The sequence below is a fragment of the Hevea brasiliensis genome, chromosome 4 (genome assembly GCF_030052815.1).
Source record: "Hevea brasiliensis isolate MT/VB/25A 57/8 chromosome 4, ASM3005281v1, whole genome shotgun sequence".
Lineage (NCBI taxonomy): Eukaryota > Viridiplantae > Streptophyta > Magnoliopsida > Malpighiales > Euphorbiaceae > Hevea > Hevea brasiliensis.
In genome coordinates, this window is record NC_079496.1 from 102,215,857 (window position 1) to 102,287,945 (window position 72,089).

At 35.2% G+C, this 72,089-nt stretch overlaps 1 protein-coding gene across 2 annotated transcripts; it reads right to left on the reverse strand.

The window, feature by feature from the left end:
* Positions 1–2,504: 2,504 nt before the first annotated feature.
* On the reverse strand, positions 2,505–41,531 carry LOC110639694 (uncharacterized). Of its 2 annotated transcripts, none has more exons than XM_058145765.1 (36): positions 40,440–41,531; positions 37,466–37,610; positions 36,462–36,740; positions 36,178–36,348; positions 35,861–36,076; positions 35,398–35,492; positions 34,214–34,388; positions 33,411–33,832; positions 32,936–33,071; positions 31,755–31,847; positions 31,593–31,664; positions 30,863–31,000; positions 30,083–30,236; positions 29,604–29,971; positions 28,402–28,865; positions 27,954–28,298; positions 27,189–27,413; positions 25,449–25,539; positions 25,207–25,284; positions 23,542–23,832; positions 23,240–23,437; positions 22,539–23,027; positions 21,874–22,035; positions 21,362–21,691; positions 21,193–21,284; positions 20,990–21,094; positions 19,507–19,735; positions 18,829–19,194; positions 17,620–17,721; positions 15,695–15,838; positions 15,417–15,505; positions 14,680–14,762; positions 14,461–14,576; positions 8,397–8,482; positions 6,466–6,565; positions 2,505–3,337 (listed from the first exon to the last, which is right to left on the reverse strand). In XM_058145765.1, exons 1-36 carry the CDS (start codon positions 41,306–41,308, stop codon positions 3,272–3,274), a joined length of 7,584 nt encoding a protein of 2,527 aa, XP_058001748.1. In that variant the 5' UTR covers positions 41,309–41,531; the 3' UTR covers positions 2,505–3,271. The 2 variants fall into 2 exon arrangements, with proteins under 2 accessions (XP_058001748.1, XP_021646436.2); XM_021790744.2 differs by having other exon boundaries at positions 21,202–21,284; positions 40,440–41,530.
* Between the last annotated feature and the right edge of the window lie 30,558 nt (positions 41,532–72,089).

The following is a 72,089-nucleotide window of genomic DNA, read 5'->3' on the forward strand; positions in this document are numbered from 1 at the left end:
CTCCTATCACCATCAAAGCTAAACTCTTCTACTCCAGGAATATATAAATACACCTTTTTTTATTTCTTAATCTTAACTCTGCGATTGGTTTTCACCAACACATCCACCATATAGTATCATACCATAGTACTAATCTACTACTCATTTTATGGAACACAGGCCATTGACCATGGATGATTCTTTTTATATCTCCTTCTTTGTAGAGAATTGCTCTTCATGGTTAGATAGGCATCCTTGAACCTATAATTTCTACCTGAACTGTCATGATAGTGAGAAATAGGTATTGTACCTCAATTCCAGACAACATACTTTATACATTCATTCTTTTTGATATAGCTACATCTATTGCCTATAGCTTTCCAGAATTCAGCTTCAAATTTACTCATATCTCTTGATTCTCCTCTTCAATTTTCATCATCTCTTCACAATTATTGTGCTATATCTACAGGTCCTGAGCTAATAACTCTCTATCTCACTCTACAGTCCCATTTGGGACACTATTCCATAGGTCACCATAATTAGTAGTAATCTTCTATCCCTTCTGTCACAACTGACTGCAAAAGAGATACTACATCTGTCACCTTGCCACAATTATATCAGGCTATCTGCTCTCTTATCATATTGCAAACTCCTTGAAATGTCATTTCACAGGCTATGAACACCATTCATAGCATTCGGTCTCCTTTTTAAGGGAGCAAAGTCGTACTCTACACCTTGCTGCCACACAAAGAAGATACTATTTTAACTAAACTTTAGACAAAACATCCATTGTAATGCCAAAATTGTCCAAGACCCCATATTAGAGACCAGATGGTCTCACTCTATAGGTACTACCTTTACTTGTGACTATACTAAAACCTCTAATCTTATGGCAACTTCTAATGTAACTCTAGCTCACGTTAGGGCAACCGAGTCACTGACTTTAGTTACTATCCAAATGGGACCTTCGATATTCTAGCTCGAGGGTTTTAAACCCCTAATTAGGAGTCTCAAACTCCTTTGCAAAAATAGAACTCTATTCTAGCATAACTGTACCAAAACAAATATTTTAAAATTATATAAATATTATATTAATTAAAATAAGTTCCACTTAAAAAAATGATAAAGAATCCTTCTAGTTATTTTAAAATTTAATATTTTTGTAATAAGAAAAGAAAATATTATTTGTTATTTCTCATGCATTAAATCTTCATTTAAATTTAAAGAAGTATTATAATATTTATATTTAAAAAAAAAAGATTATGATTAATAAAATAATATTATATTAATTAAAAAATAAAATAAATTCCATTCTTTTTTTTTTTAAAAATGATAATAAGAAATCATATTGCATTTATTTTTAGATAAAGCTTGCAAGATAGTAATCATCTTTGAAATTCCTTTGTCATGCATTGCATTTCTTGCCATAATTATGGACAATTTTTTCTTATAAGAAAGAAGAAAAAACTAGGGACACGAGTTGAAGGAATGTTAAATTGACAAATACTCCTTGAAAATAAAGATAATTTAGTTGAAATTATTATTATTATTATTAATCATTGCAACTTTTGAAATAAAAATGTTACCAATACAATTTGGGGAAAGACAAAAGATAATAGACTAAAGTGAAATTCATTTGATTTGTAACCAAATAAATATGAATACAAACCCCACAATTATGGCGTCCATTTTTGAAAAGAGAGGGAGGGGGAGGGGCTGCTTGACTTGACTTTGTGGATTCCATTATGAGGGATTATATGTCATATGCTTTTACCATATCCCTCGTGTGAGATCAGATTCGTATAATATTGGCATTAATTGATAAATATTGGAATCGAAAAATTGCTACAATAGAAATCAAGTGGCTTTCTGTAGAGGAATAGGGATAAAGTTGACTTGTGCGCTTTTATAGCAAAATAATTCAACAAATTAAAGAAGTAATAATTGATCAAACCTTGCAAGAAAGATGAAAATGGTTACATGCAGGGACTGTTCCCACCAAAATTTTCAGAATAAACAACTTGGTAACATATGCTCTGGTTTGGTTCTTAGAATGGCAAAGATTGGTAAAAGAACGATTAAAATTTAAATGTGCAATAATTATCATATAAAAAAAGTAATTGATTTAATTTATAAGTCGGTCATTAGTATTTTACTTATAAGTTAAAAACTTACTTAAAATAAACAAAAAATTATAAATAAAATACTCCTTATTTATAACTTATTTATTTTAAAAATATTATCCTCATTTTAATGATATATTCCTTTTATCATTTTAATTTTATTAAAATATTTTTAAGCATCTTTTAATTAAACACTTAAATTATTTAAAAATTTATTTTAAATAATTTTATCAAATAATTAATTACTTATTTTAAAATTAATTTATAAATTAAATAATTCATTTAAATCAGAACTTAAAAGTAAGAAAAGCAATTCCCTAACCATAAAATAACTATCCCATTATTGTTCTATTCTATTCCATGTGCCAGCAAAGAGATTTTACACAAGATAAAAGAGGGTAATAAAAAAAGAACGAAAATTCTTGAGTGAAAGAATAAACAGTTACAGATGCATGCACAAAGAAAGCCCTAAGGGCAGGGAGAGAGGGTGGATGGGTAGGGAAGAACCTGGAGGACAAGTCTCATACTAAATCAAGGAAAAGATACCAACAATGCACACAAGACAAGAATTTACAGCCTTTCCTTTGACACCCACTTCCCGCAGACATCTAACTGCAAATACAAATCATCAAAATACAATGAAAAAGTCCCCACTCAAGCTCTTTGCTGGACTAGATATCTTACATCCAAAAATTTTCATGATGTCAGCTTCAACCCCCACTAAGAAAAAAGGCGCACGGGGCCAAACCATCAATTCTACTTGCCGTTGCAGCACTATAGATCTCTTGTATCAAAAGGTCTTCAAATGAATATTTTCATATATGATTTGTTAATAGAATCTTGATTGGCTCAAATTAAATTTTGGCAAAGCCCTGTGATGATTTTTTTCTCTGCACATCCTCTGATCTTGCTTACCATTACAATGCAGTACAGCTTAGCCAGTTCAACTGTAGCAACCATAGAAGATATCAGGAACGAGACTAAGAATGATAATAGAAATAATGAATACTTCTTCCACCAACATCTTTGCAGGTATTTGTGATTATCGCAATGTCCTGGGAGAACACTGGAATTGACATTTATCATCCTTCGATTTGCGAATTTCTCCAAATCGATCATAACAACCTAGATTAACTTGCATTGCCTTTCTACTCTTGAGCAACAAAATTTTACATGTATTGTGCCAACCATTGTTTACACATATCAAGCACCGGGAGTGCATTTGCATGTAATGCCTGCAACAAGATAGGCAAAGGACATGAGAACTCTTAACAATGTCACATGCAAGCAATAGTAGCAAAACCAAATAACAATTTAAAGGCTTGATATTCCAAGCCATGGGAACAATGCTACATGGACCAACATTGCATGTATTGATTCATATCATAAACAGTGTTGTCACCAGGTGCCTGGGGCGAAATCCAGGCACCTCCCCTGGGAAGCCTCTAGGCAATGCGACTTCAAACAGGCGCTGCCTGGGAACCAATGCCAACTTCTCCTCTTTCTTTCTTTCTTCTTTTTTCTTGGGTTAAACATGTCCATTATTTTTCTTCATTCTTCTCTTCTATCCCTCCTCAAATTCTGAAATTCTATTTTTGTTGTCACTTTTTTTTTTTCATTGTCTAAAATTCTGTCACATTTTTATTATTCCAGTTGAGTATGTTTATTGTTCCTTTTCTTGTTCTTATTAGTCCTTATTAGAGTGTCGTGGAGTTCTTTAGATTTCATTGTTCTTGTATTCAGTCAGTGGAAATTAAAGAATCTTTTCATTCTTCTCTTTCATTAATCTATGATTTAAATTCCTAAATCTATCAAATACGCTGCCTATCCCAAATTTTTTTACCACTCTTGAATATTATTTTTTAAGGAAATATTCAATACATGCAATGAATATTATTTTTCTAAAATACTATTACATTACACACCACAATCTATTTGAGTATTCTATTACAATAATTTAATCTATTCTAGTATTTACAAGTTACCATTCTAATATATTCTAGTGTTCTTAATTCTTATTATGGAATTATTTTTATTATTTTTTATTTGGTTAGGATCAAAACAAATAGCTGAAAAATCTATAACATCATCACACACAAACAATCCAGCATGAAAACATAAAGGAATGCCTTTGATCTTTAAAATTAAAACATATAATATATTATAAAATATGAATATGAAATTTAACAATTTACTGATTGTGTAATATACTAGAGTTTTTTACATTGTATATTTAATTATTTATTATTTTAGAATAAATTAGAGCCTCATTTCACTCGAGCAAGCGCCTAGTGCATCAGGTGATGGAAGACCTTCTCGCCTTAAGGGCGCATAGCACTTTTGACCAAACTAATCATAAAATCTAGTAAGTCAGGGTGCCATCTCTTAAAAAGTGGATGCTCCTATATTAGGGCATCTAGAAGTGAAAATAGCATACCATGACGCCCTAAATGCTTGGTAGTTGGTTTGGGTCAAAAGCAAGGTTTGACTGACTCATGAAATCCTACCTAGAGTTCACAAAATTGAAGCAGTGATCTTTGCTTGCAGTAAGGTTCAAGGGATCATTTATACACATGCTCCAAAGCACCACCATATGAGGGTAAGCAAACATAACACCATTCTTTCCAAACAAAAATTGATGCTAGATGATCACATTGTTAAGGTAGTATAACTGAGTTTTATAAATAAACTGTTCTTCACCAAACAAAACATCTACTAATGAAATCAGACCTTATTTGCTCTAAGCCCCCATCAATAAAGGCTTCAGCGCCCCCCCAAGGCCACACTTTTTGAAATTTTTCTGCAAGGTCCTTTGAGCCTATCTACGAATATATCCCTTTTGTGCAGCTTACTACTACCCTCTTGCTTGAAGCCCACTCCAAAGCATTTGCTAGCTCTGGGTCCTCTTGGACTTGTCATGTTCATTATCCTCCCTCGAGCTACATCATCATGCCAGAACTAATCCACATTGACCTACTCCTTTTAAGAAACTAGTTCCCATTGTAAATGGAAAACCCTAACTATTTTCATGATTAATCTCTATATTATTGTAGTATAAAATGTTGCAACTTTAAAAAATGATATTTTATAATCTATAACTACCCAAATTAACCCAAGCATCCAACCTGCACCTTGCAAGCAAACCACATTTGTTTGGTCTCCCAAGTCCTAACAGAGATAACATTGATTAACAGTAAAAGAATGTCATTGTAAGTTTGTAACAAAAATTAACTTAATCAAAACAATCGAGAAGTACCTGTTTTTTTTGTTGGTTTAGCCAAGCCCCACAACAAAAAGAAAAAAAAAAATGAAAAAGAAGAGAGGGAGAGAGCATGAAATTTCAACTATTTAACATGTCAAGCTCAAGCCAGCCTTAATCCTGGATCAGTCAGCAAGGTGATATATAGCACCTCTTAAGCACACTGATGCAGCAATTACTAAACCAAAAATGAATTTATATGGAACAGAAATCTGAATAAAATAAATATAAACAGACTCGTAAGGCAGAGCAAAGAAACATGCATAGATATAATCCTCTTTACTTTTTTTTTTTTTGGAAATGTATCTAATAGATGTTTCAAATCATAGTTATTAAACTCAGACCGAACCAACCGATTGAACCAGTAAACCGGCCCTCAAACCGGTCCGGGTTTGCAATTGAACCAAATAAAGGAAGCGATTCGGTGTGACCCGATCGACTCGGCGGTTGAACCGGTGAATTATTATGACCCGATTGACCAGGCCGGTTAAATTATTCAATAGAATCTCTCTTTTTTATTTTTTTATTTTTTATTTTTGGTATAAAGAATTGAACTCAAAATATCATAAAAAGACTTTAAAATCAAAATCAAGTAAGCTTAGTAGCTATGTGTTTTTTATTTCAATATAATTATTTTTAATATATACTTAATATTTCATAATTATTGAAAAGAAAATTATACATTTATAAAAATTTTTATGCATTATATTACTTAAATATTTTTGTATAAAATTTAAAAACACTATTAAAATTTATTAAATATAACTTAATAAATGTTAAAGTTTTATTTTAAATAATTAAAATTTAATTAATTATATTTTTTTATATTAATAGGTATTGTATTTAATTAATTTTAATTAAGTTATATATTTAATTAATTTTTAATGATTCATTGGTTGAACCATTGACCCACTGGTTGAACCACTAATCCATTCACTCGATCCCTTCGCCGGGTCAACCTCCGGGCCGGGTTTAATAACATTGTTTCAAATTGTTCTATGCATTTTGAAATGCATCTAAACAAAGTTTCAGTTTCTTCTGCCAATTTAGGGCTATAGTGACACAAGTTCCTGGAGCAATATGCGAGTTGACAAGAAGAATAACCTGATGAGCTACATATTGAACATCAGCAACACTTCCACTTCGAGATGCTATCTGAAATGCACTTTTTAGACGACCACAGACAACACATGCCAACACCTTCCTGCATAGACAAAACAAGAAAAATCAGCAGTCCTTATGGTATCTTTTGAAATTGATGAGATTTTCCTTTAATTCATGGGATATGATTTATGAGAAAATCATATGATTGATTAGTAAAATCACTAGCTTGATTAATGCTTGTACTAAGGAGAGATTTATGGGAATACCATATGCATCTTGTATCTTCCATTATAAATATGGAGTTCAATGTATTATGTAAAACACAACAAAAATGAATAAAATGCAACTCTTTGAGGTTTTGTGTTTGTGGACATAGGCTCTCAATAGCCGAACCACATAAATCTCTTGTTATTTTCTCCTTTGTCTTCTATTGTTCTAACTTTAACATGGTATCAGAGCCAGCAGAAAATTCTAGGGTTTCTTCTTTCTTATTGTCTCTTCACAAAGATATGGGTTTGAGTCCCAAAAGCTATTTTCCTTCATTACGGTTTGAATCCAAAAGCTATGAGTTTTAGTCTCAATTTGTTTATCTTCTTGTTCTTCTTTTTCTTCATGATTTGAGAGCCAAGGGTTGAAGTCTCTACTCTCTTCTTCTCCTTCATCAGAGTCTAGGGTTTGAATCCCTGCTCCTTCTTTCTTCTTTTCTTTGGCTTGAAGCTATTATTGTCGAGAAACCCACACAACATAGTTATTAAAGGCTCAAGGCGCACTAAGGCGCCAAGGAGTCCTAGAGCCTAGACGCAAGGCTCAGGCGCGCGCCTGATCGAGGTGAGGCGCAAAAGTAAAAAATTTAAAAGGTTCATAAAAATCAAATAAATGTGATGCTTTTCTTTTTTTTTTCTTTGGCATATATCTTGAATTGGGTTTGCTGGTTTGAGTTTAAATGGTTGTCCTTTTTGCCAATAAAAGTGCTCGCTAAAGATAGAAACAAAGCATGCCTTTCTAGAATCTTGTGCTTGGAACAAAGGCGCACACCTAGGCGCATAAGGCGCTAGGGTTCGAGCCTGGTGAGCCTTGAGCCTGAGGCGTGCCTTTAATAACTATGACACAACCCAAGTCTCAACACCCCTCCACCCAGCCACCTAGTCTCACCTGAAACTCAATAGAGTTTCATTCCTCTTCAAATAATAGCTGCTTATTTATTTAATTTTTGTTTAAAAAGTCTTAATTCCATAATTTTAGAAAAATCTCATCAAGAAGGAATGTTAGAATTGATGAAAGTTTTCTTAATCATAGAGATAAGATTCCTCCTTGATTTATGGGATGAGATTTCTCCTTAATTCTTAGAAAATTCCATAATTCAAGGTGGTTTGAATTCTTTCTTAATTTATGAAGTATGTCTTATGCTTTCCATTATAAATATGGACTATGTATTATATAAATGTGTAAGAGTGAAGTTAACGAAAATGTAGCCTTTGTGTTCTCTCTTCCTTTCTCTCTCCTTATTATCTTTCTTTCTAAAAATTTAACAGTACCAATTAATGTTTGAAATGTAGAGAGTGATTTCCCCATGATGAATTCGGTTTATCACTCATTTATATTCATATCAAAGTAAACTGAGGATAAATGTAATGAATCATAACATTTGATGCAAACCATTATCAATTATTAGTTATTGGGACTAGATGTTATTTCCTGAGTAACAACTGTTGTATTTGGTGCATGGATATAACAGCTGTTACCATGGAGATAACTAATATCACATGTAAATATCCAAGATCAAGGAAGTTACTCATCACAAAGGAAACCTACCATCACTCAGAAATGCAAATGAGGAGCTGCAGTAGGTACTTACATACCCATCTACCAGTAAAACTTGTACTATAATATAAGCTAATTTCAAATACCTTGGATTAGATCAATGACATTACCTATGACTGCTGGTTAACATGTCGATGAGACGGTCAGGGCGTTCTTTGTGTTTATTTGCATACACATTTATTGCAGCCCCCAAGACCTACAAATAATTTTTAGATTTTCTCAAAGTATATCATGAACTTAGAAATCTTGTATAACAGAGGAAATAAATCATAAATCAAATATATAAATAATTCTAACATCGAGGACTAAGTGACATGGATGCATCCGTGGCACCGCGCGCGGGCCCCGGGTTGGGGGGGGGGGGGGGGGGGTTGTTGTTGTTGGGTGGGGAGAGGGGGGTGGTGGTGTCGTGTGTGTGGATGAATCCAAGCAAAAATGATGATGATAATAATAATAATAATAATAAAATGTGTGGTCTATATAAAAATGCAAATTGTTTTTTTCTTTTTCTTTTTTTGACATGGTAAACTATTAATTTGTTTCATCATTATTAAATCTGACATACGCAAGTCATTTAATTAATAGTTTACATATTTAACTTGCTTTTAATGCTTTTAATTCTCTAATTGATCTTCTACTGTTAATTTACTAATTTATCTCACTCTTCCTTAGATTTTTAAGGTTTTGTGAATAAATTTGTTAATTTTATGACATGATACTCATTTTTTATGCATGTTATTTTATTACATAAAAATAGGATTAAGAATTTTTTTTTTTTTTAATTATGATTTGGCCACTCAAAATTTTTAATTCTAAATTCATCCTGATAGTAGATACAAGTATTTGTGACAAAATTATTTATATCAAGTGATTGTATATTATGTGATTGTGTTACCAGTTTTATCAAATGTCTTCTTAGCATCTTAAGCAGACACCGTGCCTTGTTTTTGCTCGATAATGCAATGAGCGACTGGTGTCCTGTATGAAAAGTACTTCATATGGCTCTTTGTTTTTCATGTAAACTGACTAGCCATAAACTAACTAGCCGATAAAGATGACAATTACAATCATGTTTCTTGACATTACCTATAATATATTCTAGTGAGCGCATGGCATATATTACTCATGCATTCAAACACTATTTGTTCTATGAATAATTGCATCAGGTGTACTTAGTTAATGCAATGGGTTGATCAGTTGGATTTCAATTACTCTTTGGCATAGTCTTGACATGGGAAAGGGGAAAGAGATGATGTGATACTATTATAGCACTTTACTGATGACCTTTCATAAAAGAAGCTCCTATGAAATTTTACATACACGCTATATAAAAGCTTGAAGTCCAACACAAACAGTGAAACAATAAAATATATTTGGATAGGTCAGGATATGAATGAAGGATTTGAATTTATGTTAATCTTGGTATTTATGATATAAATAGTTTATTTTTATTAAGATATGTACCATAAATAGCTAGGATATGTGTATATCTAGTGATTGTGTGAATATATTTAGGTGCTTGAATCGCGGCTATAATTATGTATTTAATTAGGATAGTATTTCTTATTTAGTTGTCCTTTACAGATTATAAATTGACACCATTAGCTTGAGGAAATAATCAAGCTCTTCAATCATTCTCAATATTCTTCTTTTGTTCTATTTTCTCACATAGTATCAGAGCCCTCGGTGGGTCTGATTTGAAATCTGAAACAAAGTCCTCATAGGGAGAAATTTTCCTTCTTTTTCTGATCACTTTCTGGGAGTCCGTGACTGTCACAGCCTAGCTAATGAAAACTGCTCATATGGCTCAATCCGGTGAAAATGGTATTCTTACATTACCTGATGGAAAGGATCAGATGTCAGATTCTATCCTATTAACTGGAGCTGATTACAAGGAGTATTTGCAATATCAAACAGCCAAACAGCAAACTTCATGTGCTTATACCCCTCAACAAAATAGGGTTGCCGAACAAAAGAATCGTCATCTAGTTGAGACTGCCCGCACTTTACTCATTCACCATAATGTTCCCCTTCGTTTTTAGGAGATGCTATTTTTACTGCTTGTTACTTAATTACCCGAATGCCTTCTTCTATTTTCTAGAATCAGAGTCCTCATTCCATTTTGTTTCCCGACCAAGATGCTCATCAATTGTCCCTGCATGTATTTGGTTGTATTTATTTTGTTCATTATCACACTCCTAGCAAAGACAAACTTCAGCCTAAATCAATAAAATGTGTCTTTTTGGGATATTCTAGACTTCAAAAAGGTTACAAATGTTACAATCCACTTACAAATAAATACTTTGTGTCAACTGATGTAACCTTCTTTGAAATATCTCCCTATTTTTCCTCTAACACCGCATCCAAGGTTTTTTTTCCCACCGCCTTACCAGTTCCTACTCTTCCTCCACCACCAATCAGTCCACCACCTCTACACGTCTACTCACATCGTCCTCATCCTCCCACTAACACCATTGATACTCATTTGCTTGATACAGGTACAACACCGGCTCCTGGTGACTCTTGCCCTTCTTCATTTTCACCTATTCCGGTCTCGCCTTCAACAGACAATGCTACTCCTCCCATTGCCATCCGAAAAGGTATTCGTTCGTTTCGAAATCCTCATCCTATTTATAATTTTGTGAGTTATCATCGTTTGTCTTATTCCTGCTATGCTTTTGTCACCACTTTGTCTAATGTATCTGTACCTAAGACTATTAGAGAAGCTTTGGAACATCCAGGATGGTTTAATGCAATGATTGAAGAGATGACTGCTCTCCATAACAATGACACTTGGGATTTGGTGCCACTACCAAAGGCCAAATCTCCTGTTGGTTGTCGATGGGTTTATACAGTCAAGGTGGGGCCTGATGGCCAGATTGATAAACTTAAAGCTCGCCTTGTTGCAAAAGGCTATACTCAGATCTTTAGCCTCGATTACAGTGATACCTTCCCTTCTGTGGCTAAGATTGCCTCGGTTCGCCTTCTTATTTCCTTAGTTGTCATCCATCACTGGCCACTTCATCAAATGGATATCAAAAATGCCTTTTTACATGGCAAGCTAGCTGAGGAAGTTTATATGGAGCATCCACCAGGGTTTGTTGCTCAGGGGGAGTCTAGTTTGGTGTGTCGCCTACAGCGTTCTTTATATGGCTTGAAACAATCTCCGAGAGCATGGTTTGGACTAAGGGTGGCCACGGTCCGATTTTGAACCGAAACTGAACCGGAACCGATTCGGTCAAAACCGGACCAAAATCGGTCAAAACTGGAATCGGCTTCGAACCAGACCGAAACCGTCCTTCTGCGGTTTGGTTCAGGTTCATATTTTTTAAGAACCGTGAACTGGCGATTCCGAACCGGATTAAACCGGCGATTTAAATATAAAAAAATTCAATAAAAATGTTACCTCACTCCTAATTCATTTATATATATCATTAATTCTCTACACAATTATTCTCTGCATTTTTTTCAATTCTTAATATTTTTTACAATTTTTCTCAAATTCTCTAAATAATTATTTTCTACACTCATTTTAATTTCCAATACTTTCTCAATTTTTCTACTTTATTATTTTATATACTTACTGAAATTTTCAATATTATCTCAATTACTTTGTTATTACTTTAAATCCTCAATAAAATTTTTAATACCTTCTATTTTAATTTTCTTTTCTCTTTTATACTTTTTTAATTATCAATTATTATATAATTTTTAAAAAAATGCAAGTAATAGAATTAGAAATTTTTATTCCTCTAAATCCTAAAGGGATACATAGGCAAAATTAAGTTCATACACTTTTGATTAATTTCTTTAAAAAAAATTAATTTCATCTCTAATTTTTTAATCAGGTTCAAGTTTTTACTTATTAAATTTTTCTTAAAGATAAATTATTTTCTTTTTTTTTTCTTATTTTATTTTGATTGAAAGATTTCTAAGAAAAATTAAAATATTTTTACAAATATAACTTAAATTTTGAATCAATAAAATTTTTCTCTAATATTATTTTTACAAATATAACTTAAACATAAAATTTTTCTCTAATAATATTTTTATAAATATAACTTAAAGATAAATTAAATTTGTGCTACCCTTAAATCATCCCTCAACCGCTTTCAAACCATCCCTAAACCGCTTTCAAACCATCCTCCAAACTGTCTTGAACCGTTCTTTTTCAACCCGCCCTTTAAGCCGTTTTAAACCGGGGCTCAAACCGGAACCGACAGTTCAGGAACTGACGGTTCAGGAACCGTCTTCCAAAACGTCCCCTAGCGGTTTGGTTCAGGTTCATAATTTCATTGAACCTAAACCAGCGGTTCAAGAACCATAACCGGCGGTTCCTGAACTGTGGCCACCCCTAGTTTGGACGGTTCAATACTGTAGTCCAACAATTTGGAATGTCTTGGAGTGAAGCTGACCATTCAGTATTTTTCCACCATAATGGCCATGATAAGTGCATTTATCTCGTTGTTTGTGTTGATGACATTGTTATTACAGGAAATGATCATGTTGGGATCTCAAAACTCAAACAACACTTGTCCAGTCATTTTCAGACTAAGGATCTTGGGAAGCTAAAGTATTTCTTGGGGATTGAAGTGGCACAATCCAAGACAGATATCGCCATTTCTCAAAGGAAATATGCTTTGGATATACTGACAGAGACGGACATGTTAGACTGTAGACACGTAGATACTCCTATGGATTCAAATGTCAAACTTGTTCCTGGACAGGGAGAGCCATTGGAGGATCCTGGTAGATACCGAAGATTAGTTGGAAAACCCAATTATCTTACAATCAGACGCCCAGACATCTCATTTGCTGTAAGTGTTGTCAGTCAGTTCCTTCAAGCACCATGTAGTAATCATTGGGATGCAGTTATTCGAATACTCAGATATATTAAAGAAGCTTCAGGACAAGGCTTATTATATGAAGACATGCGTCATTCACAGATTATTGGTTACCCAGATGCAGATTGGGCAGGTTCTCCTTCAGACAGACGGTCTACTTCAAGATATTGCATTATGATTGGAGGTAATTTGATTTCTTGGAAAAGTAAGAAGCAAGATGTGATTGCTAGGTCAAGTGCAGAAGCAGAATATCGAGCTATGGCTTTGGCAACTTGTGAACTTATATGGTTGAAACAACTTCTCCAATAGTTGAAGTATGGGAAACTTAAACAAATGCAGCTAATCTGTGACAATCAAGCTGCACTTCACATTGCCTCTAATCCAGTGTTTCATGACAGAACGAAACATATAAAGGTGGATTGTCATTTCATCAGACAAAAGATTGAATCTGGGTGTATTGCCACTAACTTTGTTAGCTCAAATTACCAATTAGCAGATATCCTGACAAAATCTCTCAAAGGCTCTCGAATTGAATATATTTGTAACAAGCTTAGAGCATATGATTTGTACGCTCCAGCTTGAGGGGGAGGGTTAAGATATGTACCATAAATAGCTAGGATATGTGTATCTGTAGTGCTTGTGTGAATATATTTAGGTGCTAGAATCGTGGCTATAATTACGTATTTAATTAGGATAGTATTTCATATTTAGTTGTCCTATACAGATTATAAATTGACACCATTGACTTGAGGGAATAATCAAGCTCTTCAATCATTCTCAATATTCTTCTTATGTTCTATTTTCTCACAATTTTGATTGGTAGGCTTATTGTTTTGAGATTGCATTGAAGAATGTACATAAAGATTTCTTGACGCTGAATATTAAAATGCCGACTAAAAAGGTGTTATTTTCAAGTATATTCTCCAAGATTTGGTTAGTTATAGGTTCTCTTTTCTATTTGTTTAAGTCCACATCCTTTTACAACTTGAACTAAAACTGAAATTTCAAAAGTCGTACCCAAAATCAAGCTTAGATTTTTTTTTTTTTTTTATGTTTTCACAATCTTTTTAATGTTTGTTTCTCTTAAGATCCATGTCAGATCGCTTATCAAAAAAAAGATCAATGTAAGACCAAGTGTGAAAAAAAATATGCAACTTGAATGAAATTGAAATAATGCTACTCCAATGATTTGGAGAAGAAATTCTAGTATCTTCATCAAATAAATACTATTTAAAGCATATTGTTCCCCACCAAATAAATGCACACTTCAGAAGATGGCTTATTTTATTCTCTTATATGCCATAAAGAATGCGATATATAATCATATTACCTGATCCCAATCATCATCATCTATGGTTCCTTTTATGTTTCTAAAAAACTCTGTCAACTGGCTGCCTTTTTTCCTCTCAGCTAGTGATGCAGCAACACCAGCATATATATCAACAGCTGCAAGATGCAAATAGAAGTCTCTAAATGCTTGCAACACCTCAAGACTATATTAGCAAGTGATAAAAGCTTGATGATAATCCTTCAATAATGTAATGGCTACCTGGAAGATTAAATTCATAAATTACTTGGAAAGCCAAATCAAAGTTCTTCTCCACTAGCTTCTCCGCAATCTCACACCTCCTCCTGTAAATCAACAGCAAGAGGGGATAAGAACTCATCATTATATAAGGTCAAGATAAAAATAAAGTCATCGTAAGTAATGTAAAACTTCCCACTTAAATAAATCAGAAACCTAGGACACATCATATTTGGATTCTTGCACAAAACCTAATAAAACAGGCTACGAAAAAACGGAGGAATTTTAGCTACTCAAAGTACTTAATAAAATCTCTTTCCTGCTTGAGCAATCTACCAAAATTCCATTTGATTTCCACAAATGTCTTATCTAGTTTTTCTCTACCCGTTACTTTTATGATATCTGAGATGGATTACGTTTTGAAGTCAGTTTATTTTCCTTCCCTTCTAACATCTCCTGCCCAAGCAATTAGGTTAAACCCAGTGTAATTATAATGAACACTTACTGATGAACACATGGGAAAAAACCAACTCTAATTAAAACATTTAAAATAAAGAATCATGGTCCAAAAAATCCGACAGCTCTCTAAAACTACCAAAATTAATACTAGCACTCTTATGTACCTGATGTTTTACATGTAAACTTTAAGCGGGAAATAGTTTGCTTCAATTCTTTAATAATAGTTTCTATGTATAATGGGATTGCTCTCAGCCTCTCACAAACAAATAATTAAACCCAGCAATGATAAAGTAAGCACTGACCTGAACGTTTCTGGATCATTTGGATTTCCAAAAAGTGAATGTTTCCACTGTGGCCCATCTGGATCATTTGAGGATTTCACAACTTCCAGCTACAAACCAAATCCATCATAATAGTCAAATAGGAGTAAACATTAATAGTTTATAGAATTAAAGCAACTCAAATTGCTCACATATTTTACAAATTAGTTAAGAAAAAAGCACATAAAAGATATTCACAACTACAAATTGATTTTTTTTTGTTGGTTCATGCATCAAAACTACAAGAGGGATGTCCTTACCTGGATTGATACTCGAGCAGAAAACTTGACAAGTCCTTCTTCAGTGAGCTTCTCGGACGCACTTTTTCCTCTCACACCCTTTGTGACAAGTTTAGTAGATTCTCCACCTTTATATCGAGCAGATAGTCCTTCATCAAAGTGCATCTAAAAGCAAAAGGAAGATAAATAAAAATGAAACTGCAAATAGAGAAAACTAACTTGAATATGCAGATTACAAAAAAATGGCAGAAATATTCCTTTTCCTAGTATTACTACACTATTGCATTCTCAGAGTGACTGAAATGGCAGCATATGCCAGCTCCACTTCCACTTGAGGCTAAAAGTTTAAGCTTATAGTTGTAGGTGAGGGCCTCTAGAATAGGCTTATATTTATAACAAACCCCAACACGAATACCCATTGGACTTGAAGCATAAGCACAGGTCCACCTTACCTGGTGCTGAAAATGCTTAATTAAGAAATAATGATGATCAATATTTGAACTTTGGAACTTTTGGTATGAGAGTCTCTAGTACCATTTTAAGAAACCACTAACCTAAACGCTTAAACTTATAGGTAAGGACTTCAAGTAGTTAGGTTCTATAATTCAGAAGAACAAAGTAATAAATGAGGATGTAACTCATAGGATCAAAACAGAATAGATGAAATGGAGGAGTGTTATGAGTGTACTATGCACCCGTAGGATCCCTTACAAGTTGAAAAGTAAGTTTCATGGAATTGTGGTTAGGCCAACTATGTTGAATGGGAGTGAATGTTGAGCATCTAAGGTATAAATATCCACAATGTGAGTGTGGCAAAAATGTGGATGTTAAAATAGATGTCTAGTAACATGACAATGGATTAAACAAGGAATGACCATATCCACCAAAGAGAAGATGTAGCATGCATTGTGAACAAAATGAGAGAGAGTCAATTAAGATGGTTTGGTCATATCCACAGAGAGAATCAAATGCTCAATACAAGGTTTGATAAGTTAGTGGTAAAAGAAGTGAAAATGGAAAAGGGATACTTAAAATGATGTGAAGGTAAGTAGTATACAAAAATTTACAATTTTTGAATATTGATGGGAATTGCTTTCAAACAAAGTTGAATGGTGAAAAATAGATCTATATATCATACTCCAACTAGTTTGGAATTAAGACTTAGTTGTTATCTTGTTGTTCTAGGTGAAGGCCTCAAGAATAGGTTTACATTTCTAACATCATCAAATGTAAGATGTCAAACACACAAACATTTTTGGGGAGAACTTTTTTTTTTCCTGATTTCTTTCTGCTATAAGTTATAACAATAATTGAGAGTTTCCAACCCAATAGTTTGGAATTAAGACTTAGTTGTTATCTTGTTGTTCTAGGTGAAGGCCTCAAGAATAGGTTTACATTTCTGACATTATAAAATGTAAGATGTCAAAGACAAACATTTTTGTGGAGAATTTTTTTTCCTGATTTCTTTCTGCTATAGGTCATAACAATAATTGAGAGTTTCCAACCCAATAGGTAGAATCAATACTATTGTTATGTAAGGTTTAAATAAGATTCAAACTTGAAAATCCTCAATCTATCTTTTTGGCATTGTTTTGGAACAGGCTATGAATCTCACAATTTATTGTGGAGGATTGGATATTCATTTCAGGAGCTTCCATAGGAAAAGGTGTGTAACGAACTTGTTTACTTATTTACTATGTTCGGGGTGTTTGGATGCATCCAGGTCTTAAATGCAAAATTTTTAAGGATCAAAATTTGCCTATGTAATTACTCTACAATAGGTTTTTTTTTTTTTTCTCACACATTTGAAACCTGTGGAGGAGTTTTTCAGTTGATATCCAGCAGGACTGCAGAACCCCTTTGCTTTAATAGATACTTGGCAAAAAATTTTCAAATCTGCATATAAACCAAAGAATGGCAAAACACGAATAATTATAAATCAGTACCTTTGCATGTTCCAAGTGTTTAACAGCTTCCTCTTGGGAAAATGAATTCATAAACAATTGAATACAGCAAAGTCCAGCAGCAACATAGTCCTTCTTGATTACCTGAATAGTAAGTATTTTTGTTTAGTAAACCATGAATTGAATAATTTCAGTCACACTGAATTTGACTGAACTATAATTATATAGTCTCCTATAAATCTGAAATAACTTGCAGCATTCCAACACCTTAACATTGTAATGCCTACAAGTCTCTCCTAACCTATCAATTAGTTAATGCAGAAGTGGACAATTTAACAAAAGAGGCCTTCATCTCTAGAGAACATTCAGGAACATAAATACATAATCCTTTGCCCTGCCTCCAAAACCAATTCTGATCACTTGCTTTGCATGTGCTCTAATTTTTATTCTTTTATGGCAACAAAACCAAGCACATAATATAGAAATTACAATGGGTGAAATAAAAGGATAAAAAATGGCGATAAATCATAATAAACAGAATTACCTAGATCATGTCTTCCTCTAGTACCCAAAAAAAAAAAAAAAGAGAAGAATCCTAATCACTTGCTTTGCATGTGCTCTAATTTTTATTCTTTTTGGGCAACAAAACCAAGCATATAATGCATAAAATTGCATTGGGTGCAAGAAAAGGATTAAAAAAACGGTGATAAAACATATAAACAGTATTACCTTCTAGTAAGGGTGCACCCAACACACACAGAGAAAAGATGATGAAGAAGAGTGATGATACATCTACTGCAAAATCACACTAAGGTAACACAGGCTCTTAATTCTTGTTCTCACGGTAACAATTACTCCAGCCATTGCATATCACACACAGGGTTTATGTGCTGTGTCATGATAAATTTAATTATATGTTTATTTAAATGGGTTAATCTTAATCATGTCATATCTTGTTGATTTAACATCACTTTTTGTATTGGGCCATGTTAAACAGTATAGTAAGCATGTCGTGTTTGAGTTGAAGGCTTTGACCTGTTTACTTAATCATGCACTTTCTGGGCAAGTAGAAATGATGATTGCCACTCTGAGTGAAAATCATTTAAACATTTTTATGTGCATGAAATGCATCTTTGGCAAAAGGTTATGCCCTCCAAACTAATTCACTGCTCATGATTGAAAACATTTTAAAAAAAATGGAAAAAACTTTTCTATGTGCCTGAAAAAAATGGAAAGAGCTTTTCTATGTACCTGAAACTTGTATAGATAATTGAAATGCTTATGAGTTTCACAGTAGCTGCAAATACGGGCAAGGGCAGCTGCAGCATGCTGGTATACTGCTAAATCCTCCTGTTTTGCAGATGCCATTCTTGTTGAAATCACTTCCTCAAGAACAGACATTGCACCATAACCAATACACAAGTCACATAAATCATCAATAGTCCCATAATCAGTAGCTAAAGGATCAGGTCTTTGAGGTGATGAAGATGAAGCTACTACTCCCATGGCTGAAGGTTGAGGTGGCGGAGGAATAGCACTTGGAGGAAAGAACAACATGCAGGCATCAGTATAGTGACCATGACTGAACATAAATCCAAGCAAATGCTGACGAGTATACTGCAAAGTTCAAAAAGAGAAAAGGCTACTGTAAGGATTCCTGAATCTAGTTATCAGCTGACAACATATGAAATAAACAATTTCAGTGATGCAGCAATTTCTGATCATGAATGTAAAATTGTATATTTATGAGAGATTTTGCTTTTTATAATTTGAGTTCTGTGTATGGAGATCTTATGCGGGAAAAAATAAATCTCTTGTACGCTTGTGCACATGCATAATGCACACGTGGAAAAAGAAAAGTAAATTCACCGCATACTGAATGAATTAAAAGCTGTATCTGTGGAAAACTAAAGGATATGGTCAGCTTACTTCTTGTAAGTAATTAACACACTCAACATAACGAACGCTGTCCAGATTGCTGCGAGGTCCATCTTCAAAGTCAGAGTTATATGCTGAATTATTGTTTTTAGATTCTTGAGATGGCCTGGATCTTTCTGAACGTGGAAATGTAGATGGCATGTACAGAACATTGAGATATGAATCAGCAGAAAGTGAATCATCCAAGATTGTTGGAGCACTTCTAGCCAAATGTTCATACCTGAGGTCCAAGTCATATTAAATAGATTGTAAATAATAAAAACCACATGGAACTTCACTTTGCAGTTATCAGAACAACGTCCATGTCAGCCTTTAAATACTAAGAAAAGGGTAACATTGCATGTACAGTAAACCATAATAGTTATGCCAGAGTGCAATTTGAACAGAAATACATTAACAACTTTCTACTGGCCTAGCCAACACTTCATAGTGAGGAACCATATGTTGTCTCACAAATTGGCGAACCATCATTCTATGTGAAAATTTAACTAGCAAAAAGATAAAATTATAAAACCATACTAGCATCTCATTAGGATTACTAGTACCACAGCTGAATATAGCTGAAGTGCCTTAAGCTTTGATGCCTATAAAGGATGATATAATTATAGAACCAAAGAATCTTCATAGTTTGCATTAAAACTCAACATCACTAATGCATAGATACTGAAGCAACTCTTATAAGTTGCAACTAGACAAAGTTACAACAGAGACCACACTCTATAAAGTTCAGATTCTCAACATTAAAGCCATTCTACAGTGGAAGCAAATATATAATCTTGAGATTCAGCATAAGCCAATGCCACAAGAATCACATAGAGCTAGAATGGCCACAGCATTTCATTTTCAAGTTACAAGTATCTGAACATTATAGACAGATGTTGTCTACATATTATTGAAATAAGGTATATTGACTCATCACAATTATGTATATTATTTGGTAGTATTCGGATTTTGATACATAATCAAGTATTTTAAACCATGCTGTTAGCACCAACCATATGTTCAGTTGATGTTTCTTCATATTTTCACACAAGAAAGGAGACTAAATAATTAATAAAACAATATTAATATATAATCACAATGACGCATCAAGCAATTTCCATTTTGTAAATATTAGTTTATGTTAATCAGTATAAGTTCATCATAAGCAAATTAATAATAATTATTATTATAATAAATTAAAGTTGTGTTGATTAATTTGGGTCCCACACTCTACCTTGTATAGTTATCATGGAGTTTGTAATCAAGCTTTGCTTTTTTTGACTTAGTATTTTCAATAAAATGTTGTGTCTTTCCAGGTATGCAGTAACCTTAATTTACAGACAGACAGAAACAAGCTTACTTCCAAATAACAGCATATATTCTATAACACCTTTGAAAACACTCTAGGCCAGAGTCTCTTTATAATGCTGGCTCAATCCTAGCCCATTAGATAAATAAAAATATAGAGACAGAAAGTTGCATCCCATCTTACATAGAACGAACAGCCGACACATCTACTGGTGGGCCCCCTTCAATTGTATTAATGATCTCTAGAATTACAGGTGCTGGGTCCCCCTTGTACAATTGAAGAGCTTGCCTGAAACAGTCAAATGATTAACAAAGAATGAGAACAACCTGTTGTGAATGAGAAAGAGATATCATACTTCCTGACAAATAATAGAGGCATATATAGACCTAACATACTTGAACTTTACACGAGCTTGCGCATAGTGCTCCATCCTAATCAAAGCATGTCCCCATGCATTCCACACAGGGAAAACATCAATCTGAAAGAAGCACCAAGAATTTATGAGCTGAACATAAGCAAAACACAGCACCACCATTATCTAGAGACAAAATTTACCTTACACTTCTTGCAGGTGTATACAGCCATACTGTACCGTTCATCAACAGTCAACCTGTCACGGAGACGGGCAGATGACTCTTTATCAGCAATATCATCAAGAGAAGCAGCAATTCCAGATCCCAAGAGGCTTTGAAGCAACTCAGCACGTCCTAGCCAAATGTCTGCCAGTGACAAGATTTCAGATAGCTCATCTGTGGACTGACTACCCAAACTAGAGCTACCAGCATCTGAAGATGCATCATCTGCATCCTTACTTCTTTCAGAATTACTAGACAAGTCACTCCCACCAACAAGCTTCCTCAACAAGGATCTAGAATAAAGTAGCCCCTGTACATGCAACGCTAGAGTCATTATAACAATTGCTTGGCAGCTAAATAATAATGCTGTATCCTATGAATGCAAGGCATAACTGTTGGCTATTACGCATGCTCATATGACATTTTAACCATGATGATGGGAAGAATTTGTTACCATCTCAAGCAAACTACAAGCATGGCCAATATATGTACCTGTACAAATGTCTCAGTGGCATGATATGCCCGACCAATTGTTTCCATGGATGCATTCTCAGGTAACTGATGTGAGTTCAACACATTCTTCATCTGATTCATGCACAAGTCCAGAGCACTTTTGGCAGACACCAACTCATCAGAAGACAATGAAAGTAGAGCCTAGAAACCAAAAAAATTGAAACCTTCAGTAGGCACATATTTGAAGAAGAAACAGTCAATGCAAATAAACCTACTAATTATAAAATCTGTAAAGCATTGCACATATAGGAAACGTGCAAATCACATCTATGTGATAGCAGCCAGTGTAAGCTCCAAGTGCACAAGCCCAAATATTACAGTGCACTTGGCAATTCAAATTATCCAAATGTTTTTGCGAAAGAAAGATGATTCAAGATAAGAATTTCTTCACAACAAATGAACATAAATTTGAACATTTTTTGTTTTATATCAAGTCAATATTTGGTAGAAAACATCACAATGTTTACTTCTTAAAACATCCACCATCAGTTGTGATGCATTTCTACTTCTGGAAAGGGGCGATTCTTCCAGTGTCAATTGTCAGGGATTTAACACCATAATACTGATATGGTTCTGTAGGAATTTGTAACAATTACTTCATCAAAAACTATGCATATTTCATAGTTCAGTTTCCTCCAGTATACCTTAAACAGTATAATATCAGGAGCACTTTCATATCGATGTGCTGCACGAACGGCCTCATCTTTACTAGGATCACCTGTTAGTATCCATTCCTCAGCGATAGAAACAGAAGGAAGCCGTTCCTGTCCATCTGCAGAATATGACAAAACCCGATCCTCTTGAATTCCAGCCATTGCTTCCCAAGCAACTCTTTCAGATGGTGGCAATCCAGAACTCTTTCTCTTACGATATACGTCTTTCGTAGCATTCTTGTCTCCAGTATTCCGTGGGGCCCAGGAAAAAGCTCTGCGAGCTTCTTTTTGCAAGTTACTTAAGCTGCTACTAAATGATGACCTTGCAGGCGCACCTGTTTTTGTTTTTGGTTTCGGTCTTGCTCCAGACACAGAAATCCGAGGTTCTCTGGAGGGAGAACTTATACTTACAGCAATAGCTTTAGCAGCATATGAAATAATGACACTATTGTCTCTCAGTGATGGAAATTCTTTAAGGATCTGTTCATCAATATTATCAAAAACATGCTCAAGGAGTTAACAAGGGAAGTGTACAAAACTCTAAACTGCCAAAAAGGTGTGACCTTATCTAAATAATACATGAGGAACAAACATGACTCTCATTCAATAATAATCAGAGCTGTAAATATATAAAGTAATTCAAAAGTATCATGAGTTCTGAAGACAGCTAATTAGTAGAAAAGCTATAATACCAGAGCAGCAGATTGCAGCTGTTTCCTCATCAGTAGAACCTCCAGTATTAGATGTGGATGCTCATGCAAAGAAGAGCATCTTTGCTGCCATGGCAATGGCAAGGCAGCAAGAACACGAAGTCCTAAAGCCCATGAGTTAAGCCGCGCAATCTCGACATCTGACAGATTCCCATCTCTTCGTTTAAGGAAGAAGTGAACCTTCATAAATGAACAAAACTAAACTGTAAACGCACGTACTCAAATTGAGAAGTTAATAAAGTAATCAAACTAGATCTCAAAAAAAAAAGGTCAGTATTAGTTACAAGAAGTTGTTTTGAGCGTAGATTTGGTAATAGCTGCATTGCACCCATTGCAACTGGTAAAGCATCATCAGAGTCACGTAATGAAGAAAGAAAGCGTGATGCTTCTGCAGGACCTCCACCATTAAGAGGGTCTGCAGTGAGAAGCTTCACAAGTTGCCGACCCTGAAGTTCTCTTCGCAAAGCTATTGATAACCCTGAACTCTCAGCCACTTCTAGAGCAGCAGAAACAGCTCCTTTCCCAGCCAATCTAAGTGCTAATCCTTCAGGATCTACCTTACACTCCGCTTCAACCTAACATTTCCAATTTGCACAAATTATACACAAGTATAGAAGTAACCATTAAAATGAAAATTATGGGTTATTTGTTCAATTTTTTTATCAAAATTTTGTATATTATCACGATTAACAATAACAAATGAAAAACATTATATATGCATATATTTTAAGCAAAATTATTATTTATAACTAATTGTAAAATCATTCAGTTATTAAATGCATCCCGCGTATGATCTGTCAGGAAAAAAAATATATATATATTGCTATGATTTCATAAATTGTAGGCAGTGGACTAATGAACAATTAGGGACAATGTTTCGGATAGAAAAAAAATTCATCCCAACTCCCATATTCATAGTAGCGTGAGATATATATATATATATATATATATATATATATATATATATATATATATATATCCAACAAATATAATAGTAATTGAGAGAAATCTAACAGTTTAATAGTTAAAACAATTAAAACGAGAAATAGAGATTGCAAAACCCAAAAAAAAAACCTAAGGTAGAAATTGGGAGTGTGTGCGACTCTGCGTGTGCCAGAAGAAGGAAAATGAGAGAGGGGAGGCACCTGGCAAAAGTTTGAGGGTAAAATGGTTATAGTATTATTGCTGGAACAATAACTTAAAGTTGAGTTTAATATACATAAGTAAGATTGCTTGTACAAATTACAATGTTGTACATATATTTCCCAAATGTGATGATATTGTTGCAATACAATAGTTTGCATTGTTTTTTCAATCACAATATTATAAGTTATTTTTAGTTTATTTTGAACTAAGACACTGTATTTTTTAAATTCTTGTTATTAAATTGTTTATCTATGACAAAAGGAAAAAAAATGCCTTTTATATTCAATTGATAATTCAATTAGATGTTATTTGAATTATATGAAAATATTTAAATGACAGTCTTCTTATGCAAATATTGAACAAGTTTAATAATGAAATATTTCAATAAAAAGTCAAAACTAAAATAAAAGTAGAATAAAGAAACAAATAGCAGTATTAGCATGGCAACTTCATATGTCAGACCACATTTGATAAGTTATTCTTATGATTCAATAACTTGACATTAAAAAAATTAAAGTTACAGGATAGTATGGCAATAGTATCAGTGCCAAGTTCACTTTAAAAAAATAAAAATAAAAAATAAAAAAACCTGAAGTGGCCAAGTAGCTTATCTAAAACGTGCCTTAAGTTTTGGGCCTTTGTGAAAAAAGGGGAAGAAAAATAGAGTGCCACTATTACAGGAACAGTGTCAAATCTTTCAGTTTTAGCGTACATAATAATAATAATAATAATAATAATAATAATAATAATAATAATAATAATAATAATGTTTCATCCACAGAAGAGAGACAGAGAGTTGTGACCTCTTGCCAGCTACTATAATGATCATCAGAGCTCAATATATGGCTGTACCTCTGCAAAGCTTGTCTTGTTTGCAATACCTAGATATCCATAGAAAAATGTCATTGCATAACAAATATAAACATCAAACCAAGTGATATCCATTACAAAAGAAAGTAATTCTAGCAGTTACAGCAAAAGCATGACAAAACCCAGAATCTGTAAATATCAACACAAAAAACAAATTATGTATAATAACCGGTACCTCATTCCTAACTGGATCATTGTCTGGCAGGTGGCAGCTGCACATTGTGAGTACATCTAGAGCAGGATCAAGTTCCCACCTATGCATATACCTTGAAGACAATTTGTAATACTTTAGAATAAGTACTATATGTGCAGTGTGCGTGTGATAAGAAGTAAATTTCATTTAAGAATAACAAAGGAGAGTACACCATGGAGGACAAGGGATCCCCCTAAAAATTCAACAAACTACAAAGAACACAACAACAACTAAGTTTTAACCACAAACTAGTTGAGATTGGCTATTTGGATCCTTTTTTGTTATTCAACTCTATTTGAAACCAATTTCACATCAATATCTAAAAATTGTAAATCTTTAGATGCTATTGCCCTCCACATCATTTTAGGTCTCTCTCTTTCCCTTCTCACTCCTTTCAACACTAACTTACCACACTTTCATACTAGGGCAGCCAATGCTCTACATTGGACATGACCAAACCATTTTCATAGAGCACATGCCTAAATATAAGTCAAAAAATCACCTTGTCCGGTTGACCCACAACCAATTAAAGAACAAACTATGATTTTTATATTGTTGAAGGAGCATGCATTTCTTTCCATCCAAAGACTCCATCACATAGCAAAAAGAGTTGGTCCAAAGAACATTGGCATCTTTCCTGACACCAAAACCTCTCCATTTTAAACAAGCGTCTAAAGACAATGGGCACACCTATTGCTACTCAAAAATAATGAGGTCAACATAAACCACGGCATTTACACTGCTTGTTAGATGATAAAAATATATTTTGATAGTGCTATAATGAGATTTTGGTAATGCAGGCTTCCAAAAAAAAAAAAACAACCACACAACAAAAGAAAAGAGAACGCTTGCAGACTATGCTATTATGGAAAGAAGATTTCCAAGTGAGCCTCACATGGGATCCAATTTTATCATGGATAGGATACTGTCAACTAGTTCTTATTCTTAAGTTTGTCTAAATTATTACACAAATGAATTTTTTTCCTTTCTCTTTTCCCTTTGGTTTTGAGATCTCACAAGCTTTGGAAGTGAAGGGATTTCGTGTTTCCAGACAAAGGCTGCAGCCTGCAGGTGGGACATGTGTATCTTACTATTGAGCAAGTTACTGAATTATGTATCCTCCACTGGTTAGAAACATTATTTCAACATATTGATTACAAATCCCTGTCCCTATTAGAATTGGCATTATCTGGTAGCACATTTAGTTCTATGTACTCTTCAGCTCAATCCAGATAAGACAGAATTATATACTGTAGAAAGATTGTGCCAAACAGCCCTAACCTAGGTCAGATAAGGGAACATACACCTGAGGGTAAAACTCTATTTCAAACAACAATTAAGTCCACGTTTAGATGATTTCAAAACTTCATACACTTCACAAAAATGACTATGATGTAAAATTTTGCTATTAACAACCCAAACTATGCATTTTCTCGCCTCATTTAAACCCACATCAGATGATGTTTCTCATATCTTTGCAGTAAAAAATATCACTAAAACATAAAACATTTTAGTTATTATTTGATAACTTTGATATGTACCTATAAGAGCTTGACTACTGAAGAAGTGATTTTTTTTACTTTCAGAGCGCAACTTTAGCCAATGAAAATAAATTAACTCTCCACTCCCCCTCCACATCATAAACACATACAGGCAAAAATGAATTGATGGATGAATAAAGTAAATTGTAAAGATAATGAGGAAAATCATGAGTTCACATACTTGAGGGCAAGTCTAGCTGCCAATTGTTTATTCTTCAAACGCAAGCAATACTGCCAGCTATTGCTCCAGATGCTTTGGCCTCCATAACCTTGAGGCTGGCCAGGCACTGGATGGTTTTCTTCTCCACGTTCAATGAGTAGTTGGAGTAACAGGTCTGAGGCTCCCTCACGTAAATAGCGGTCCGAAAGTGCAAGAGCATCCATCAGTTTCCCTTCACCAACCAATCTGCGGGAAAAAAAAATTCAGTAAATTGCAAGAAGTGCCAAGCATATGGACATTAAAGAATGGACAAGAAACGATGGGAAATTTTGTTGGAATAGGCATGTATTATACTTGTGACTAAAAATGGGAATTGTGCTTTTTCTCTCAGTGTCACGGTCAATGTCTTGGGCTTGCAACTGGCAGGGTGCAAGTTCAAGTCCCCAACGCACCCAAATGAAAAAAATACAAGGGTCAGCTATCTTCACATTCTCCCTCCCAAGACCCCCAACTTGCTAGGACCATAGTTTGGTTGCCTCTTATTGTGCTTTTTGTTCTCTTCAACCAAAATGTACTACCAGAAAGCATTTACTTGAAATAAATTCACAGAATATATAAACTACAAAACAGCCTCCTGAGCACTTACGGATAGCTGTCCCCTCACACAACACTCAAATTAAATGACAACAAAAGCAAGCTACAATAACTATAGAACTTAACTATCCCTACCCTGACTCGCCCAAATAAAAAAGGAAAGAATAACCCAAAAAAGAAAGAAAGCAATACCGCTCTACAGCTTTCTCATAGGGTTCTTCATTTTCCCAATCCAATGAAAGATATACTGTAGCATCAAGTTCAACAGTATCAGATTTTGAGGAATCCTGCTGTGGATCAGGGGCTGCAACACCTTCACTGCTAAGGTCTGGCAAGGCCTTCGAAAGATTACTGCCACTGACAATGTCATCAACTTCCAACTCAGTATCACTATCATGCTCATGAAGTCTCTTAATGGCAGTTCTTGTATCAGTTTTAACCTCATCATTATTAGCCTTATGCTTAGATGTTACAGCAAATTCTGAAACTCGATGTCGATTGGTTTGCATTTGTATCCATCGGTTCAAAGTTGGGAACCTGTAAATGTTTACAAAAATAAACTAAGAATTAAAGAGAAAATATAAAATCATAATGTGACGGATTTCAGCGCTGATTCAATTATTCAAAGCATGCAATTTACCTCTCAGATTGATCAAGAGCAAACTCATAAAATAGTCTGTCACTATCAGGTGCTGGCAATAATCCATCATCGAAGGAACTAGATATAGCAGAGTCACTACCACTATTTAAGATACCACTCCCAAAAACACACGCTAACACAGCCCTCACTGGGGATATTTTAACCAAATGTTTTACAATATCCAACTGGAGAGGGTATAGAGGCACTCCAGGTGTTGCTGAGGAGCGACTATAGCAATTAGGCCTAGCTTCTTTAAAGGATGTGGGAAGTAATTTATTATCCGAGTAACTTTTAGAGTAAGAAGGAATGACAGGAATGCATGCCCATCCACGACCAGATCGTGGTGGATAAACAGGTGGTACACATGCTGATATAACTTCATGGACAAAATCAGCACACATAATCTCAGCTACCTTTCCAGCTGCATCAGTGCTGCCTCGGTCAAAGACCAGACGAGTTAGAAGCTGCAACATGTAATGTTAAAGCATGAATACATATCTAGATGTGGAAACAAAGTGGCTAAAATTGAATGCCTAGTTTCAAGCCAAATTTGAACAATAAATTATGTATAGATGTATGACATTCATGTTTCCATGTCAATTTGTGCATTAAAATGATACTGTTGCTTTGCAACACATCAATTTCAGTCATACAACAATGATTTTCTCTTCAACATGGGAAAAAGGATAAAACTTCAATAATTGGATTAAAATATTGGGCTGATGTAATTAAAAGTCCATGAACAATTCACTACATGATATCACTAAAGATGTCAAGTGAACGGGTCTTCCCATCCTTGTATTAATAATCCTCAGATTTAATGCATTTCCTCAAGCATTCACCTCTCAACTGCTATGAAGGTTGGTCAAACAGGCATGACTCAACCAAGTGCAATTTCTCTGCAAGTTCCACTACCCTCCATAAAAACTATGAAAAGCATTTCCACAAGATTGAGTGCACATAAACAAATGTACACATTTTCGACAGTTTCACATTGATGTGATGCATGGTTACATGTTTTGTCCTAGTACATGGTTCCGCATTTCAAGTTGGAGTTCTTTCCAATGCTCCCCAAGTATTTGCATCGCTTCACTCAGCCCCAAACTTACAATTGAAGAAACCCATAATAAGATAAGTGCGCCAAGACAAATACTTTGACAAAAAATAAGATAATCCACAGTTAAGATGATTGAAAGGCTTACATCTTTAGGCCACTCATAAACAAGGGAGAAAAAATTGAAATCATGGGTTGTATCAGTCCCATCAACTATGTCACCAATTGCAGCAATATGGAGAATAAACTGTGATAGATATGTAGTAGGCTTGGCACTTAATGAACCAAAAAATCTCTTCCCAGCATCTTTCAAATCATAGCCAACAGGCTGTGTGGTACTTTCTCCACCACCTGAACTCATGGTCATCTGTTTGACAACTTTCAACCCAAGTCCAAGAACCCCATCCTTGTCAAGATCAGCCAAAGCTTTCCGTTCCATATGTTGGTGATCACATTTTATAAAATTTAGCTCTGTTTCTTCATCAGCAATAGCTCTTGCAAGATTATGAATCTTACCTATGATTTTATGGGAGAAAGATGCATCAGAACTGCAGAAACTTCTATAGGATCATAGAAAGAAGGTATAAATCTCTTTCCCACAAAAACAATTTAAAACAAAAAAGTTACCACTCAAAAACTGTCTCTTGCCCTTGTGAGCATCTTCGATCATCTGATGTAGCATAGCAAGGGCACGTTCCTTTTGCCCCTGATGAATCAACTCCTTTGATGTTGAAATAACAATCTCACCAGATAGAATTGCTTGGAGGCCTGGATTTTCATCCTAAAATAAAATATAAAACCACAGGAGCAACTATGAGGAACTTATTTTAGCATATATTCACTAAAACATCCATGAAGGAAAACCATAAGAATCAGGAGAAGCTATATCCATACAATTTTCCCCAAGGAAAATAAAAAAATAAATGGTACTTCTCTGGATAGCATTGGATTGTTTACCTTGCTAAAGCAAGTTGAAGAAGAAAAATCACAAGTGAAAACTAAACATTGTGATTGACATTTTTCTTTTTCATTCCAAGCATCAAATAGGTCAAATAACTAGTTAATAATTTCTCATCCTTTCAAGAACCAATTCTTTGCCCTTTATATCCAGAAGAATCCAAGTTGGTCTCATCTTCTAGGAGCCAACCAAAGGCTCTACTGCTATAGCAAAGTGATAGAGAGGAAAAAAAAATTCAACTGTCACCTCCCCACTATCTGGTTCATTTCCAGAAAGGAGATAAGAGGAACTTTGAGCAACAGATTAAGACTATCTACTGATAAAATCAACTGATATATGCATCTCCCAACTTATTGTTGGGCAATTGTGGTAACAATAACAATCCAATCACCCAAAATCAATGAAATTCATTGTCAATTACAAACTATTGATCCCATAAATTAGCTTACTTGTTCCAACAACTCATGCAAACGCTTGAGGACACGTCTAGACACAGAAATGACTCCCACTTCATGGATCCGGTCCCAGTAAGTGGAGCCTGTCTTTGGAGAACCTCCAGGATAGATCTCAGATAACATGACTTGAGCCTGTATGTGATACAAGTAAATGCATAACAGCAAAATCAAATGCTGCACCAAGGTACAAGAGTTGGGACACACACGAGAGAGAGAGAGAGAGAGAGAGAGAGAGAGAGAGAGAGAGAGAGAGAGAGAAAAATGAATATTATGAGCACACAGGAAAACAATAGTACTCAATTGCAGTTATTGTAGTTGGAATACCTTAAATAAAGCTTCAAGTGCATAACATTAGAACTGGTAGGTAAGGAAAAAACATCGATTTTAATTCTTATGAAAATAACAGTTGCATCTGATAAAGAGCTTGGCATTGACTCTAAACTACAAGTAGTTCACCAGCAACTGATTTTCATTTTAATTTAATTTCATCGAAAAAGGAAGACTATATGCCAAGGAAAGGTAATATTTCCCTTAAGGCCAAGGCAATTTTAAATTTGAAAAGTTAAACATGTGAAAATTTCATAGAACTAGGACAGAAGAATAGGAGAATGAGAATGCCTGGAAAAAGCACACTGCTCACAAAGCTAAGATATACGTGGATGTGAGAAGTACAATGCATAAAAGACCAAGAAAAGCTTCACATTAATTGAAAAGTAAGCATTGCCTGATCCAGAAGTTGTTGGGACATGTTTGCCGATCTTGCACAAGTAGCAGCAACATCAATACATAGAAGAATCTGGAAGCAAATAGAAATATGTCAGCCTACACAACCCTTTTACCTTAACTAAGAAAAGGGAAACAGAAAGCAAGCATTGTAAGCACTTACTGCAGCCAAAGGACCCAACTGTGAACGCAGAGAAGAAAAATCTAGCTCTTGCCCAGATGTCCCATCAGTAGCACGAGATACTGCATCTTCCACCTAGTAAAGAAACAAGAACATTGACAACATAAAACAGTATGAGAAGATAGAATTTAGGAATTATTCTCATTGTAAAATTAGGAAATTTAAGAGTTTTATTATTTAGGAATTTTATTCTTATTTGATCTATTATTTAGGAATTTTATTATTTCGTAGTTTATTTTTGTTTGATTTAGTATTCCTAATTAAGATTGAATTAGGGTTCTAAAATCCTAATGTGATTGGGATTCCTAATTCTATAAATAAGACCTAGGATTTCTATTATTATTCGACAAGCTTTGTTAGGATATTTATTTGATATTAACATGATTTCTGCGAATTAGTTCTCTGTGTCAAGGATTGATCCTTGTTCTTCATTTGTTCTACGTCACAATAGTAGGGTATTTGGAATACGAATTCCATGGAGTAAAATGAAAAACTTGGCTAGATAAGACTTGGCTGAAAATAAATTGTGAAGGATTCAACTGGAGAATAAATACAAGTAAATAAAATGGCAAAGTAATAACCAAAAAGCACTCATTTGCAACATTATACTATCACGATGGAATATTAGTTTGTCCACCATAAAAGACACAATGGTTCCTTTGAATATCTTAAAAACAAATGGTATGCAACAATAATCCCAAAGATACTTCGCTTCCACCAAACACGTCAAACCTCAACACCCACCATTGTACTGAAAACTAAAGGCAAACCAGATACCCTTAATGGGTTAACAAAGCTTCTGGCCTAACCATGGGGACATATGAAATGGTAAAGAAGGATTTAGCAACATTAGAACTTTCCATACATATAGCCCTAGACCAAGTGGAAAGCAGAAAATATCTATACAGCCAATCCCAATAAGATAGGGTTTCAGGATTTGTTGAGTAGAGCTGAGTATTCAAAATTTGCCACATTTACCCATGCATATATAACAATTTATATGATGCCGACCACAGTGTAAAAGCTACAGAAACCTTTAGTAACATTGTTTAGTATAGTTCTATTTTTGAAATATTTCTTTACTAAACAACATGATTAGGAAGAATTCAATATTCAAAGATACTAGAATAACTTGTCAAAGCATAAAAGAGAGCTAGACTGACCAATCTGGATTCAGATGCTCTTCGGAAAGCACCATCAACCCATTCAGCCAATTCAAGGGTAGCTCTATCTTCTGCAGATAATGAAAACCGATGAACCGCTTCTTCCCCAATATCATACTTTGCCCTTTGCATGCAGCTGCAGGATAAAAGGGTATCAACATGGTTGCGTCAGTTTCGATGACAGAACATCTATTGATATAATTATTTACTCCCTCCATAACAAACAACATAGTATCAGGTCTACTACATTTTTGTGAAGATGGCTCAGCCATCCCTGGTCAGTGATCAATATATAGATTCTCACTGGTTAAAAGATGCAACAGTTGAATTTCATGGCATAATGCAGAAGGTCATACCTAATATTAAATCTATTAAAAATAGCATCCTACAACATTTTACAAGCATCTTAAAAGTGAGATTCACTGATATGTGCATGCCTTGAATTAATTTTCAGATAAGAATTTACTAAATTTACAGGTTAAGAAGCTTGGATGGGGCTGCCCGTAAAACGGTCAATGCCTCCTTCCACCTCCACTGCCGCTCACATAATGGTAGAAGACGCTGCAAAATTGACAACCGCCATTGCCAATCTTCAATGAAATGTTTAGCAATAGATATTCTCCACTCTAAGGCCTGTCTTCCCCCCGTATTCATGGTATCATTTAGTGCATGCTCTTCAATGGTGCCTGGTGGAAGATTGCGACGCAAGATATCGAGCAACAATCCTGTGAAAGAAATAACCAGTTTGTTTCCCCCTTCACAAGTAGTAACATCAGTATGCTCCCAATGACACGTAGAGGGTGATTCAGAATTGCTCCCTGGTGAGGCACAATGCGTCAAATTGAGAGAGAAACCATCCATATGTAAAAGCGAAATTATAACATTCACCATCAATATCTGCATCATTAAATAGAACAACATTATATAAATATCCAAGGAAAATAACAAGGAAAAAAAAATTAAATACTTTCTGCTACCTACAAAGGAAAAGGATTGGATTCTAATAGAAATTGTTAAAATGGCAAAGTTAATAAAACAGCAGTTAATAAATTGAATTGTAGTCAAAATCTCAGATCAAAATAACAATCTCAAATGATTTTAGTACATAAATCCTTAGAAAAAGACTACTTCCAGAACTGATTTACAAGTCTTTCAGCCCAGGAAGATTCGCGCTTGGTAAATTTGCAAACTAATATTGTAGGTGTAAACAAAAACATGACAAAATCTCGCCCCCTGCCCCCACCAAGAAAAAAAAAAGGGAAATTCATGCAGAGCCACCTTTCGAGGAATATTTGTAATAGCCTCCAAGTGGTTCCTCAGATCTTTCAAATGGCATAAAGCTGCTTGATGATGACTCCCTCTTCCATCAGTCATAGACCTTTCCATTACTCCCAGTGCAATAACAATAGATTCCAAGGCATAACGCATATGCATAAGTTCGATGTCTTGCATCCTAATAAAAAACTTGGAATATATCAGCATGTTGAAAATACTAAAGGTAAGCCCAACACACAGTTGAAGCTGGTACAAATGGGATAATTGTTACAATCACTCAGGAAACCATCACTTGCAGATTTTTTCTGTCAAATAAATAAGCATCAGATTCAAGGGAAACAAGGACATGGCCAAATGAAATAAAGCATCAATATATTGTTGAACATTTCATGTAAAATAGGAACAGATTAAGAATCACTATTGAACCCCAAAATCTTTATCAGAATCAAGCATACTATCCTCAACTGGATAGGCCTATTTCAGAAAAACACATTTGAATGGCGATGTGTATATTAAACAGGTGCAAGTCAATCTACCAAGAATTCCACATGACATATGATCACTGATCAGAATATGCAATAACAACATTTTCAACTTCTGAAGAGTAGACAATCATAGGCAATCACCACAATAAGTTGAAAAGCATCCATGAAATGAATTAAAAGCGTCTCTCTCTCTCTCTCTCTCTCTCTCTCTCTCTCTCTCTCTCTCTTTTCCCCTTTTTGTTACAATTATGCTCTCTAAGGAAAATTTAAAACAACAAACTAATGCAGAAGGGCTATGCAAATGCAGAGAATATTCACTTAAGAAGCTCCTCCAGACTCGAGACTATTTTTTACGTCAAATACAAGGATATGTAAAAATATATTAAGCACGTGTCAAAGGTAGTTGCAATATATTTGTCTGATATGCAAGACACAGCAAGCAAACACCATAATTGCTTCCATGAATCCCATCCTGAATCCACCATACAAATACCAGCATCCCAAGTCTCAACTAAAATGCACACTTAAAAATGGGAAAAAAAAAAAAAAAAAAAAAAAACCCAACCTGCTTTTCTAAAGTCTTGAAAAACTCATACTGCTATCCACATTTGAAAATTGAAATGTGGCCACACAAAATTATGGAGATCCATTCAAGTGCATACCTAATACAGCAATGATGTAAAATAAAATCTGCATACACACCTTTTCCAGGCTGCTACAGTAGAAGCAATGGGCTGCATGCTAATTAATTCAATAGCATCCTGAAATTTTATTACTGGAACGACATCAAATAGCACCTACAGAAAAATTTATCCACTTCCAATTCAATATCCGAACAAACAAAAAATGAAACAAATATTATTAACTCCAGTTGCATGCCAATGGTAAATGAATCTTTTTATCTTCAAAATAATCATCGAAAAAGGGAAAATGCAATCATATAATTATCCAACATTTGCTAAAAAAACAATTACACACCAACAAATCTATATATCACAAGAAAAAATATTTGCAAGTCAGCAAAACAAAAAAGAAAAGATATTTTTATTAAAAATGTGTAATTGTAAACTATGCATGGTCTTCAATCCAAATAAGTAAATATGCAGTTCAGATTGGCATACAACTCTGCCTAGCCTATCAAAAGTAAAACGTACAAGAGTATTACCCGGAGAGGACTCTGAACAGAAAGTCTTTCCAGCACAAAGTTTTCAACAAAAGGTTCTGCTTGATTATCTTCATTTCCAGACACTATTTTTTGGTTGCCAGACAACATTAATGAGGATTTTGAATTCCATGACTGACCAGAATTGACACAAGCAACAAAAGAGGCCAGATCAAGCTGATAACACAATGAATTGCACAGATGTTCCACACAAGATATCTGTCAACCACAAAAATAAGGCACTTTCATATTCAACTGATCCTTTAGGCAAATAAAGGCATAACATTATTAAAAATGAAAACGAAAATAAAGGAAATTACATCGTCCATTTGACTACTGTATAGCGAAGATTCTTCCAACCGAAATACTTGGGACTTATTACAGGTCCAGAGAAGTTGCATTAAGTTCCTCCTAGCTGTTGTCTTACCAGATAATAGATCCCAACCCATCACAGCTACCAGGGGCCTAAGTCGTGGAAACAACATAAGAACCTGGAACATTTATGAGTAAATAAGACATGTACCAAAAATTCCAATTTGCAAAATAATCAATAGTCATTCCAAGCTCCCATATTTAACTGCTAAACATAAAAGTGTGCACATACATTGCTAGCCTCTTGAAGCTGTTCCCTCTTGACATATGAGAGTGCCATATCCATGACACATTCAAGGACATGTAATCCAGAGACACGAGCATAATGGTACATGTCCCTCATGCAAACACTGATTGCAATATTCAAGGATGAAAATGGATCATTTAAATCTGAATCCACTTTCATTTCTGTAAGATAACTTTGAAAGCGTTCTAAAGGGGGTGGAATGTGGTTGTTGTCAAGTGCACGTGAGGTCTCAATCTCTTGACGCAGCATGTCATCCTGGATAACCTGCAGAAACCACCTTGTCTAATCAACACTCCAAAACACATGAGTGCAATAAGAACTAGATGTACACATGCCCCCTCCTTAAGAATTATATTAAAAAAGCCAAAATTTTCTATCAAGAAATAATTAACGGATTTAAAAAAAAATGTATTAAGTCTTTCACAAGTCTACATTAGGAGTAAGCAATAGTATTAAATCATTAATAATCAAGGTCTTTGTGTAGTGGACTAGCCAAGGTAACCTACTTCAAGCAAGACTTAGTTTATATGAAATCCCACTCAAACTAGCCTAAATTGGAATTCTATTTTCTAAAAGGAACCCTTTGCTTAAGAAGTGGAGCATCCAAAGTTACTTCGAAAAGTAAAAAATTTAAAAGTGGATTAAACTCACTTTGACAACCAGATTTTGGGATTTCCTCCACAAACTGCCAATTACTAAGCAATCCTCAAATAGCTTAATCAAAACATTCCATGCATTATACAAGGACTCTAATCAGCTATAATCATCCAATAGAAGATAAGACCACCTAAAAGATTGCCAAACAATAATTCAATTCCAAGACAACACATAAGAAAATCTAGAGGAAAAAAGGAGAGAAAAGTACAAGCAGCTACATCAAAAAATAATGTAAAATAAAATGCTTCATGCTAACTTCCAAGTTCTAGGAGAGTGAGCAAAAAAAAAGTTGTCAAAGAGCTGATTTTTTGTAACAAACATAAGCAACTTACCTGAATTATTTCAACAATTTGTCTACAATTTGATGAGAGAGCCTCTCCATAAATACATAGCAACTTTTCTTGCATGACATGCCAGGAGACTCCATATCTTTCCCTTCTTGACAATACCCTCACAAGGAGATCTTGCAAAACCGTGCTATTAGAAACATCAATAGGAAATGTCAATAAATATCTAGAAGATTACAAACAATACACAACAATTTTCACATATTCTCTCCAACTAGTATAAAAATGAAAGTAAAATAGCAGAAAATTTTCCCAATGTGTTTTTATTTGAAGAAATTTATCAGTGTTATCAAGAAAGGTCTACAAAATTAATTCAGGTACATAACCCAAAAAAAAGTTCAACTTAAATTAAAACAGGTAGAAGAATTTTGCATGCAAATTTATACACAAGAAAGCCTTCAAACTAAGATATAAAATTTAATACGTGAAGAAACTCCAAAAACACAAAAAAAATGTTGAAAAGAAAAAGAAGAAAACTAAGGCCATACTGTCAATCACAGATGAAGTGTTATGGACGCATTTGTGGTTGAATTTTGGAGATTTACTTTCTATTATTATCTTTTAATTAAGAGTTATTTCCTTTTCAGAATTGTAATCCTTCTTATACAGGGACTTCTTATTCTAGTAAGGATTATTATTATTTCTTTTCTAGTTATAAACTTGATGAAATTAGGATTTCTAATTCTAATAAGATTCCAATAGATCTTGTGTAAACCTCTCGCATAAAAGGGTTACTTGAATTAATAAAATAATGCAGAACTATTTTTCAATTAAATTGAGATCTGGACTCTCTCTTCTCCAAGTCTAAAGTTAGATGTCCCTTTTAACGAGCTCACGTTTTCAGCAACAATAGGTTGAAGAAAGAATCGAGATAAAGCAAAAGTTTTAACTTTTGAATCAGATTTCACTATTAACAAGCCTATGACGAGATCCTAGGCACAAGAACATAACAAATTGGTATAACAGCCAATAGTCATGGGCGACTCAAATCCAAGAGAAGAGTTGAGATCTCTTTTCCAAGAAGCACAAGCCATATCCGAAGCTAGGGTGGCTGAAGCAGAACCGAGAATGGACTCTTGAGTTGCACAATCAGAAACCAAGATAGGAGCACAATTGTAGCTTTTATCTCAGCAACTTCAGGAAATTATTGATGGTGCCAGGAGAAGCCAAGGAAAAGAATCCGATGGAGGAATGGGTAGTAGCAATGGTCACATGCTTAAAAGAATTGAAGAAAGGGTACAAGGGCAACCTGTAATAGGAGTTGTTCCACAATACACTAAGTTGGATTTCCTAACTTTTGATGGAACCGAAGATCTATTAATTTAGCTGCATAGATGTGAGCAATTCTTTTCCAATCAAAGGACTTCTAAGGCAAATGAAGTAGGTCTTACGGCGTTCCATATGCTTGTAGAATTGGTTCTACAGATTCGAACAAGAAGAACCAAACTTAACATGGTGAGTCTTAAAGGATTATTGTAATTTGTGTTTCGGATCTCCACTCAATAGCAATCCTTTGGGCAAATTGCCCAAAGGATTGGTTAATTTGAACCAAATAGGAATATTAGAGGAGTAACAATAACAATTTCAAAGTTTGCTAGCTTAAGCAACAACAATCTAACTAGGCCAAGAGGTGGACTTATTTACTGTGGGTCTAGTTGATTCAATCAAGGCTTGAAGTGGAGATGCAAAATCCACCAAGTCTAATACAAGCAATGAATTTACCAAGAGCTTTTGAAAGAAAACAACAATTGGGGGGAGACTTATGACAAGGAAATTGGACAAATTCATGGTCCAATACAAGAACAGTACCTATTTCATCAATTCCGCCTGTAACCAAGGCTACTGCCAATCAAATCATTGGCACATCACAGAATTCTAGATTAGGAAGTGTATCATCTTCCTTTATTAAAAAATTGAGTTGTGTAGAGATGGCTGAACAAAAAGCAAGAGGCTTTTGCTATAATTGTGACGAACCATATTCCTTCGAGCATCAATGTAAGAAGTGTTTTGGTTGGAGATGGATGATTCAGAGGAAGCAACAGGCAAAAGACTATGGATGATTCATAGTCTTATACCACTGTTGAGTTTGAGAACAAACTCTTCTATAGGGGGGAGTAATGTTATGAACGCATTTGTGGCTGAATCTTGGGGATTTACTTTATATTATTATTAGATATTAATTCTTATTTTAATTAAGAGCTATTTCCTTTTCAGATTTGTACTTTTAATTCTAGTAGTATTATTATTATTTCCTTGCCTGATGGAATTAGGATTTCTAATTCTAGTAGAATTTCAATAGATCTTGTGTAAACCTCTCTTATAAAAGCGATTACTTGAATTAACAAAATAAAGCAGAACTATTTTTTAATTAAATTGAGATTTGAACTCTCTCTTCTTCAATAAGTCTAAGGTTAGAACTCCCAAGCTCAATTTTCAGCAACAATAGGCCAAGGAAAGAATCCAGGTAAAGCACAAACTTCAGCTTTTGAATCAAATTTCACTCTTAAAAGGCTGTGACGAGATACTGGGCACGAGAACATAACAGAAAGTTTCTTCAACAGTTATACAACAAGGGAAGGCAATGCTCCCCAAAGCCCAAGCCATACTATGCTGAACATAATCCAGCACCAAATAACTGTTCTTCCAAAATAAAGATGATGGGTATTGTTTTAAATTCGCGAATCAACTTTTGCGCTAACTAAGAAACTCATGTCTTCTCTTCCAAGAATTGCTACTCGCTAGTATAAGGTGTGTTGATTTTCTCCTATTTAAGAATCTTCGCAGAAATTGTTTTGTTTATTTAATGAGCCCTGGATAATAACCTTCATTCAGTTTTAATTTTAATTCCACACTCACATGATAACTACATGCAAGAAGAATTTTAAAATTAATAAAATTTACGAGTTAAGCATCATTATAACTTTCATTTACTGTTGACAATAAATCGAAATATACATACCGATATTCAGCCTTGTCCACTCCACGATCAAGGTGAAGATAACGAATGTGAGAAAAGGATCCTCGTTCATCTCCTGCCTCCATGCAATCTTTCATGGCCTCTAAATGTGCTAACTGAACGCTTCTTTGAATCAGAGAAAGCACCTTCTCCTCCTCCTTCTCCTCCTCGTTAAAAATATCCATACTCGCCTTCTCATCCATCCTCACAGTTAGAGCTAAACCTGAATTCTCAACATCATCCCCCTTCAATTGCTGCTGTATATTCCAGCACAGTGCTTCAAAAACATCAGAGTGATCTAAAATTACCCTCTTCAAACACATTATTTCCCCCTCTTCAATGGAATAAACAGTAGAATCTGCCCTTCTATCGCTCCCTTGCTCCTCCTTAACAGCATCGTTAGCATCGGCTCCAACATCTGGCTTCAATCTCTTCACCCCCAACTCCAAAACCTTGTCCAAAACCCGCAAACAACCCCCCAATTCACTAGCCACGTCCTTCAAATCCTCGCTCCTAGTTCTACCCAACAACTCCGTCACCATGTCGCTGAGCACTTGAACCAATAACAGGAACTCCGCGCGCAATCGCAAGATAACAGGATCGAAGCTCCATGCCTGCGAAGTGGAGTTACTGTATTGCAAGAGCTCTAGAGTCGATAGATAGGTGAGCAGAGAAGGCGATGGACAGGAGGAGGGTGACCAGAGGATATTCTCGAAGCGGCCAGAGTTGGCAACTATGCTTTGGAGAATAGCGAGGGCTAGGTCAGGGTTTTTTGATCGGAGAGCTAACAGAGTAGCACGCAGTGGCTCGAATTGAGATAAATGAAGGTGGTTCGCGGCCAGGCGCGATAGGAGCTCGGTTTCTTTGTCCATTTGCTGTGGATTCGATTACAAATTAGATGGATCATATGATATGATGATGAGTATATATAGATAGAAGAGTAGGATGGCCTCTCGGGCTGGCTAACTGAGATTATTACAGGGAGGTAGGATGACGTCTCTTGCTTTTCTATACAGCTGTGATGTTTGGCTCTTGAGAAAATGAGTCAGACACACGCAAGAGCCATGCTTAAATGGGTTTAATGATAAAAATAAACAAAAATTCCAGGTTTTTCAGTTTTCACTGTACACCCGGTCTCAATTTATAGCAACCTTTTGTTAGTGACGTGGGCACTAAAATGTTATTAACACAAAATAGATACCTTAGGGCCTCGGTAAATTCAATAATAGATGTTTATTTGTAATTATGTCTTATATGATTCTCTATTTAAATATGTTAGCTTTTTTTAACATGTAATATATATATTTTTTATACTCATATTTATAATTTAATATTTTTATATATAATTTTTAACATTTTTTAAGATTATTTAATTTTATATAATTATTTTATTATGAAAAATAAGATAATTTTATATAAATTATAAATTATTAATATTTTTATATATAATTTTTAATATTTTCTAAGATTATTTAATTTCATATAATTATTTTATTATGAAAAATAAGATAATTTTATATAAATTATATATTATATTATGGGATTTTTATAAAATAATTATTTTTTTTATAAAGTAGTTAATTACAAAAATTTTATTAAAAAATTCTTTATATGAAAAAATACATATAATATTTTTAAAAAATTTAATAAATAATATTTAATAAACCAACACTTGTTCTTATAATTTTTTAATAAAATTTATTATACATAATTCATCTCTTAGATTATTTTTAAAAAATATTATATGTACTTTTTTATTTGAGAAAATTTTATTTTTTCGTTAAGTTAAAAAAATTTCGTAATTAGTTAATTTAAAGAAAAAAATCATTTTAGAAAAATTTAATAAAATGAGTAATAAATTATGTGAAATTATCTCATTTTTTTAACAAAATAATTTGACTGATATAAAACTAAGTCATAAAATTTTTCATAATTTTTTATTGATATATAATAAATTTTCAAAAAATCTATTGCAAACAAAACTTCTTTAAAATGTTGCCATATAACAATTTTCATGCAGATATTGTCATAATTTATAATTATAGTAAGTATTAATTCTTTTTTTTAAAATATTTTAATTATAGCCACTGTTACCTCAATTTTACAATTAAATGATTGAAAGTATTATATCTATTTAATTAATATTTATTTAATTATTAATTTTTTTATAAATTTCTTATTTAATATTTTTAAAATTTTTAATATTTCATTTCACTATTTCATATTAGGCTAAACTATTTATCTCTCAAATTTTTATTAAAAATTTTATAATAAAAAAATAGTTGTAACACCCCAAAATTTTAAATTTTATTATTTTATGAGTATTATTGATATTTTAATTTTAATTAAATTTTAAGAAATTATTTGAGATTTTTCGAATTTTAAAAATCGGGTTCGATTTTCCGAAAATATAAACTTTGATGATTTTTAAAAATTAATTTAAAGACCACGTGGCAAAACTAAAAATATATTTGGAGTCTACGTATTTTTCTGAGTTTTCTGAAATTTTTTCAGAATTTTTGGACCTCGTTTTCGGTCCCGAGGTAGAGTAAAAATTCAAAATTTAGTATCCTGAATCAGACCGTCCGAATCGAACCGGACCGGATCAGACCGGTCGAATCGGACTGGCCTTTCCTTTTTCTTCCTTCTTCCTTCTTCCTCCCGCGCGCGTCGACCTCCTCCCCTTCTCTCTCTCTTTTCTCCCTCCTCCCTCCTCCCCTTGCCGCGCCGCCACCTCCCCTTCCTCCCCACCTCGCCGGCGCCCCACCTCGGCCCTCCCCCACGGTCGGCCGCCGCCTAGAACGCCGGAAAAAGGCCTCAGAAAGGACGCTCAGCACGCGCACGATGCCTGGACTTCCCGGCCAAAATCCGGCCGATCCGGCCACCAATCGGACCGGGTCTTGTGTCTAAACTCATCTACTCGACGAGAGCTTTCCATAGACACCAAGAACACAGAAATCCATCAAGCGGTTTGTCCGATTGTTGCTCGGGAGGATTTTAGCCCATTTCGACCTTTGGGCTAGATTTCTCACAAACTGTGAACCCCACGAGAAAACCGAGAGTACCAGCGCGCTCCACTCGTCGAGAGCTTCGTGGCGACATAAATTTCGAATTTTTTCAACACCGTTTTTCGGTGGGTCCCACGGAACTTCGCAGTGTTTTTCCAAGTATTAAATGAGCTTAGAAAATTCTGAAAAATTTATGTATTAACCCCCGTGTTATGGGCTTCGTGTAGGTATCCTCAATTCGCGGAAATTCGACAGTTGTCCGGGTCTGTGAATTTTCGGCCAGACAGACCCGTTACCGGAAAGGTCTCTGAATTGGATCGAGGTTTTGGCTATCCCCCCATTGTCAGACGTCCCGAGCGCGTTCCAGAAGTCGAAATCGGCAAAGGTAAACCCGAACCTTGCTTTTTCGTAATTTTCTAGTGCTTAATAGGATTAAAAATCCATAAAATATTCGTGGTAGCTTAGAAAATTATGATTCTTTTTACAATAGCTTAGTAATATTGCTAAGGACCGCGGGGCAAAGTTTTAAAATTTTTAGAGCTTATTTGGGCAATTTTTGCAAAAATGATTAATTATAAGGACTAAAATGAAATTTTACATATTGTGATGGATAACTGATTTGATGGGCCCAGGAGGGGCTGGGTGATGTGATTGAGTTGTGGATATATGGATTGTGAGTATAGAAGTGTGTTTTGAGCCCTTTTGTAGGTTGGGTAGGTCCTAGGTATAGGGGAAACTCTGCCGGATTTTCGGCACGACTTAGGACGTATTTGGTCTTTTTCCTTGTTTGTATTGAGTCAAATTTATTAAATGATTATAATAAAATTGTCAGGTGAGCCGGGACAGCCTTCTTCCTCCGCCCAGCCGCCTCAGTGACCACCGTCAAGTCTGTGAGTAAAATATTAATTTTAATTGTAATTTCGATATTATTATATGTTCAAGCATGCCCATGCATCACTTATATGTATATATTTATATAGTTAAACTCTAGGCACGATTTATGTTGCATTCATAACTGTTAACGTGCCATGGATGTTGTTGTGGTAATTTGGAGCAGTGTGCGTACGTTGGTGTGCGTGTGATGTGGTGTGGACTATGGACAGGATGGGTAGTCACGGCTTGAGTTCTTCGCTGGGACCCGATCCTTCGGGGGGTAGTCACGGCTTGAGTTCTTCGCTGGGACCCCCGATTTGGTTTATTAAGCGAAAGTCCGGCTTGAGTTCTTCGCTGGCACCAGGTTGGATTTAAGAGAGCTGTATAGGGGATCAGCTCCCATATATTATGATTGATGCTACAGGGTGCGTGAGTGCTCCAAATTACCTTTTTGATGTTATGATGTAAAAATGTTATTGATGTTGCATTTCACTCTACAAGGTGCATTAGTTTTAGATAGTTATAGAGATTATGGTTAAAATTGATATTTTACTCTCTGAGTCGAACGCTCACTCCTGTTCAATATTTTTCAGGCCACAGGAGGATATTTTTGAGGTTAACCTGCTTTTCTCCCTCGCAGGTCGTTTATCAATATTTATGTAATTCTATGAATTTCTAGAATTTCCGCATGTGTTAGAAACCTTCATTTAAATTGGGCTTGTAATATAAGTTCTTTATTGTGGACCTGTAAAATTATTATATGCATGTTTGATGGACTGGATGAGGGAGCTGAGCTCCCATTTATCTTTATGATGATATGAGTATGTGGAGGGTCCCCAATGGATTGTATATTGTGTTTACAGGTCAGGTGAGTCAAAAACTCCCCGTTGAAAGGTCCACTTTATGGCCGGACTCTGTCCGGTTGTTTTCTTGAAATTGGGCCCAAATGGGCCTTGGAATTGGGTTAATGAACAGTTAGGCTTACTACGGGCCTTGGGGGCTTTAGGCTGGCCCAGGTCCTAGTGCCGGTCCGGCCCATAGGTTGGGTCGTGACAAATGTGGTATCAGAGCCTAGGCTCCAGATTCTTAGGGAATGTTTGTCTAAAGTATTGGGAAGAGTCTACTAGGAGTCACATGTGGAAAATAGGGTCCACATTTGTCTTGCATTGTCATCTTTGCTTCTAGTTTCTGCTCCATATATTGTGTATAAATATGAGTCTATAGACCTGTGTAATGTGCAGTTTTGAATTTTGTGGGCTAATGCTGCTGAATTTCAGGAAAATGCATAGAAGTAAGAGCCGCCATCGCACTGTAACGGATGTGCCTGACGAGGTGTCGGCACAAGTTGAGGCGCCTGCCCCGAGGAGGCGGGGTAGGAGGCCTAGAGCTGCTCAAGTAGAAGAGCCGCCACAAGCTGAGATCGGGCCTTTTATGGCACAGGGTCCCATGGACCCCATGGCAGCTACTCTAGCTGGGTTGCAAAGAACCATCGATATGATGGCACAGTATATGGTCCACCCTCCACAGCAGCAGCAGTCCACCGCACCAAGAGGGGAACCTTACAAACAGATAATCAATTTTAAGAAGTTGGTGCCTGGTACTTATGATGTGTCAGATGATGTATATCGGTTTTTGGATTCCTGCATGTGCAGAAATGTAATTGCAGTTGACTGATAGAAGACTAATAGAGTGTATGCAGCATGTCATGGGGCCTATGCCTAGACAATGGATGAATGACTACGTGTTACCTTGGATGGAGGGTTTGTCGTGGGCTCAGTTTGTGGAACTGTTCATCAATCGGTTTGTGCCAGAAAGCTTCAGAGATTAGAAACAGTGGGCCTTTGAGGCCTTAAGACAGAATGGCAGGTCTATAGATGAATATGCTACAAAATTTCTGGAATTAAGTAGATATGCCCCTACAGCAGTAGCTACAGAAACTATGAAGGTAAAGAGATTCCTAAAGGGGCTTGACAGGAGGTATGCGAACCTGGCCATGATGTCTGATCAGTCTTTTGATGTGGTCGTTGATCGAGCCAGACAGATTGAGATTAGCTATGCTGTGGATGACAGCGGAAGAGCAAAGAAAAACAGAGCAGAGGGTTCTACCGGTGTTCCCCAAATGGGTACTCCGGATAGTGGTGGCCAGAGTAATTACAGAGGGAAGAGTAGGAACAAGAAGAGTGGTTTTAGACACAAACCTCGAGGATTCAGACCAGGGTACGGATCCAGCAGTGGTCACAGTTCAGGATACAGTAGTTCTGGGTCTGGTTCAGGATCCTTCTTGGCACCTTGTGCGCAGTGTGGAAGAGGACATTCAGGACCTTGTTTGATGGGTTCAGGAGTATGCTTCAGGTGTGGCCAACCAGGTCACTTTGCTAGGGAATGCCCCGTGTTCAGTGAGCCACAGATGGGGTCACAGGTTCTCTGCAAATGTTCCTCGTCATTGTATCCGGTGCTTCCAAGCATGGCAGCGATCGATGGCCAACAGGCCGAGGACAAGGGGGACGTGGATTTGGAGGCGGTCGAGGTAGAAGTCGATGTCGTGGTTACGCCACTCAAGGTAGGGTCAAGCTCGCGTTTTCACCCAGACCCACAATGATGATCAAGCTTCAAATGCGGTTGTGGCGTGTATTCTTCCAGTCCATTCTTATGAGGCTCGTGTTTTGATAGATCCGGGTGCTACGCACTCATTTGTCTCCCCTGTGTTTGCCATGAGGTTGGGTAGAAACCCTACAACCTTAGGATGTCCTTTGTCAGTAGCTACCCCACTTAGCGACGACATAGAGGTAGATATGGTTTTTCCGGGTAGCCCAGTGGTAGTGGATGGAAAGATCCTCCCAGCATACTTGGTTCCTCTACCAGTAATGGATTTTGATGTAATTTTGGGGATGGATTGGTTGGCAACTCATTATGCCACCTTAGACTGCAGGAACAAAAAGGTGTATTTCCACATACCTGGTGTGAAAGAGTTTAGCTTTGATGGTGACAGGAGCGTGGCTCCATATAATTTGGTGTCAGCAATTAGTGCTAGAAAAATGTTGAGGCGTGGATACCAAGGGTATTTGGCATTGGTGAGAGATACATCTGTAGAAGGTGTCAGCATGGAAAATGTTCCTGTTGTCAGAGAATTTATGGATGTCTTCCCAGAGGAGCTTCCAGGGTTGCCATCAGGAAGGGAAATAGAGTTTTGCATTGATGTTGTGCCGGGTACAAATCCCATATCCATGCCACCTTACAGGATGGCACTAGCAGAATTGAAAGAGCTAAAGGAGCAACTACAGGAGCTTTTGGACAAGGGTTTTATACGTCCGAGCACTTCACCTTGGGGTGCTCTTGTTCTATTCGTGAGAAAGAAGGATGGGTCATTAAGGTTATGTATTGACTACAGACAGCTGAACAAGGTGACTGTGAAGAACAAGTATCCACTTCCTCGGATCGATGACCTGTTTGATCAGCTCCAAGGGGCTAGATTCTTTTCCAAGATAGACCTGCGATCAGGCTACTATCAGTTGAGAATCAGGGATGAGGACGTGTCCAAAACGGCATTCAGGACAAGATATGGTCATTATGAGTTCTTGGTGATGTCTTTTGGACTCACTAATGCACCAACAGCCTTCATGGACTTGATGAACCGGGTGTTCAAGCCATTTTTGGACCGTTTTGTCATCGTATTCATAGATGACATTTTGGTATACTCTCAGACCGAGGAAGAACACGTGTGGCACTTGAGGATGGTGTTGCAGACTTTGAGGGAGCACCAGCTATAGGCCAAATTTTCAAAATGTGAATTTTGGCTAGAAAGCATCTCATTCTTGGGACACGTGGTTTCTAGTGAAGGCATCCAAGTGGATCCCAAGAAAATTGAAGCTGTAACTGATTGGCTTAGGCCTACAACAGTCACTGAGGTGCGAAGTTTTCTGGGTCTAGCTGGCTACTATAGGCGTTTCGTGCAAGATTTCTCCAGGATAGCGGCTCCCCTAACTAAGTTGACTAGGAAGAATGTTTCATTCATTTGGACAGATGACTGTGAGAAGAGTTTCCAGACACTTAAGGAGTGTCTAACAACCGCCCCTGTGTTGACACTACCTATGAGTGGTGAAGGATACACCGTGTACTGTGACGCCTCCAGAGTTGGCCTAGGGTGTGTTTTGATGCAGAATGGAAAAGTAGTGGCTTATGCTTCAAGACAGCTGAAAAGGCATGAGCAGAACTACCCCACCCATGATTTAGAAATGGCGGCTATAATCTTTGCACTAAAGATCTGGAGACACTACCTGTATGGTGAAGTGTGCGAGATATACACCGACCACAAGAGTTTGAAGTACATCTTCCAACAGAGGGATTTAAACTTGAGGCAGAGGAGATGGATGGAGCTTCTAAAGGACTATGACTGCACCATCCAGTACCACCCTGGGAAGGCCAATGTAGTAGCAGATGCTTTGAGCAGAAAATCTTCTGGCAGTTTGGCGCACATTTCAACGGAGAAGAGACCGTTGATTCAGGAGGTACATGAGTTGATGGATTAAGGTTTAATCCTAGATCTTTCAGATGAGGGGGTATTGCTGGCTCATTTTTCAGTGAGGCCAGACTTGAGAGACAGAGTTAGAGTTTCCCAGCACAGAGACCAACAATTGATGAAGATCATAGAAAGAGTACAGCAGGGTGAAGATGGTGAGTTTGGATTTGCCAATGATGGCGCACTAGTGCAAGGTTCTAAGATATGTGTGCCCGATGTGGACAACCTCAGGAATGAAATCATGCGAGAGGCACACTACACACTGTATAGTGTGTCCAAGTGCTTGACTTGTCAGAAGGTGAAGTTTGAACACCAGAGACCGTCAGGGAAGCTGCAAGAGCTCCCTATCCCAGAATGGAAGTGGGAAATGATTACTATGAATTTTGTGACTGGGTTGCCTCGTACCACGCGAGGGTATGATTCGATATGGGTAATTGTAGACCGCTTAACCAAATCATCTCACTTCTTGCCTGTGAAGACTACATATTCTGTGGCACAGTACGCCCGACTCTACATTCGAGAAATAGTCAGATTGCATGGAGTTCCTGCTTCCATAATATCTGACAGAGGGCCCCAGTTCACTTCTCAATTTTGGAGAAAGTTGCAGGAGGCACTTGGCACGCAGTTGAACTTCAGTACGGCTTTCCACCCTCAGACAGACGGACAGTCCGAAAGGACAATCCAAACACTGGAAGACATGCTTCGCATGTGTGTCTTGGATTTTGGAGGTCAATGGGATGAGCAGCTAGCTTTGGTGGAGTTTGCCTACAACAACAGTTATCACTCCAGCATAGGGATGGCACACTATGAGGCACTATATGGAAGAAAGTGTAGGTCTCCTCTGTGTTGGATGGAAATGGGGGAAGCGAAGGTGCATGATGTAGACCTAGTGCAGTACACTTCAGAGGTAGTTCCTTTAATCAGGGAACGACTGAATACAGCTTTCAGTAGGCAGAAGAGTTATGCAGACCCCAGACGGAGGGATGTGGAGTTTGCAGTAGGCGACTATGTATTCCTGAAGGTTTCTCCAACGAAGGGAGTCATGAGATTTGGAAAGAAGGGCAAGTTGGCACCTCGGTATATCGGACCTTTTGAGGTTACTGATAGAGTTGGAGCAGTTGCCTACCGATTGGAGCTACCACCCAACCTTTCTCACGTTCATCCCGTGTTTCACATCTCCATGCTCAGGAAATACATTCTCGATCCTTCTCATGTACTACAGCCGGATGTAATAGAGCTAAAAGAGAACTTCACGTTTGAGGAGCAACCTGTAGCCATAGTGGACTACCAAGTGAGACAGCTGAGATCAAAACAGATCCCTATGGTTAAGGTTTTGTGGAGGAGCCAGTCAGTGGAAGAGTGCATCTGGGAGTCAGAACGGGACATGCGTAACAAGTACCCTTATTTGTTCAATGTATAATCATGTGCTTTATTCTGCCTTGTGTAAAATTCGAGGACGAATTTTCTATAAGGGGGGAAGAATGTAACACCCCAAAATTTTAAATTTTATTATTTTATGAGTATTATTGATATTTTAATTTTAATTAAATTTTAAGAAATTATTTGAGATTTTTCGGATTTTAAAAATCGGGTTCGATTTTCTGAAAATATAAACTTTGATGATTTTTAAAAATTAATTTAAAGACCACGTGGCAAAACTAAAAATATATTTGGAGTCTACGTATTTTTTTGAGTTTTCTGAAATTTTTTCGAAATTTTTGGACCTCGTTTTCGGTCCCGAGGCAGAGTAAAAATTCAAAATTTAGTATCCTGAATCGGACCGTCCGAATCGAACCGGACCGGATCGGACCGGTTGAATCGGACCGGCCTTTTCTTTTTCTTCCTTCTTCCTCCCGCACGCGTCGACCTACTCCTCTTCTCTCTCTCTTTTCTCCCTCCTCCCTCCTCCCCTTGCCGCGTCGCCACCTCCCCTGCCTCCCCACCTCGCCGGCGCCCCACCTCGGCCCTCCCCCATGGCCGGCCGCTGCCTGGAACGCCGGAAAACGGCCTCAGAAAGGACGCGCAGCGCGCGCGCGACGCTTGGACTTCCCGGCCAAAATCTGGCCGATCCGACCACCAATCGGACCGGGTCTTGTGTCTAAACTCATCTACTCGACGAGAGCTTTCCATAGACACCAAGAACACCGAAATCCATTGAGCGGTTTGTCCGATTTTTGCTCGGGAAGATTTTAGCCCGTTTCGACTTTTGGGCTAGATTTCTCATAAACCGTGAACCCCACGAGAAAACCGAGAGTACCAGCGCGTTCCACTCGTCGAGAGCTTCGCGGCGACATAAATTTCGAATTTTTCCGACACCGTTTTTCGGTGGGTCCCACGGAACTTCGCAGTATTTTTCCGAGCATTAAATGAGCTTAGAAAATTCTGAAAAATTTATGTACTAGCCCCCGTGTTATGGGCTTCGTGTAGGTATCCTCAATTAGCGGAAATTCGACAGTTGTCCGGGTCTGTAAATTTCCGGCCAAACAGACCCGTTACCGGAAAGGTCTCCGAATTGGATCGAGGTTTTAGCTATCCCCCCATTGTCAGACGTCCCGAGCGCGTTCCCGAAGTCGGAATCAGCAAAGGTAAACCCGAGCCTTACTTTTTCGTAATTTTCTAGTGCTTAAATAGGATTAAAAATCCATAAAATATTCGTGGTAGCTTAGAAAATTATGATTCTTTTTGCAATAGCTTAGTAATATTGCTAAGGACCGCGGGGCAAAGTTTTAGAATTTTTAGAGCTTATTTGGGCAGTTTTTGCAAAAATGATTAATTATAAGGACTAAAATGAAATTTTACTTATTGTGATGGATGACTGATTTGATGGGCCCAGGAGGGGCTGGGTGATGTGATTGAGTTGTGGATATATGGATTGTGAGTATAGAAGTGTGTTTTGAGCCCTTTTGCAGGTTGGGTAGGTTCTAGATATAGGGGAAACTCTGCCGGATTTTCGGCACGACTTAGGACGTATTTGGTCTTTTTCCTTGTTTGTATTGAGTCAAATTTATTAAATGATTGTAATAAAATTATCAGGTGAGCCGGGACAGCCTTCTTCCTCCGCCCAGCCGCCTCAGTGACCACCGTCAAGTCTGTGAGTAAAATATTAATTTTAATTGTAATTTCGATATTATTATATGTTCAAGCATGCCCATGCATCACTTATATGTATATATTTATATAGTTAAACTCTAGGCACGATTTATGTTGCATTCATAACTGTTAACGTGCCATGGATGTTGTTGTGATAATTTGGAGCAGTGTGCGTGCGTTGGTGTGCGTGTGATATGGTGTGGACTATGGACAGGACGGGTAGTCACGGCTTGAGTTCTTCGTTGGGACCCGATCCTTCGGGGGATAGTCACGGCTTGAGTTCTTCGCTGGGACCCCCGATTTGGTTTATTAAGCAAAAGTCCGGCTTGAGTTCTTCGCTGGCACCAGGTTGGATTTAAGAGAGTCAGATAGGATCAGCTCCCATATATTATGATTGATGCTACAGGGTGCGTGAGTGCTCCAAATTACCTTTTTGATGTTATGATGTGAAAATGTTATTGATGTTGCATTTTACTCTAGAGGGTGCATTAGTTTTAGATAGTTATAGAGATTATGGTTAAAATTGATATTTTACTCTCTGAGTCGAATGCTCACTCCTGTTCAATATTTTTCAGGCCACAGGAGGATATTTTTGAGGTTAACCTGCTTTTCTCCCTCGCAGGTCGTTTATCAATATTTATGTAATTCTATGAATTTCTAAAATTTTCGCATGTGTTAGAAACCTTCATTTAAATTGGGCTTGTAATATAAGTTCTTATTGTGGACCTGTAAAATTATTATATGCATGTTTGATGGACTGGATGAGGGAGCTGAGCTCCCATTTATCTTTATGATGATATGAGTATGTGGAGGGTGAGCTGAGCTCCCCAATGGATTGTATATTGTGTTTACAGGTCAGGTGAGTCAAAAACTCCCCGTTGAAAGGTCCACTTTATGGTCGGACTCTGTCCGGTTGTTTTCTTGAAATTGGGCCCAAATTGTAACACCCCCGGTTGCATAGCCTGGTAGATTTCACTGTTCCGGTGACCGGTGTCGGTCCGAACAATTAAGGGGATTAGGACCACACTTAAGACAACTAGAGAAACCATAAACACAAATAACTAGTAATGTTTAATTTGTTAACTATAAATAAGAAAAACAGAACATAAGAGGTTAAACGAGCCGAGAGTCATAGCGATGGGTGACCTCCTCGGGAACGACTGCGAAGTCATTTTAAACTCAAATTTCGAACCGTAAAAAGTGACCCTGCGGTCCTTAGGACCCTTATGAACACAGTGGAAAAGAGAAAATCACGAAAAAGAACTGTTAAGCCAGTCAAATAATTAGGTCAGGGAGCCGGAAGAAATATTGGATTATTTGCAAACCGGGATGAACCGGCGAGGGGCAATTTGGTCAATTGACCCCGAGAGCTGACTCCTAACCTAACTGTCAAATAAAATCAGAGAAAAGAAAATTTCGGAATCGGGAATTAAATTAAAGAACTATTAGATAAATGAAAAAAGAAAAGAAAAGAAAAAGCTAATTACATTACTTTATGACATCAAAATGATGTCACAATTGATTTTTAATTTTCCTACCATAATTGACCAAGTCAATTAAGTGAAAATACATATGAAACTAATAAATTAAAAGAAAAAAAAGTCATTTTGGCCTTCTTCCCTTCCATTGCCGTCTCCCTCTCTACCAAGTTCTCTCTCTCAAATTTTCCTCCATGAAAGCTTATTTTTAAGCTTTCTAAACACTAATTCCACCATAAATCCTTTAATTTTCTTGAAGAAAAATTATAAGCAAGTCTTGAAAGGAAGATTAGAAGGAGAATAATTGAGAGAAAGTGAAAGATTTGAAGATTGAAAATTCAAAGAAAGGTTAGTAAGCTAAACTTGAAATTGTAGTTGAATTAATTGTATTTATAGTTCAATTAACTTAGAATTATGCTTAAAATGAAAATAAATTAATTGTTGGAGGATTAAAGCAAAACTCATCTAGCTAGGGTTTTGATGTGTGTGCATGAATTTGATGGACTTTAAGGTGTATATGAGCTTGATAGAGTTAAAGAAGCATGTATATAGGCATTGAAATTGTTAATGGTAACAAAGTAGTGAGATTAGGGTTTTGGACTTAGGGTTTTGAGGCAAAATTTAGAGAAATGCATAAATGGCATGTTGGACCTATTGTGAAGTGAAATAATGGTCAATTATGACCAAATGGATTGTGTGGGAATGTTAGGAAATTAAACCAAATTCGTAGGTTAATGGTCATGCTGCTGGCAGCATGACCAAACCCACTTTGAAGGACCAAAACTCAAATTTTACAAGTCCAATTGATATGCCACAAATTGGGGATGAAAATAGACATAAAAGAGCACAATTTTCATTAAGGAACCATGTCCAGAACCGACCAAAATCGGGTGAACAAATTGACCAAAGTGAAATGAGAGCAGGCTGCCACTGCACCAAACTGACCAAATGAACAGTAATAACTCGAGCTAGGAAGGTCAAATTGACCTGAAATTTTACCAACAATTAGATAAGGTATAGATCTAAAACTGTTTTAGTGGTATCAGAGCAAAATTTTTGAAGTATGTTTTAAATATAAATTTGTGTCTTTCTTTGTTAAGTACAACTGCTCAATGTCCATATTCGTTACATACAGTGCATTACATCATAAATATGAACTAACGGAGGGAAATCTCCATGTGTTACTTGTTCAGGAGATACCCTAACTTCAAACTGAAATGGAAGAAGGGGATCGCTCAGTTGAGCGATGCTGAAGCCGAGGCACAAGGAAGCCCCACTTTACCGAATGTTAGTGGGTCACAGACACCACAAATGCCGCATTCCTCGCACACCCGCATGAGATGGTCGCGATGTTTCAAAGAAATGGTCAGATATGCCTGCTCAAGCTCCACCACAACCACCGTGGCACAACCATCGCCTCCAAAACGACGACAAGTTATTGAAGTATGGGGCTGTAGAGTTTAAGGGTACGGTGGACCCTTTAGAGGCAGAGCAATGGCTTAAAAGAATGGACAGAGTATTTAAGAAGCTGCACTGCCAAGATGAACTAAAGTTTGAGTATTCTGTCGCCATCGCAAGGGATGCGAATGATTGGTGGAAGACCATCCCCACGGCTTGGTGAACCACCGATCTTGACCTAGGATGACTTCATCAGAGAGTTCAGACAGAAATACATCCTAGATGCATATGTTGACCAGAAACTGCAAGAATTTTTTAGTTTGAAACAAGGGAACCGATCGGTGGCAAAGTATGAGAGGGAGTTCTCCCGCCTGAGTCACTATGCGGGAAGCCTCCTTACTACCAGCAAGGCAAGATGCAAGAGATTTGAGACGGGTTTGAAGCCCAGCATAAGGATGCAAGTTGTGGGATTTCGACACAGCAACTTCTCAGAGCTTATGTCTCAAGCACTTGAACTGGAGAGAATTGAATCAGAAGCAACCCCAAGGAAAGAAAAATCAGAAAAAGCTGAGAAATCAGAAAAAGACAAGGGGGAAAAATTAGTTGAACAAAGTTCTGGTGCTACCTCTGGAAAGAGAAAGAAGTTTAGTGGACCCAGCAGGGGTCGAGGTGCAAGATTTGGTAGGGGCCGATTCTCCGAACAGAGACCCCCTAGGTCTGGTCAGCAGTCAAGCAAGGGTTCACATTCTACCCGCCCCTGTGAGACTTGTGGCAAGATTCATGGGGGGGAGTGCTACTGGGCCACTGGAGCCTGCTTTAACTGCGGAGGCAAGGGCCATATAGCTAAAGACTGTACTAGTGCTCCAAGATATAGTCCAACTCCTACTACTGCCGAGGGATCTATTCATAGTCCTGCTCTCAGAGGTTCACGATGGGCGAGGAAGAGGAAGAGCGGTAGAAGCACCGCTTGAGCGATCAAGGCACGATTGGTCGATCAGACAAGGAAGTGCTTCGACCAGAATCTACACTATGAGACAGCGAGAAGAGGCTGAGACTTCTGATGTGGTAGCTGGTACATTCTCTATCTCTGATCAAGAAGTATTTGTATTGTTTGATCCGAGTTCAACCCATTCATATGTTAGTGCTAGCATAGTTAGTTCACTTGCTATTCCATGTGTGCAAATGGGTTTTGAAGTGCTAGTAACTAGTCCGTTAGGACAAGAAGTCCGGGTCAACAGAATTTATAGAGACCGTCCTTTGGTGATCCAAGGACATGTTTTCCTGTCCGACTTGATTGAAATGCCCTTCAAAGAGTATGATATCATCTTGGGCATGGATTGGTTAGCCAGGCATCATGCCATGATTGATCAGATCAAGATACTCACTTTTGGTCTCCCTTTATACGGTGATGTGGTAATACACGGGGAGAGGCATTTACTGCCATCAAACATCATTTCGGCTGCACTAGCCAGAAGGATGATCAGAAAGGGGTGTGAAGAATACTTGGAACATGTGATAGACACCCAGGTGGGGAGTCCAGCACTAAGGGACATCCCTACGGTATGTGACTTTCCGGATGTGTTTCCTGATGAATTGCCAGGATTACCTCCAGAAAGAGAGGTGCAGTTTGAGATTGATGTTATGCCTGGTGTGGACCCAATCTCCATAACGCCATATAGAATGGCACCTGCAGAATTGAAAGAGTTGAAAGTGCAGTTGCAAGAATTACTTGACAAGGGCTTTATCCGCCCTAGTGTGTCACCTTGGGGAGCGCCAGTGTTGTTCGTAAAGAAGAAGGATGGCACTCTCCGGTTATGTATTGATTACCGACAGTTGAATAAGGTGACGATAAAGAATAGATATCCATTGCCCCGCATTGATAACTTGTTTGATCAGTTGAGGGGTGCAGCTGTGTTCTCCAAAATTGACCTGAGATCAGGTTATTATCAGCTGAAAGTACAAGAACAAAGTATTCCTAAAACTGCCTTCAGAACCCGATATGGCCATTATGAATTCCTAGTCATGCCATTCGGGTTAACTAATGCTCCAGCTGCTTTTATGGATCTGATGAACACTATTGTCAGACCATATCTCGACCAGTTTGTTGTGGTATTCATAGATGATATATTGGTCTATTCGAGGAATGTAGAAGAGCATGATAGACATATGCGGATTGTACTGCAGATTTTGAGGGAGAAACAGCTATATGCCAAATTGTCGAAGTGTGAATTTTGGCTGAAGGAAATATCTTTCTTGGGGCATGTAGTATCAGAAGAGGGTATCAAGGTAGATCCAAGTAAGATTGAAGTCGCCCTTAATTGGAGGCCACCGAAATGTCACGTAAATTCGTAGTTTTCTGGTTTAGCCGATACTACCATCGATTTGTGAAGGGATTCTCCATGTTGGCATCTCCATTGACCAAGCTGCTTAGAAAAGATGTGAAATTTCAGTGGACGGACAAATGCCAGCAAAGTTTTGATGAGTTGAAAAGATGTTTGACAGAGGCTCCAGTCCTGACTTTACCTACTCTGAGTAAAGAGTATACAATTTATAGCGATGCTTCTCACAATGGGTTAGGTTGTGTGTTGATGCAAGATCGAAATGTCATTGCCTATGCATCACGCCAGCTAAAACCGCATGAGAGGAATTATCCGACACATGATTTGGAGCTTGCAGCCATTGTGTTTGCTCTTAAGATCTGGAGACATTATTTGTATGGGGAGAAGTGCTACATCTACACAGATCATAAGAGTTTGAAGTATTTGGGCACCCAAAAAGAGCTGAATTTGAGACAGAGGAGATGGTTAGAGTTGATAAAAGACTATGACTGTCTGATAGACTATCAGCCAGGGAAAGCTAATGTTGTGGCTGACGCCTTAAGTCGCAAGACTATGGCAAGTTTACGGGTTACTCCTTTGTCTTTGGTACATGAGTTGAGATCATTACATGCCAGTTTAGAGATTAATGATGAGGGGCAGACAGCAGTTGCATGGCATGTACAGCCAGTGTTGATTGATCAGATAAGAATGGTCGCCGTAATGATCAAGTATCGAAGTTGATGGAAGAAGTCCGACAGGGCAAGAAACCAGAATTCTCAATCAGAGATGATGGTCTATTGCTACACCAGGGCAGAATATGTGTTCCTAATGATGTTGATTTGAGGCAGATCATTTTGAAGGAAGCACATGAGTCTCCTTTTGCCATGCACCCTGGTGGCACAAAAATGTATAGAGGGCTAAAGGAGCATTACTGGTGGATGGGTATGAAAAGAGATGTGGCAGAGTTTGTATCCAAATGCCTAACTTGTCAGCAAGTAAAGGCAGAACATCAAGTACCCATCGGGTTGTTACATCCACTACCGCATCGTAATGGAAATTGGAAAGATTAACGATGGATGTTGTAATGGGAATTCCGAGGACACAGAAGAGTCATGATGCAGTTTTGGTCATTGTTGACAGACTAACTAAGTCTGCTCATTTTCTGCCAGTTCGGATGGACTACATTTTAGAAAGATTGTCAAATTTATACATTGATGATATTGTGAGACTAAATGGAGTGCCAGTATCTATCATATCAGACAGAGATCCTAGGAACACTTCTAGATTCTGGGGTAGTATTCAGAGAGCCCTAGGAACAAGCTTGAACTTTAGTATCGCATTCCACCCACGCATGCATGGCCACCGAGAGAGTAATTCAGATATTGGAGGACATGCTACGGGCTTGTGTGATTGAGTTTGAGGGTAGTTGGGATACGCACTTGCCTTTGATTGAGTTTGCTTACAACAACAGCTACCAGTCAAGCATTGGGATGCCTCCATATGAAGCTTTGTATGGCAGAAAATGTAGAACCCCGTTGTGTTGGGATGACGTGGGTGAAAGAAAGATGATTGGACCCAAATTGTTCGTGATCGAGGAGAAGATCAGGGTGATCAGAGGTCGACTTAAGACTGCATCAGACCGTCAGAAGTCCTACATTGATCTGTAGAGACGAGATATTCAGTATGCAGTGGGTGAGAAAGTTTTCCTCAAAGTTTCTCCTTGGAAGAGGATTATGAGATTCGGCAGGAAGGGGAAACTAAGTCCTCGTTTTATCGGGCCATATGAGGTTCTGGAAAGAGTGGGTCCTTTGGCATATCGGTTGGCACTACCTCCAGAGTTGGAAAAGATACATAATGTCTTCCATGTATCGATGTTGAGGAGGTATCAATCAGACCCATCTCATGTACTATCAGTAGAAGAAATTGAAGTGAATCCAGACCTCACATATGAAGAAGAGCCCATACAAATTCTGGCTTATGAGGTGAAGCAGCTACGAAACAAGCAGATACCATTGGTAAAAGTGCTGTGGAACCATCATTTGGGCCAAGAAGCTACTTGGGAACGAGAGGAGGACATGAGGAGACAACACCCACAGCTGTTCAGAGATTGATACCAGGTAAAAATTTCGAGACGAAATTTATTTAAGGGGGAACACCCCCGGTTGCATAGCCTAGTAGATTTCACTGTTCCGGTGACCGGTGTCGGTCCGGACAATTAAGGGGATTAGGACCACACTTAAGACAACTAGAGAAGCCATAAACACAAATAACTAGTAATGTTTAATTTGTTAACTATAAATAAGAAAAACAGAACATAAGAGGTTAAACGAGCCGAGAGTCACAGCGATGGGTGACCTCCTCGGGAACAACTGCGAAATCGTTTTAAACTCAAATTTCGAACCGTAAAAAGTGACTCTGCGGTCCTTAGGACCCTTATGAACACAGTGGAAAAGAGAAAATCACGAAAAAGAACTGTTAAGCCAGTCAAATAATTAGGTCAGGGAGCCGGAAGAAATATTGGATTATTTGCAAACCGGGATGAACCGGCGAGGGGCAATTTGGTCAATTGACCCCGAGAGCTGACTCCTGACCTAACTGTCAAATAAAATCGGAGAAAAGAAAATTTCAGAATCGGGAATTAAATTAAAGAACTAATAGATAAATGAAAAAAAAAAGAAAAGAAAAAGCTAATTACATTACTTTATGAAATCAAAATGATGTCACAATTGATTTTTAATTTTCCTACCATAATTGACCAAGTCAATTAAGTGAAAATACATATGAAACTAATAAATTAAAAGAAAAAAAAGTCATTTTGGCCTTCTTCCCTTACATTGCCGTCTCCCTCTCTACCAAGTTCTCTCTCTCAAATTTTCCTCCATGAAAGCTTATTTTTAAGCTTTCTAAACACTAATTCCACCATAAATCCTTTAATTTTCTTGAAGAAAAATTATAAGCAAGTCTTGAAAGGAAGATTAGAAGGAGAAGAATTGAGAGAAAGTGAAAGATTTGAAGATTGAAAATTCAAAGAAAGGTTAGTAAGCTAAACTTGAAATTCTAGTTGAATTAATTGTGTTTATAGTTCAATTAACTTAGAATTATGCTTAAAATGAAAATAAATTAATTGTTGGAGGATTAAAGCAAAACTCATCTAGCTAGGGTTTTGATGTGTGTGCATGAATTTGATGGACTTTAAGGTGTATATGAGCTTGATAGAGTTAAAGAAGCATGTATATAGGCATTGAAATTGTTAATATTAACAAAGTAGTGAGATTAGGGTTTTGGACTTAGGGTTTTGAGGCAAAATTTAGAGAAATGCATAAATGGTATGTTAGACCTATTGTGAAGTGAAATAATGGTCAATTATGACCAAATGGATTGTGTGGGAATGTTAGGAAATTAAACCAAATTCGTAGGTTAATGGTCATGCTGCTGGCAGCATGACCAAACCCACTTTGAAGGACCAAAACTCAAATTTTACAAGTCCAATTGATATGCCACAAATTGGGGATGAAAATAGACATAAAAGAGCACAATTTTCATTAAGGAACCATGTCCAGAAACTGACCAAAACTGGGTGAACAAATTGACCAAAGTGAAATGAGAGCAGGCTGCCACTGCACCAAACTGACCAAATGAACAGTAATAACTCGAGCTAGGAAGGTCAAATTGACCTGAAATTTTACCAACAATTAGATAAGGTATAGATCTAAAACTGTTATGAAGAACACCACCCCAAATTATGCCATTAACCCATTCAAATTATTGAGCAAAGTTGAGTTATCAAACCTGCAACTCTGTAGAATTTCTATTGAGCAGTAATGTTTGAAGGGTTATAACTCTCTCTACAAAACTCCGATTTAGGCGATTCTTGAACCGATGGAAACCTAAGACATAGTAGAACATTTCATATGAAGAAATTTAGACCAAATTATGAACTTAACTTAATCAAATTATTGACCAAAGTTGGATCAAAATCTGCCAGAACCCAAAATCTCAGCATGAACAGTGCACGTGAACAGTAATCTTATTTTGGCTATAACTTGAGCTACAAAACTCTGATTGCGGTGATCCAAAAATGAGAATACACTTAAGACAATAAGGAACATTTTCTATGAAGGAAGTTTTGCCAAATTCCAACAATAGACTGACCAATGGAATTGTGCAACTTAGAACTCCAAAACCAAAAATTGGCAATTTTGCCTAAACGACCTAAGCTTTGAGTAAACGACCAAAACCAACAAGTTTAGTGATCAAAATGTGGTATGTGGATGAAGTTAGAGTTCCCATACCTATTAAGCCTTAGAAAGTCAACTATTTGACTTGAATAGTGCAGTGAATAGTAACCCGAAACACAAAGTTTCAAGAGCGTCGAATTTAGTACTTTAGAACTAGGTAAAAGCGAAGTTAAATTTATTTTTGGATCTATGTTAAATTATGGTTCTGAAACACTATAAAATTTTGTGTTTCAGTGGAAAAGAATACCGGGACAGAACCCGAGGAGTCGAGTCAAGGCAAATAGGCGACTCATTTGAGGTTTGTGCACAACATCACTATGCTTTAAAATGTATTGATAAAGTGAATGAAATATGTATTTAACATTTGCTTTGAATTATTGAGAATTTATTTGTGACATTAGCTATGATGTTTTGACTTAAATTGTTGAAAGTTATTGTGTATATTTGAAATGACAATGTTTAGCAAAATGTTAAGATAAGTTTTGAAACCACAGTGTCATGACCATATATTTGAACACCTCACTAGCACGACTAGTGGGGGTAATTAGTTTCGAATTTTGATTCCTTCTCTGGAGAAGTGTTGAGGTGTGCCAGTAGAAGAGGATGTGAATGGATATCCATATATTTGATCTAGCTAGCCTTGTGATGTGATTTCTCTTTAGCCTCTGGCTATCGAGATTCTATTTGTTTCGAATGGCATGATCTATCTGTGGGTTTTATGAAATGTGTTTTGATACTTTGAAATGAACTTGGTTTGCATTAAAATCTCATAATTCATGTTTTGTGTTTAATGCTCATGTTTAGTCAAATTTTTGAATAAATGTGATTTTATTTTTGCATAAAGATTATTTTAGTATGTTGTGTACCACTGAGTCCTAGTACTCAGCGATAGCTTCTATTGCTGTCGCAGATACAGAGACTAGAAGAGCAGCAGACTGAGCTGCTGAGGTGTGAGGAGCTATCATCTTGAAGTCTTCGGGTATAATTTATACCCTGCCTGTAAATATTTATTTTGATGTATGTATTGCATATAAAGGTATGGACATGTAAATGGGTTTTGAGCAGCTTGTACAAAATCTGTATAAAATTTATAATAAATTTTAGTTTGGATTTTCTTAATGTAAATTTTTGTATGATGAATAAATAAATTGTTTATCTTAAAAAAATATATATATATGAATGTATGAAATTGATTGACTATACATTGAGGACTATTGAATTTTGACTTGAGAAATTTATTGAAATGATTGTGAAATTGATTGAGTTTGATTGTGAAACCGAAGTAGTGGTTGAGAAAAACTTTTAGAAGTGCTTTTTACAGGTATTTGAAGAACGGTTTTCTCAAAATACAGAGGAAACTCTGTCAAAATTTTTATAAAATTTGCGGAAAACTAAAATGGACCAAAAATATTAACTGGTTTTAATTTTAACTAAATGTTTTAAATGCCTATTAGACAATGCTCACCACTTAACAAAAGTAAGAAAATTAATTTAAAATCCTTTGTAGGGTACTTAATGAGTTATCGGTAGGTGAAGTTCGGTAATTCATTAGGTATTCTACGGGATCATGTTATGCCTTACAGAGGGGTAAGGTGTGACACAAATGGGCCTTGGAATTGGGTTAATGAACAGTTAGGCTTACTACGGGTCTCGGGGGCTTTAGGCTGGCCCAGGTCCTAGTGCCGGTCTGGCCCATAGGTTGGGTCGTGACAATAGTAATGCTGATTCCCATGCACATTTTCACCATCACCACCCCTGCGGAAGAACCCTGACTTCTTTGTCAATCTTCCATTCAAACTCAATGAGGATATCAACCCGACAAAGGCATCACACCCGGAGATGAATCCTACAGACTTGGCTGTTAATCCGAAAAGGATATCCAGTCCAGTCAAGGCACCGAAATCCTCTTAAGTCCCGTCCACGGGCCCAAACCCACCACGACTCCACTCTGGGTTCGCCAGGCCCACTCTTAGCGCAGAGCTATTTTTTACGCAGGGGCGAGACTCGAACCCGGGACCGCACAGACCGTTGCAAGGCTCTGATAACAGTTGATCCGAAAAGGATATCTTATCCAGTCAATGCACCGAAATCCTCTTAAGTCCTGTCCACGGGCCCAAACCATAATAAAAATATTTATTAAAAATATGAAATAATTTAAGTTTAATTAAATCATATAATTATTTTCATTATTCTAAAATATCATATTTTTTATATCTTCATATTAAAGAAATATAATAATGAAAGAAACCAAAAACATTCTTACTCATTCCCCTTCGTAGGTATTTTATTCAATTGATCAATCTATTCACTTAATTTCAATTATTATTTTTAAAAATTTTTTATTTTCAATTTAGTTATTTAGTTGAAAAATTGAATTAACTAAACCGAATTAACTAAACCGAATCAAAATTTCATAGCACATCGTTTTCTAAGCCCTCATTTGCAATGGATTCCAATTACAAATTACAATCGATTACATCTTCCTTACGATGAGTATATATGGATAGGAGAAGGATGGCATCTCTAGCTAACTGAGATTATTATAGACAGAGGTTGAAATTTCTTTTTTTGAACTGTGATGTTTAGTTCTTGACCGAATCCATGGATTTAACGGGTTCAATAATAAAAATAACAAAAAAAAATCCAAGCTTTTCCATGTTCATTGTACACCCACGTCTAAATTTATAAAAACATTTGATTAGTGACTTAGGTACTAAGATGTTCTAAAAATAAAAAAGGTACATTGGGTCAAATAAATTCAATAATTTATTTGCATTCAGCATTATATGATCCTCTATCTAGATATATATAAAAATATTAACTTTACATTTATTTCAGGCGTATCTATATATTAAAAAAAAAATCTAAGTTTCTCTATTTTCACTGACTTGGCCACTAAGATGTTCTTACAATAAATAGGCACTTGGGTCAAGTAAATTCAATAATTTATTTGCATTCAATCTTATATGATCCTCTATCTAGATATATATAAAAATGTCAGCATTATGTGACGTTTAGTTCTTGACCGAAGCCATAAATTTAATGGGATCAATAACAAAAATAACAAAAAAAAAATTCAAAATTTTCAAATTTTACTGTATACTCACGTTTGAATTTGTAGTAACATTTGATTAGTGATTTGGGCACTACGATGTTCTAATATTAAATAGGTACCTTGAGTCAACTAAATTCAATAATTTATTTGCATTTAGCCATATATAATCCTCTATCTAGATATACATAAAAATGTTAACATTACATTTATTTCGAGCATACCTATATATTAAAAATAAATCCAAGTTTTTTTATTTTTCACTGTACACCTACGTATGAATTTATAGTAACATTTGATCAGTAACTTTGGTATTAAGATGTTTTTAAAATAAAAAGTTACCTTGGGTCAAGTAAATTCAATAATTTATTTTCATTCAGCCTTATACGATCTTCAATCTAGATAAATGGAAAAATGTCAACTTTACATTTATTTCAGGCATATATATATAAAAAGTTTGTCAAATTTTTATTAGTATTGTTATGTAGACAAATTTTCTACAAATGTTATACTTGCTGTACAAAAATTGTCAGCACTTGCTATATAAAAATTGTCATACTTTATAATTATAATGACTATAATCTTTTATGATAAATATTTAATTTTATTTTTCTTTTAACTATATTTATTATTGCCATTATTACCTCAACTTTTTAAATTAATGATTAAAAGTATTAAATATATTTAATTAATATCTAATTATTAATTCTTTTATAAATTTTTATTTAATATTTTTAAAATTTTTTAATATAATAAAATATAATAAAATATTAAAAATATTAAATAAAAATTTATAAAAGATTTAATAATTAGATATTAATTAAATATAATATTATATTAAAAAATTTTAAAAATATTAAATAAAAATTTATAAAAGAATTAATAATTAGATATCAATTAAATATATTTAATACTTTTAATCATTAATTTAAAAAAGTTGAGGTAACAATGGCAATAATAAATATAGTTAAAAGAAAAATAAAATTAAATATTTATCATAAAAAATTATAATCATTATAATTATAAAGTATGACAATTTTTGTATAGCAAGTACTGACAATTTTTATACAGTAAGTGCAACATTTGAGAAAATTTGTCTACATAGCAACATTAATAAAAATTTGACAAACTTTATATATATACGTCTGAAATAAATGTAAAGTTGACATTTTTATATATATTTAGATGGAGGATCGTATAAGGCTGCATGCAAATAAATTATTAAATTTACTTGACCCAAGATTCTTATTTATTTTAAGAATATCTTAGTGCCCAAGTGACTAATTAAATGTTACTATAAATTCAAACGTGGGTATATAGTGAAAATAGAAAAACTTAGATTTTTTATTTTTATTTTTATTATTGAACCCATTAAATCTATGGCTTCGGTCAAGAACCAAACGTCACAAGAAGTTGACATTTTTATATATATCTAGTTTGAGAATCATATAAGGTTGAATGCAAATAAATTATTGAATTTACTTGACCCAAGGTGCCTATTTATTGTAAGAACATCTTAGTACCCAAGTCACTAATCAACTGTTACTATAAATTCGTAGGTGGGTGTACAGTGAAAATATAAAAACTTGGATTTTTTTTTTTTATATATGAATATGTCTGAAATTAATGTAGAGTTAGCACTTTTATATATATCTAGATAAAGGATCATATAAGGCTAAATGCAAATAAATTATTGAATTTACATGATCCAAGGTACCTATTTATTTTAAGAACATCTTAGTACCTAAGTAACTAATCAAATGTTACTATAAATTCAGACGTGGGTACACAGTGAACGTGAAAAAACTTGGATTTTTTTTTGTGTTATTTTTATTATTGAATCCATTAAATCCATGAATTCTGTCAAGAAACAAACGTCACAGTAAAAAAAGAAATTTCAACCTCTGTCTATAATGCATAATTACGTAAAAGATACAATATTCGGTATATAATATTTTTTTTATTAATTTTAAGATATAATTGTTTTTATAATGAAATGAAATTTATAAAAAATAAATAAATAAATATTAAGTAAATAGATTTAATATTTTTACTAATTTAGTTATAAAATTGAGTTGACAATAGCTATAATTAAAAAACTTAAAAGGAAAATAAAAACAAAATTAAATGCTTAACATAAAAGATAATAATTACTATAATTATAAAACATGACAATTTCTATATGGTAAGTGTCAAGTGGCAACATTTATAAGAAATTTGTATGGCAACATGATAGATTTTTCAAAAATTATACATATATATATGCCTTAAATAAATGTAAAGTTCACATTTTTATATGTATCTAGATGGAGGATCGTATAAAGCTGAATGAAAATAAATTATTGAATTTACTTGAAGCAAGGTGCCTATTTATTTTAAGAACATCTTAGTACCCAAGCCACTGATCAAATGTTACTATAAATTCATACGTGGGTGTACAGTCAAAATAGAAAATAAATATAATATTAACATTTTTATATATATCTACATAGAGGATTATATACGGCTGAATGCAAATAAACTATTGAATTTACTTGACCCAATGTACCTATTTATTTTAAGAACATCGTAGTGCCCAAGTCACTAATCAAATGTTACGATAAATTCAAATGTGGGTATACAGTGAAAATCGAAAAATTTGGATTTTTTTTTTTTATTTTTGTTATTGAACCCATTAAATCTATGGCTTCGGTCAAGAACCAAACGTCACATAATGTTTTCATTTTTATATATATCTAGATAGAGGATCATATAAGGTTGAATGCAAATAAATTATTGAATTTACTTGACCCAAGGTGCCTATTTATTATAAGAACATCTTCGTGCCCAAGTCACTAATCAAATGTTACTATAAATTCATATGTGGGTGTACAGTGAAAATTAAAAACTTAGATTTTTTTTTTAATATATAGATACGCCTGAAATAAATGTAAAGTTAACATTTTTATATATATCTAGATAGAGGATCATATAATGCTTAATGCAAATAAATTATTGAATTTATTTGACCCAATGTACCTTTTTATTAAATTTATTAAATTTAAAAAAAATATTATATGTATTTTTTCATATAAAGAATTTTTTTAATAAAATTTTCGTAATTAACTACTTTATAAAAAAATAATTGTTTTATAAAAATCCCATAAGATAATATATAATTTATATAAAATTATCTTATTTTTCATAATAAAATAATTATATGAAATTAAATAATCTTAGAAAATGTTAAAAATTATATATAAAAATATTAAATTATGAATATGAGTATAAAAAATATATATTACATGTTAAAAAAAAGGTAACATATTTAAATAGAGAATCATATAAGACATAATTACAAATAAACATATATTATTGAATTTACCGAACCCTAAGGTATCTATTTTGTGTTAATAACATTTTAGTGCCCAAGTAACTAACCAAAGGTTGCTATAAATTGAGACCGGGTGTACAGTGAAAACCAAAAAACTTGAAATTTTTGTTTATTTTTATCATTAAACCCATTTAACCAGGGCTCTTGTGTGTGTCTGACTACATTTTCTCAAGAGCCAAACATTACAGCGGTATAGAAAAGCATGAGACGGCATCCTACCTCCCTGTAATAATCTCAGTTAGCCAGCCAGAGACACCATCCTACTCTTTTATCTATATACACTCATCATCATCATCACAAGTAGGACGTGATCCATCTAATTTGTAATCGAATCCACCACAAATGGACAAAGAAACCGAGCTCCTATCGCGCCTGGCCGCGAACCACCTTCATTTATCTCAATTCGAGCCACTGCGTGCTACTCTATTAGCTCTCCGATCTAAAAACCCTGACCTAGCCCTCGCTATTCTCCAAAGCATAGTTGCCAACTCTGGCCGCTTTGAGAATATCCTCTGGTCACCCTCCTGTCCATCGCCTTCTCTGCTCACCTATCTATCGACTCTAGAGCTCTTGCAATACAGTAACTCCACTTCGCAGGCATGGAGCTTCGATCCTGGTATCTTTTGATTGCGCGCGGAGTTCCTGTTATTGGTTCAAGTGCTCAGCGACATGGTGACGGAGAGCATGCGAAAGAATGTTGACTTGGAGAGCATTGAAAGGGAGAAGGAGATTGATGATGATTTTAGTGAAAAAGAGAGAATTGAGGGGCGAGAGGAGTTGTTGGGTAGAACTAGGAGCGAGGATTTGAAGGACTTGGGTGGTGAATTGGGGGATTGCTTGCGGGTTTTGAACAAGGTTTTGGAGTTGGGGTTGAAGAGATTGAAGCCCTGGATTTAATGGGTTCAATAATAAAAATAACAAAAAACAATCCAAGTTTTTCTATTTTCACTGTACACCCATGTGTGAATTTATAGTAATATTTAATTAGTCATTTAGGCAATAAGATATTCTTAAAATAAATAGATACCTTAGTCAAGTAAATTCAATAATTTATTTGCATTCAGCCATATATAATACTCTATCTAGATATATATAAAAATGTTAACTTTACATTTATTACGGGCATACTTATATATTAAAAATAAATCCAAGTTTTTCTATTTTCACTGTAAACCCACATATGAATTTATAGTGATCAAATGGCTTGGGCACTAAGATGTTCTTAAAATAAATAGCCACCTTAGGTCAAGTAAAATCAATAATTTATTTTCATTCAGTCTTATACGATCCTCCATTTAGATATATATAAAAATGTAAACTTTAAATTTATTTCAGACACACACACGCGCACGCACACACACACACATATATATATATTGTCAAATTTTTATTAGTATTGCTATGTAGACAAATTTTCTCTAAATGTTGCACTTGTTGTACAAAAATTGTCAGCACTTGCTATACAAAAATTGTCATACTTTATAATTATAATGATTATTGTCTTTTAGGCTAAATATTTAATTTTATTTTTCTTTTAACTATATTTATTATTGCCATTGTTACCTCAACTTTTTTAAATAAATGATTAAAAGTATTAAATATATTTGATTAATATCTAATTATTAATTCTTTTATAAATTTTTATTTAATATTTTTAAAATTTTTTAATATTTTATTTTATTATAAAAATTTAAAAATTATATATCTTAAAATTATATATATATATATATATATATATATATATATAATTTTTGAAAAATCTTTCGTGTTGCTACACAAATTTCTTCTAAATGTTGCCACTTGATAATTACCATATAAAAATTGCCATGTTTTATAATTATAGTAGTTATTGTCTTTTATGTTAAGTATTTAATTTTGTTTTTATTTTCCTTTTAAGTTTCTTAATTATGGCTATTGTCAACTCAATTTTATAACTAAATTAGGAAAAATATTAAATCTATTTACGTAATATTTAATTATTTTTTTATAAATTTCTTATTTAATATTTTTAAATTTTTAATATTTCATTTCATTATAAAAATAATTATATCTTAAAATTAATAAAAAAATATTATATACCGAATATTGTATCTTTTACGTAATTATGCATTATAGACAGAGGTTAAAATTTCTTTTTTTGTGCTGTGACGTTTGGTTCTTAACTGAATCCATGGATTTAACGGGTTCAATAATAAAAATAAAAATAAAAATCCAAATTTCTTTATGTTTACTGTATACCCACGTATGAATTTATAGTAACATTTGATTGTGACTTAGGTACTAAGATGTTCTTAAAATAAATAGGTACCTTTGGTCAAGTAAATTTAATAATTTATTTACATTCAGCCTTATATGATCCTCTATCTAGAAATATATAAAAATGTTAACTTTACGTTTATTTCAGGCGTATCTATATATTAAAAAAAAATCCAAGTTTTTCTATTTTCACTGTACATCCACGCATGAATTTATAGTAACATTTGATCTGTGACTTGGGTACTAAGATGTTCTTACAATAAATAGATACCTTGGGTCAAGAAAATTCAATAATTTATTTACATTCAACCTTATATGAATCTCTATCTAGATATATATAAAAATGTCAACTTTATGTGAAGTTTGGTTCTTGATCGAAGCCATGGATTTAATGGGTTCAATATTAAAAATAACAAAAAAAAATTCAAGTTTTTCTATTTTCATTGTATACCCACATTTGAATTTATTGTAATATTTAATTAGTCACTTGGGCATTAAGGTATTCTTAAAATAAATAAGTATCTTAGGTCAAGTAAATTTAATAATTTATTTTCATTCCACCTTATACGATCCTCCATCTAGATATATATAAAAATGTCAACTTTACATTTATATCAGCCATATATATATATATATATATATATATATATGTATGACAATAGCTATAATTCGTCAAATTTTTATTAGTATTGCTATGTAGACAAATTTGCTGTACAAAAATTGTCAGCAGTTGTCATACAAAAATTGTCACACTTTATAATTATAATGATTATTATCTTTTATGTTAAATATTTAATTTTATTTTTCTTTTAACTATATTTATTATTGCAATTGTTGCCTCAACTTTATAAATAAATGATTAAAAGTATTAAATATATTTAATTAATATCAAATTATTAATTTTTTTTATAAATTTTTATTTAATATTTGTAAAAAATTTTAAAATTTTATTTCATTATAAAAATTTTAAGAATTATATATCTTAAAATTATATATATATAATTTTTGCAAAATCTATCGTGTTGCTACACAAATTTCTTTTAAATGTTGCCATGTGACACTTACCATATAGAAATTGTCATGTTTTATAATTATAGTAATTATTATTTTTTATGTTAAGTATTCAATTTTGTTTTTATTTTTCTTTTAAGTTTTTTAATTATGGCTATTGTCAACTCAATTTTATAACTAAATTAGCACAAATATTAAATCTATTTACTTAATATTTAATTATTTATTTATTTTTTATAAATTTCTTAATTGATATTTTTAAATTTTTAATATTTCATTTCATTATAAAAATAATTATATCTTAAACTTAATAAAAAAAAATATTATATACCGAATATTGTATTTTTTACGTAATTATTCATTATAGACAGAGGTTGAAATTTCTTTTTTTTGTACTGTGATGTTTGGTTCTTAACTGAATCTATGGATTTAATGGGTTCAATAATAAAAATAACAAAAAAAAAATCCAAATTTTTCCATGTTCACTGTATACCCACGTCTAAATTTATAGTATCATTTGATTATTGACTTAAGTACTAAGATGTTCTAAAAATAAATAGGTACCTTGGGTCAAGTAAATTCAATAATTTATTTACATTCAGCCTTATATGATCCTCTATCTTGATATATATAAAAATGTTAACTTTACATTTATTTCAAGCGTATCTATATATTAAAAAAAATCAAAGTTTTTCTAATTTCACTTTACACCCACGTCTGAATTTATAGTAACATTTGATTAGTGACTTAGGTACTAAGATGTTCTTACAACAAATATGTACCTTGGGTCAAGTAAATTCAATAATTTATTTGCATTCCACCTTATATGATTCTCTATCTAGATATATATAAAAATGTCAATTTTATGTGACGTTTGGTTCTTGACCGAAGCCATAGATTTAATGGGTTCAATAATAAAAAAAAAATACCAAGTTTTTCTATTTTCACTGTATACCCACGTTTGAATTTATAGTAACATTTGATTAGTGACTTGGGCACTAAGATATTCTTAAAATAAATAGGTACCTTCAATCAAGTAAAT

Bases quoted from the DNA above. Each gene is read 5' to 3' on its own strand.
- LOC110639694 (XM_058145765.1), bottom strand. From the start codon at position 41,308: ATGGACAAAGAAACCGAGCTCCTATCGCGCCTGGCCGCGAACCACCTT. The intron at 30,237-30,862 runs GTAAGCTAATTT...ATTTTATTTTAG, and splicing joins TGCATGAGTTGTTGGAACAA to GATGAAAATCCAGGCCTCCA. The intron at 23,438-23,541 runs GTAACTAATACT...TCATTTATGAAG, and splicing joins TACGCTCAAAACAACTTCTT to GTTCACTTCTTCCTTAAACG.